We start from the raw sequence: 70,744 nt of genomic DNA on the forward strand, positions 1-70,744 counted from the left end.
GGTTATATGGGTTTTGGGCCGGTTATGGTCAGAATACGGGTTAAAAAAAGTCTCTATCATCTTTTATTTCACAATCTTAAGTCGAGAAAACATACGGAGTATATGTTAAAATTGATTATATTTAATATTAATAAAATAATTATGTTAATTCTTTATTGTACTTATATAGTTATATCAAAGCATTTATAAAAATATCTTTTTAATATAAAAGTTATCTAAAATTAATTTTTTAATTTGAAATTTTCATATAAGAATTTTCTTATTTATTTTATCAAATATAATACAACAATATTAATATTTTATCAAAATATAATACAACACCATGTGATCAAATACTCCCAACTATACTTTACTCAAGCCTGAAATGTTGGAGGGTAGAGGTGCCATCCATTCCTTTGGTTCACGAGTTGTGGGCTGATAACCGGTTGTGAAGAAGCTCGCCCCCGAGATCCTCGGACCTTGTAACAAATGCATTACATTTCAATTTGTTAGGCCTAATGTGAGATGAACTCAAGACCCAGTTTGACCCGAACTCGAATGGACTCGAGTCCCCGACCCAATATAACCTGACCCGAATGTTTGTTGTTGCATACTGATTATTATCTATAAATAACGTGATAATAGTTTACCCGAAAAATACCCAAACCTGAAATTACTTGGCCCTGCCAGACTCGACCTGGCCCGAAGTCTACATACGTAAACTTGACCCGACTTGAACTGACTCAACACAAACCGACCCGGTTGACCCGTTTGTCAGGTCTCGTTATGGGTCATATTTGGATCTTGCATTATATTTCAATTTGTTAGGCCTTATACATACTAATGGGTCGAATTTGGATCTTAAAGTTGGTCCTCGCGGGTTTGGTAATAAATTGGACCTCACCCATCCAAGACTTACTACTCGCGGCCCACAAATATCTGTGGAGAAATTTGAAAAGTGGGCAATTTGGTCTGGATGGGGGCGAGTAAATCGCATATAAGAGAATTAAGGATCGAAAAACTTGAATAAATTTCAAAAAATTTAACCAAAACTTGCGGATTTTTCCTTGGCCAGCGGGTCCCACACCCCCTAAATCCGCCACGGGTCACAAGTCTCACAAGTTTTTTGATTTTGAACGGAATTAGAGTCCATTTTTCCTCACAATTAAGTCTAAAATAATAATTTTATATTTGGGTTACAAGAACTTATAACAATTAGTTGGTATAATTTGATATGAATGAGTTTTGAATCATATTATTATAGTGTTACTTTGTTACTGATCTCTCCCATTCTGGTGAATAATTTACATTTACCTTATTTTTTTCACATATCAAGAGTAACATAAACATAAACTATTGACCAGGAGAGCCAGAGAATAAGGTACGAAAGTTAAGCAATGGATAAATACACTTACCTAAAGATGTAGGGAGATCATCAAGGTTAGGAGGAGAAGGAGCCAATAAACATCTAAAAGAGTCTCTCCAACTTGTAGCCGGACCACTAAACAAATCAAAGTTAGAATTATAAATCATCTTTTTACTATAATCTCTAGTATAGTAACTCTTTTTAACCTCATTATCATCCTCAAAAAACCTCTTAACACCATCCAACATTTCATCTAATACACTTTGTGGAATCCCATGGTTCACCACTTGGAAAAACCCCCATGTCTCTATGGCTTCTTGTACCCTCTTAACCGTATCCAACCTTCGTGTCATGTTCGTGTCAAATGACGTCTAATAGTAAGTCGAAAAGGTTTTCATAATCAGGGCTCTAAACTTTTTGGAGTCTTACTACGGAGTAGTAACTAAATGTCCATATTCGAGTACCATCTATTACAAAAAATTAACTTTTTCTTCTATATAGCCTCAAACAATCTTTTAAAGCCGGGCCTCTCATATTTATTTGAATTTCTTTGGGGTGGAGGAAATTATATAGACGGTATTGATACATTTTGTTTGAAAGTTGAACTCGTCTGCAGAAAGAAATTGACGGGATTCAACTTACATTCTGTTTGAAAGTTGAACTCGTCTGCAGTATAAAGAAATTGACGTGATGCAACTTAGTCCATTACATTATGTTGGTGGGATTCAACTTAGTCCATTACATTCTGTTTGAAAGTTGAACTCGTCTGCAGTATAAAGAAATTGACGGGATTCAACTTAGTCCATTACATTCTGTTTGAAAGTTGAACTCGTCTGCAGTATAAAGAAATTGATGGGATTCAACTTAGTCCATTACATTCTGTTTGAAAGTTGAAACTCGTCTGCAGTATATTATTATCGACACTAGGCAGGAAAACCGAAACATTGAAAATTCATAGTTTGAAGTTCAGTAAGCCAGAAATGCCATTAAGCCCTTTATTCTGGGAATAAGCTACATATTCTCTGACTGAGACCTCCTTATAAAGTGGAGGATTAGCTTCTGAGAGTAGTTCTTTGATGGGTCCATAAATTTTCGATGAAAGCTGGAAACCGGTGCTAAAGAAGCATGCTACTGATATTCTCGGGCCGTCTTTGTTTGCCAGTACCCTGTGCTCTACACTCTTGAATCTGTCATTTGTTATCAGCTGAAAATATACAATCAAAAAACTATCAGCTGAAAATATACGATAAAATGTAAATATTTCCTGAATAAAATGTTACCATCAGTTTATTGTTAAAAAGTGACAATTTTAGTTATAACATTTTATAACTAAATAGTCACTTTTTATTATAAAATGGTTCAAATTATCTCGTCTTAAGGGATTCACCTGTAAGAGATCTGCTATGTTGATCACAAGCGCGCCTGGGGCAGGAGGAACATCAAACCATTGGTTGTCATGTAAAATTTGAAGACCACCAATTTGATCTTGTAGTAACACAGTCAAGAAACCGTCATCAGCGTGCTTTGAAGTGCCGAGAGTTAACTCAGGCTGCGGACAAGCTGGATAGTAATGGCATAGAACAGCTAGTCCCTCGCTACAACCCATGTCGTTTAGATGACACGGGTTCAACCCGAGTGCCTCTGACAGCAGCTCCATTAGGAGTTTTCCTAGCCCCATCACTTGCTTCGAGTACTCGACTAATATCTCCCTGATATCAAATACGTAATGCTTAATAACTGTACATCGATTCCAATACAACAACAGTAACAAAGGCTTAGTTCTGCGTGCAGAATTGCAGATGTCGACTAACTTGGTAACTACGGGTAAAAAAAGTAAGGGATATTCTCTCGTGTACCCCTAAACTTTTTTCGTTTTCTAAGGTGTACCCTCGTTTTTCACAAAAAAACTTTGACCGACAATAATTCTCTGTTACGAGTTCAGAAAACGGTAATTTTTTAAAACCAATTATTTCGTCAAGGCCTTGAATTTGAAAAAAAAAAAATCACCGCTTTTTGAACTCGTAACCGAGAGTTATGGTTGGTCAAACCTTTTTTAACGAATAAACTTTGACCGACAATAATTCCAAACTACGAGTTGAGAAGTCAGTGAAATCTTTTTCAAACTGAAAACCTCTTAAAGACGGTCAATTTGAAAAAAAGTTTATCGAATTCTGAACTTGTAGCCAAGAGTTATTGATGGTCAAAATTTTTTTGCAAAAAAAAGAGGGGTACATTATAGAAAATAAAAAAAATTGAGGGGTACACGAGAGAATATCCTAAAAAGTAATAACGGAGAAAAATCAAGAGCGGCGAGATGAACTGACCTGCAAGTAGAAGGCAAATCTTCTGGTTTGGGAGGTTGAGGAGCCATGAAACAATAAAAGGTGTCCCTCCAATTAGCTGCAGGTCCGGTGTACAAATCGTAATTGCTATTATAAACCATCTTCTTCGATGAATCTCGAGTATAGTATTCTTTCTTCACTTCATCGTCTTGCTCATAAAACCGCTTTGCACCTTTCAACATCTCCTCCAAAACAAGGACAGGAATCCCATGATTCACAACTTGGAAGAACCCCCATGTCTCGGATGCCTCTCTGATCCTCGAGACGATGATCTTCCGTGAGTCACTAAGATCTATGATTGGAATACTGGCATGGGTTTTTGAAGGGGTTGAAGACAAAGATGAATCATTTGAATGAATGAAAAACTTGGGAATTGTTGTTATGCCGGAATCTACTAAGCCTTTTACACCGGCTTTTGTTTCATCAAAAGCTTTCAATTCAGCTGCCCTGTCATATTTGGAGTTAATTGCAGAGATCATACTGTTACTAAATATAGATAAGATTTTCGTGTATCGAATAGAAGTAGAAGTGAAAGAGTTTGCTACGGAGCAAACTAATATAGATAAGATTTTCAGTGGATGGACGGACAATAGTGTATGCTTTAGCAGCCAAGGCTGACTAAATGTGTGTCTAGAAAACATCAGGACCATGCATGAGTGCATGACATTGTCTTGAATGCGGATTTCCGATGTGATATAAAGACCAACAGTTGCGAGCGACCTAATCTCGCTAAATTCAGACAATTACAACAAAAATGCAGTTAAATACGGTCAAAGCAACCGTTGTTGTGCCATTAACATGATTGAAGAAATTCCAAATGTCATACATTTTACATTGAATTACTCTTACATTTATTTATTGAACTTTCTTATTCCTTGCGCAAAAAGCACAACGAGATGCGAAGAAGTATTTTTCGTCGTTTATTTATGACTTCCTTAGCATTTCTTAGTGAACATTCATCATAGATTCATATCAAAGCCTGAAATGTTGGAGGGCAGAGGTGCCATCGAGTCCTTTGCTTTTGAAGAAGTTAGCGTACTCTTCCACTGAGGTTTTGCGGTACCTAGGTGGGTCTGATTCCGAGACTAGCTCTTTGATGGGTCCATAAACTCGAGTTGTGGGATGATAACCGGTTGTGAAGAAGCTCGCCACCGAGATCCTCGGACCTATGGAGTTTGCTAATACTCTGTGGTCTACACTTTTGAACTTGTCGTTTGTTATCAACTGTAACAAATGCAGTTTAGTATCAGCGATACTTTAATGTAATGTGAACTTTTTAAGTTAAAAAGACCGATACTTATGGGTCGGATTTGATCTTGCATTATATCTCGATTTCTTAGGCCTGATTAGAGCTGTTCAACGGTGCGGGCCAGCTCGGCCCAACCCGCATCAGTGGTCCGGTTTTTCCTAGCCCGTCCCTCTACCCGGGCCGGGCCAGTACCCCAAATTTTCGGCCCAGTCCGGCTTGGCCCGCTAAAACTTCAAAAAAACGCTATATGGGCCGGGCCCGAGCCAAAAATTATGGAGCCCAGCCCGACCCCTTTTTAGTGGCGTGCCTGGGCCACAAATTGGCAGCCCAGCCCGCCCCCAGCCCAGTGTACACCCCTAGGCCTGATCTGGTACTAATGAGTCGGATTTGGATCTTAAAATTGGACCCCGACCCATGGATTTGGATATAAACTCGATCTCACAAATCCTAGACTAACTACTCGTGGCCAAAAACTTTTTTTGTGTGTGTAAAGAAAATCACAAGGGCAATTAACCAGGTTTTAAGTACCACATTTCATGAGTTTATCAATTAAGCTAGTTGACATCTGCTGACCAACAACTATGTGAAGAAAAAATTGAAAAGCGGGTAGTTTGATTTGAATGGGAGCGAGTAAATCACATAAAAAAGGACTAAGGATTGAAAAACTTGCCTGTAAAAGGTCTCCCACATTAATCACTAGAGCTCCAGGAGTAGGAGGGACATCGAACCATTGACCGTCATGCCGGATTTGGAGGCCACCAATGTGATCTTGCAATAGAATAGTTAAGAAGTCGTAATCAGCGTGTTGAGGGCTTCCCATGGTCAATTCTGGCTGAGGACAAGCAGGATAATAATGCCCTAATACTTGAAGCCCTTCACTACAATGGATATCATTTAGATAGCTTGGCTTCAATCCTAGAATCTCCGAAAACAGTTCAAATAGTGTCTTTCCTAGCTTCATCACTTGGTTTGAGTACTCCATTAGTATCTCCCTACATGACAATACTCTTGTTATAAAAGCTACTCAGCTCATTCCGTCTCAGTCATTTGTTTACGTTTTGTATTTATGGAAAATGAGTTGGCGCCACCCTCTCACATACAATCAGTGGGGACCCCTTCAATACGGATAATGATAGGTCGCCACCGGGTGACACCGAGATTGGGTGTCACCCTCTCACATACATCCTTTATTAAAGGGGTCCCCACTTATTGCATGTGAGAGGCATGTGAGAGGGTGGCGCCACCCGGTGACGCCCTATCATTATCTTTTTTTTTTCTTTTTTTTTTTTTTTGATGACGAGGGGGTTGAGTTCCCCGGGCCCATGCATTCCAGCACCACCACATGGACCATGTAAGCCACCCTTCGAGGGCTGCAGTGGCAAGTGATCATCGCCCCAGCAAGCTTCAAAGTTTAACCCAGCTACCACTGGACTAACACCACTTGGTTCCCTATCATTATCTATATTTATTGTTAGGATATTTTTAATAAAAGGCCGAAATAAATTATTGACTATGACAGACGAATAATAAGGAAGGAAAGTTAAGCAATGGTTAAAGACACTTACCTACAAGATGTAGGGAGATCATGATCAAGATTAGGAGGAGAAGGAGCAAAGACACATAAAAACGTGTCTCTCCAACATGTAGCCGGTCCACTATACAAATCAAAGTTAGAATTATAAATCATCTTTTTAGTATAATCTCTAGTATAATACCCTTTTTTAATCTCATCATCATCCTCAAAAAACCTCTTAACACCTTTTAACATATCATCCAACACACTTTGTGGAATCCCATGGTTCACCACTTGGAAAAATCCCCATGTGTCTATAGCCTCTTGTACACTCTTAATAGTTTCTGTCCTTCGTGTCAGGTTCGTGTCGATCCCACTTAGGTCTATGGTAGGAAGACTTATGGTTGTGTTGAGTGTTTTGGATGGTGGAGGACCATTGTGTTGGTGGATGAATATAGGAGGAACGGTTGATATACCGGCATCTACGAGCCCTTTGACACCGGTTTTTGTTTCGTCGAAGGCTTTTAATTGTGCTAAACGTTCATTATTAGTAGAAACCATTGTTTGTTTTTGTAGAGTTTTGCTCAAAACTTGGAGTTGAAGTTGATAAAAAGGACTTGTTCGTGAACAACGTTATTATAGGATAAGATCATAAGAATGAAATTCTAACATCTTGGGGTCCATATTAGGTGGCTTGGGCTATTGGAGACTTTTAAAAAGGTTGAGGTGGGTAAGGAAAATGAGATGGCGTCATCGGGTGGTTTTTAAATTGGGCGTCACCGGGGTTATTGTAGTAAATTACTTAGCTATTTTTAATTCCCTCTCATAAAATTTGAATTTCAAAGTAATTAGTGAAATGGGTAGTTTAGGAATTTAAAGTTGCAAATTAATTCAGACTTATTTAAATTATAAAATCAGGGAAATTTGCCTTACTTTTTGCCTAATTTTTAGGTGGATTATTATGTTACAACAAACATGTTCATATTGATTTGCGTACACCGTTCCAGCTTAATGATGCATTTAACAAATATAAAGATGATGCCAATCAGTAATAGATGAAAAACTGGGTGGGGAGGGGGGAGGGGGGACGAATAATAATAATGATGTTTGATTCGTGTGGAAGAATGCATTTACCAAACTAATGAAAAACTGGGTGGGTGGGGGGTGGGGGGAGGGGGGACGAATAATAATAATGATGTTTGATTCGTGTGGAAGAATGCATTTACCAAACTAATTTCCTAACTTTGTTTTATAAACACAGTTTGGAGGCGGTTTTAAATCATTGGATTCTGATAGATTAAACGGAATCGATTTCAATTTAGCATCAAACTCAATCGATTATGCATTTTGTTGGCTTGTAAAAGAACTCATTTTGATAAACTAGGTAAATAAAGAACACAATACGATAATAAAGAAATGTAATCAAGGATGAAGATAATTCAATGTAAATTAATTTACTATTAAATCAATTATTTTGGTGTAAAATATCATTATAGATAAATTTTAGTTAAGTCATAGTTTTATTTTAATTACATGAATAGATGTTAAACTTAAAAAGATATATAATTACATACCTACCCTTCAAACTTGGCGCAAAAACGAAAATAAATATTTTATTTTTTCATTTTTCATTTTCTTTAATTATGGTGGCGCCGAGATTTAGTGCCACCGGGTGGCGCCCTATCGCCATCCGGGTGGGTAATGGGTTAGGATAATATAATATGTTTACCGATTTTATTGTAAAATCGTTTTATGATTATGCCGGCCTAAGAAACAACAAAAACAATCTCAGAGTGTTCTTAAATAATTTGGAGTCGATAATTTGGAGTCGACTGACATAAATCATCGTAATCAGAAGCTGTCCCAAAGTATCCAATAGGGCTCGAAGTATAAGACGGACCTATACAAGAAAAGTAGAAAAAAACCTAATTTTTGACTATGTGATAGTTTATAATGATGAAAAGCGATTTCAAATGTGTTGATTATCATTATAAATTAAACGGAAATTTCTCATGGTACCCCTTAAATTTGTCAGATTTCACACGGTACCTCTGCTTTTAAGAATCTGTTTAGAGCAAGTCCAATGGTAAGCTAGTTGCAACTAGCTTACCATTGCCATATCATACTTTAACCTACAATTATTTTGAGCTACCAAACAATTACAATGGTTTAGCTTAACATTTATACTAGCTTGAATAATGGAATTATGCCCAACTAAATTGCTATTGGTTGTTTTTTGTTGTAGGGCTATTTAAGCTACTAGCTTAGAGCATCTCCAATGGTTACCCAAAAGGACTTGCTTGCAAATAAAAAAAAATTCAAGCTACTTGCTTAACTATTGGAACACTCTTATTGAACTAGCTTAAATTGAGCAACTAGCTCCATGGAGCTAGTAGCTCAAATGGTCCTACAAAAAAAATCTACCAACTAAACTAATACAAGTGGAAAATATTGTTGTGCATATGGGTCCATCTAAGCCACAACACTAGTAGCTTACCATTGTAATAGTTTCTAGCTTAAAAATATTGTAGCTTGAAAATCTTATGTGACAATTGTAAGCTAGTAGCAACTAGCTTACCATTGTGGATGCTCTTAATGAAGCTAGTTGCTTAAACTAAGCAAGCTTAGAGCATCTCCAATGGTTGAAAAAAAGGACTTGCTTGCAATTTTAAGAAATTGCAAGCTAGTAGCTCAACCATTGGAGTAGTCCAAATAGATTAGCTTTGCTCAAAAAAAATTGAGCTAGTAGCTCCATGGAGCTACTTGCTTAAATGGACCCACAAAAAGAGCATAGCCAATAGGAAAATAGTGGTCTTATTTATAGTGTTTTAATTTTATATTAAGAAATTTAAAATTGAATAAAAAAATAAAAGAGTGTGTTATGTGGGTCACATCAAGCTAGTAGCAAATCGGCTTCACCGTTGGAGTAAGTTGTAGCTTGAAATGATTGTAGCTCAAAAAAATGATGTGGCAAAGGTAAGCTAGTATCAACTAGCTTACCATTGTAGATGCTCTTAGAGCATCTCCAATGGTTGAACAAAAGGACTTGCTTGCAAATTCTAAAAGTTTCAAGCTAGTTGCTCAACCATTGGAGAGCTTCACAAGAACTAGCTTAGTTTGAGCAACTAGCTCCATGGAGCTAGTAGCTCAAATGGACCCACAAAGAGATATGTGCCAATTAAATAAATGTATATTAGTCAATTTAAGCAACAACTCTTATAGCTTAACCATTGGGGAAGTTTGTAGCTTAAAAGTGTTCTAGCTCAAAAATGTGATGTGGAGAGTTAAGCTAGTAGGGTTGTTGCTTACCATTGTGGATGCTCTTACATGGCAAACTCCAATGGTGTAGCAACTAGCTTGTAATTTCTAAAAATTGCAAGCAAGTCCCTAAGCTATACCATTGGACTTGCTCTTATGGTATCCTTGAAATTCCATTTTTGTGCCCATGGTACCCCTAATGTAACGTGTTAAATGGAAGTTAAGTTTTGATGATGTGACAATAAATTAGTAATTAAAAATTACGGAAATTTCTCGTGATACCCCTAAATTTTGTCATATTTTTCATGGTACCCCTGCTTTTCATTTTTATTTCATATTTATTAATAATTTTTAATTACTAATTCCTTGTCACATCAACAAAATTTAACGGTCGTTACATTATGGGGTACCATGCACACAAAAATGGAACTTCAAGGGTTTCATAAGAAGATTCTTAAAAGAAGGGGTACCATGGAAAATCTAACAAAATTAAGGGATAACATGAGAAATTTCTCTAAATAAAATATCAAGCTACAATGTAAAGCAAGCGGGAGAGCTCACAAGCTTGTGAGTTTTGAGGGTCACAAGTGAGACTTATTGACATGGGCGGCCAAGAGGAGGAGCACTTCAACTCTTTGCACCGGGGCCCAAGGGAAAACAGGGCCTCAAAATTTTGAGCCCAATCCCTATGTACAGTCAAATATTATACTCGATGTATGATACATGAATACATCTACTATTCTGCTTCTTTATTTCCCACTTTCCCCAATTTTTTTTTTATTATGTAATTGGTTTATAGACTACACAATAGTAGTAAACTATTACACATCAGTCAGATTTTTAAAAGACACTTTTACTTTTTTTTATTTTTGTGTTTTATTAGCATTAAACGAATAGTTATTTTATAAAAATGAACCGTTTTATGGTGTGAGATCGTATTTTTTATAATTTGTTTTTTTACAAATGCCTAAAATATATCTTAGCATTTCCTTTTTTCAAAAAAAAAATTCTCTTTCGGTTCGTATCTATTACTATGAGTCGGTGTTAGAATATAAAACGAATCAAGGAACTTCAACCATCAGCTTAAGTTTTTGGTTGAGATGGTTTCTTGACATGGTATGAGAGTCAAGAAACTTCAACCGGTGATCAATAAGTTTTGTTTAGGAGCACAAATAAATGGTAATTTAATTTGAATTTTTGGGCCTCCATTATATATTCGGTACAGGGCTTCCCGAACTCATTGGCCGCCCACTTATCGATAAACATTAGTGTTTATATCTGGTCTAACCGTTACCCCGGTTGATCCCCTAACAATTTTATAAATTTTACATTACTAGTACATCCAACCCTTCCTTACCTCGCTTAGCATTAGCAAAGTAGAAAGAAACTGCGCAGCATTCAACATAGTCGATTACATTATGTTTGAAACTCGTCTGCAGCAAATTATCAACATTCGACAGGAAAACCGAAACTTCAAAAAATTTAGAGTTTGAAGTTCAGTAAGCCAGAGATGCCATTAAGCCCTTTATTCAGGGAATAAGCTACATATTCTCTGACTGAGATTTCCTTATAAAGTGGAGGATTATCTTCAGATAAAAGTTCTTTGATGGGTCCATAAGTTCTAGTTGAGAGCTGAAAACTTGTGCTGAAAAAGCATGCTACTGATATTCTCGGCCCGTCTTTGTTTGCCAGTACCCTGTGCTCTACACTCTTGAATCTGTCATTTGTTATCAACTGAAAATATACAATTAAAACACTGTAAGTCCAACATTTGGATTCTGCCAAATGCTGGGCATTATTTATATTAGAGTAAATTAATAATTACACCCTTTTATATACTCCCTCCTAGTCTCTATTTTCTTCCCTTTGTTTGTGGGCACGGATATTAAGATGAGGAATAAAATAAGAGTAAAAGAGTTGGGTGGGGTTTGCTGATAGGCAGTAGCGTTTATGGCGGGGGTGCAGGGGGGTTCATCTGCACCCCTTTCCCGAAAAATAGTTACAATATTCTTTAGTAAGGAGCACAATAATTAAGTGGGTCTAGTGGTTATTAAGATTACCTCTTAGTTAGAGGTCATGGGTTCTATCCTTACATTGAACAATTTTTATTTAATGTTATATTACCATACATTTTGTCCAATTAAACAATTTTTTTTCTCATATAACTCCATATTTTCATAGTTAAAAAATTTTACACACCCCGTCCATCAAATCCTAGAACCGCCTCTGCTGATAGGAGAGAGGGGTGAATAATTAGGAGTTAAATAATGAATTGTGGGGCCAAAACATTAAAGAAAGTAATAAAATATGGGTAAAAGAGCTTGGTGGGGTTTGGTGATAGGAGAGATGAATAAATAAAACGGAATAAGAGTAAATGTTTCCAAAATAAGAAAATGAGAAGAAAACTTGAATAATCCGTTTAAGGAAATAGGGAAGAAAATAGTGAATAGGAGAGAGAGTACTACTTTTCTTAAAAAAACTCACTTTTATAAACTTTTTAATAAATTACTCCCCTTAAATATTCTCAGGTTAAAAATTGCACCCATTTTGATTTTTAGGTGAAAAGTCGTTTTTTATTAAAATATTTGAGAGGAGTAATTTATTAAAAAGTTTATAAAAGGGAGTTTTTTTGTTTTTTTGTATATTTCGGTGATGGGGCATATTCTGCACCGCTGACCAAGTCAACACACTGAGCAAGGTCAAAGATATCCACAGCAAGTCAACGACTTAGCTCGCTAGCCGATCGACCCATCGGCCGCTAGCTAGCTGTATCGGCCGACAACCCGCCAAATGGACACATATCCGCGTACTCACATCCAAGACCCTCGGCCGGCCTGCCGTAGGTCCATCGGCCGAGGGTAGAACGGTCTTTCCACCTGATAAGCCACTTGGCCACTTGGCCACTACGTGACAAAAGGTAAAAGCCTATAAATACTCCTCAACCTTCATTGAGGAAAGGATCCAAGACATCCCACAACTAAACCTAATATCACACATAAACTGGTATTATCTCCCTCATCTCTCTACAATACATATCTAGCCAAGTAACACAACTTAATCCCTTGAGTTTACTGACTTGGGCGTCGGAGTGAGTACGCTTGGCACAAAGCCAAGCCCTCGCCTTCGTTCATTGTTGCAGGAGAGGCCGAGAGGAACGATAAGGACAAGAAGAATCCAACCAAAGACATTATTCTACAAGCCACGGGTGGTAACGATACTTGCTCTGGAATTACACCCGGAACAATTGGCGCCGTCTGTGGGGAAAAGACACTAGAAGCTAGTCACATTCATTCCCAAACAAAAAAAAAACCCAACAAAAAACCCACCCAAAGAGCTAAGAAAATGTCGAAACAACAAGATGCAATCGAATCGACGAAACGCATTTTACCAAGATGATACTTTCAACAATTGCGAGTCATACAGACCCTCCACCGGCGGTGTAGTCCAACCGGAGTTCGGGATGCCATCGATACCCGACACGCCGCGCCCGATAACCAGTCACCATCATGGGACATGTGGTTGACATAGCAAAACTGAAAATGCTCCTAGACCTAATTAGTAGTACGCCCGCTCACACTTTGTCACATCGACAAGAGCGGCGGAAACGTCCGGAGACCGGGGCCCAAAATGTGACTCCGAGAAATTTGGACGGAGCACTAGGAGAAGCCGACCCGCCAAGCCGCCGGGGAGCCCAAAGTGGGCGCGGTAGACCTAAGTCCTTCCCGCACTCGTGGGAGGACAGCGTCCCCGCCGCACGAACGAGGCTCACCCCGAAGAAGCCAGAGGAGCCCGACTCAGCAAAGTTGGAGAAGAAGTCCAAGTCGAAGAAGGAGCCCCTCCCGCTACGGGGGAAGGAGCCAGGTTAGGGACCCACGGAGCCGATCGCCGCGTGCCGTTCGACACGTGGTTAGGCAACCCCTCAACGCCTACGTCCTCGAAGTCCCGGTGCCGAATAAGCTCAAGCTGCCACCTCTGTCATACAAGGGGGATGGTGATCCAGTTGACCACGCTGAGGCCTTCGAGTCTTACATGTCGGTATGGGAGCAGCCCGACGAGGTCTGGTGCCGAATTTTCCCAACAACTTTGCATGGGATGGCTCAGAGCTGGTATAAAGGGCTTCCTGATGGCTCGGTGTACTACTACGCCGACCTGAAGGGCGCTTTCCTAGCCCAATACTCCTGCAACAAGAGAAGGGCCGTAGAGACATCTGACCTCCTAACTATCAGACAGGAGGGGGGGAGTCTCTCCGGAGCTATGTGAAGAGGTTTGATGAAAAGGTCCAGCAAATTCGGGAAATTAATCCCGAGCTGGCGGCCTTCGCGCTGATGAAGGGCCTCCCAAAGGGAGATTTTAAAAACGAGCTCATCAAGTGCGGAGGCCTTAGCATGGACGCCGCCAGGAAGTTGGCCGACCAAGCCATCAAGGTAGAAGACTATCACAAGGCCTGGGTAGGCCCCAGCGAAGCTGAGCACTCAGGGGAAAGACGCCGTGGCAACAATAGGTCACGGTCCGACGAAAGACGCCGTAAGAATGATAGGTCGCGGTCAGACAAGCCTGCCTGGAAGCAAAGCCCGGCGGATACCGGGGGGAGCTCGGGAACGTACTACAAAAAACGGTACGAAGATCGCACCCCCCTAGTCGCATCGGCCGCCGAGGTTTTCGCTTTAAGCAAGAACGAAGGCCAGAAATGGGATAGACCCCCTAGGCCGAGGAGTGACGGTGACACGAGCCAGTACTGCGAGTACCACGGCTACACCGGACACCTTACCAACGATTGCCGACACCTGAAGGATGCCATTGAGGAACTGATCCGAAAGGGGAGCCTCGGCAAATATGTTGCCAAAGGAAAAAAACCAGATGCCGGCGGATCGAACAATGAAGTCCACCGCCGAGCGGTTGGGAGTAGTCAATGTCGTCATCGGGGACCACGAGCGAGCAAAGGTCCGCTCATGAGCACAAACGGCCCCGGATGAGCCTCATCCGCCATCAACTTTGTGCCCAACACAAAGAACCCCGCTCCCAAAGATCCCAGACATGACCATTGGACAAAAAGACTACGATGGAGTCGTCGCTTTTCATAGCCACCCACTTACAGTCCGCCTGGACATAGCCGACCACTTGGTGAAGCGATGCTTGATTGACACAGGCGCTTACACAAACGTTATGTACGAGAAATGCTTTCTCGGCCTCGACCGAGAATCGAAGATCTCGAACCCCGCACCGACCCATTGTACGGCTTTTCCGGGACGGCCGGTACCCCGGGGGTCGGTTAGATTGCCGGTGAAGTTTGGCGAGGGAATACACCAAAGAGTGTTATGTCTGAGTTCATAGTCATCGACGGCGTGTCCGCCCACAACGTTCTCGTAGGCCGAGTCACTTTGAGCGAAATCGACGCTGTAATATCCATCAGGGCCCTGACACTGATATATGTCTCAGACCGGGGGGAGGCGCAGAAGCTCACCTCGGAAAACGAAGACCCCGATTTATGGGAGGTTTACGCTAATAGCTCGAAGGCCGACGTCGTTATTATCAGCCCAAACGGAGACGTGTTTGAGCACGCCTTGAAGCTTACCTCATTGGCCTCAAACAATGAATCCAAATACGAGACGGTAATAACCGGAGTTGAGCTAGCTAAAGCCGCCGGAGCAGAGCGTATCATGGTGACGACGGACTCACTCTTAGCGTCCAACCAGATCAAAGGCGAGTGCGAAGCCCAGGACTACGGGACGATCAGGTATCTAGTGAGGGTGAGAGCCGTCGCTTCAGAACTAAAATCCTTCCGGATACAGTACGCCCCCAGACCCGGAAACGATCGGACCATCGGCATGGTTGAAGGAGCAGAGACCGAGGAAGTAGAAATTGACCCAGGCCGCACCGTAACCATCGGTGTCAACCTGGAACCAAAATTCAGAGCCGACCTCTTGGACCTGCTGAGGAAAAACAAAGATGTCTTCGCATACTCGGCGGCCGAGATGCCAGGCGTAAGCCGGGAAGTGATTGTTCACAAGCTGAACGTACTCACCACCGCTCGCCCAGTCAAGCAGAGAATGAGGAACTCCTCCGCCGAGAAGGACGAGGCCATCAAAGCCGAAGTAGACAAATTACTAGCGGCGGGTTTTATCATGCCTTGTACTTATCCTGAGTGGTTAGCCAATGTTGTAATGGTGAAGAAGTCATCGGGGGCATGGAGAATGTGTGTAGACTTCACAAACCTTAATAAAGCATGCCCCAAAGATTGTTATCCCTTGCCTCGAATAGATAGTTTGATCGACGCCACGGCAGGCTACACCATGCTGAGCCTGCTGGACGCCTTCTCGGGGTATCACCAAGTGTTCATGGCCGAAGAAGACATGCCTAAATGTGCATTTATCACCGCCAACGGCACATACATGTACAAAATGATGCCGTTTGGTTTGAAGAACGCCGGAGCAACGTACACGAGGCTGGTGGACAAAGTGTTCCAAAACCAAAAAGGGCGAAACATTGAGGCTTACGTCGACGATGCTATTGTAAAAAGCAAGTCCGACAGTGAGCATCTAGCCGATTTACACGAAACATTTTGTTCACTAAGGAAATACAAGATGAAGCTCAACCCAATGAAATGCAACTTCGGTGTCCTAGGCGGTAAATTCCTGGTGTACTTGTCGGTGCGAGGCATAGATGCCAATCCAGACAAAGTCCGAGCGATCCTAGACCTGCCGGAACCAAGGAATCGAAAAGAGGTTATGATGCTGACCGGGAGAATGGCGGCTCTCGCCCGTTTCATCTCTCGGTCAGCCGACAAGAGCACCCCATTCTTCAGGGTATTGAAAGGAAATAAGGACTTCAAATTGGGGAGGAGGAGCGAGCACGGCTTTCAAGCAACTAAAAGCTCACCTTCGACTCTCCCAACTCGTCTCCAGCCGATCTTTGGGAGACGCTATACCTATACATAGCAGATTACCTCGGCCACGGTCGGCCACGCGTGATCATCGGGAAGAAGACAAACAAAGAACACCCAATCTACTTCGTCGACCATACACCGTTGTTGCCCGAGAGAAATTACCCACTAATCGAAAAAGCAGCCTTCGCCGTCGTCATCGCCACAAGGAAATTAAAACCCTACTTCGATGCACACCCCGTGACGGTCCTGACCGATCAGCCGTTGGAGAAAGCCTTGGAAAAATTCGAGCAATCCGGCTCATCAAATGGGCAAGGAACTTTCGGCTTCGGCATTCAATACAAACCAAGGCCTTCGATAAAGGGGCAAGCGCTTGCAGATTTCCCCGGCCGAGTGCACATATCGGGAAGAGCCAAACCCGGCATATGGGAGGTCTACACCGACGGCTCCTCCACGACGAACAGCTCGGGAGCCGGCATCCTTATCATCAGCCCAAACGGGGACGAGTTTGAGTACGCCCTGAAATTCACCTTCTCGGCCTCGAACAATGAGTCCGAATACGAGGCGGTGATAACCGGAGTTGAGCTAGCTAGGGGTCGCCGAGGAGCGAACACATCGTGTTGAAGATCGACTCATTGTTGGTTACCAACCAAATCGAGGGGGAGTATGAGGCCCGGACGATGGAATGGTAAGGTACCCGGAGAGGGTAAAAGCCGACGTAGCAAAATTGAAATCCTTCCAAATCCGGTGCGTTCCCGCATCCGAGAACAATCGGGCCGACGCTCTCTCTAAACCGCCACCAACCATCAAGAATGTCACCAACCGTGTTTGGTAGATATCGAGAATGCGAAAAGCATCACTGAGACCGTCGGCATGGTGGGTAACATAGAGACCGAGACAACGTGGATGACTCCTATAATGAAATACAAGCTTACGGGTGAATCTGGGAGGGCCGCAATCCCTCGGCCAAAATAAAAGGATCGCCGCCGTGTACCTGGTATTCGATGGGGAATCGTATAGGAGATCCGTAATAAGACCACTCTTGAAGTGTGTCGGTCCGGCCGACGACGCAAACTAATCTATCGACGAAATTCACGAGGGCATCTCGGACATCACATGGGGCAAGAACACTAGCCCACAAGGCTCTCCGAGCCGGCTACTTCGGCCCACCATGCTTCAAGATTCCGAACGAAGACCAAGAAGTGCACGAACCGTCGGATGCACGCCCCGGTGATACACGCTCCCTCCGAGACTTGCAGTGCGGTGCTTAGTCCCCTTCCCTTCGCGCAATGGGGGATGGACATGCTAGGGCCGTTCCCCGACCCTCGGAGGAAGGAAATTCTTAATCGTCGCCGTTGACTACTTCACCAAATGGGTTGAGGCCGTAGCGGTGCAAAGAAGACCACAAAGCAGCCGTCGAAAGGTAATGCTGGGAAAACGTTATAACCCGCTTCGGATTGCCCCAAGTTATGGTGTTTGACCACGGTCGAGAATTTTGGAGCGACTTTGATAATGAACCGGTTAGAGGAGCTGGGCATCAAGTTTGCGTACTCCTCCGTCTCGCCATCCGCAGAGTAACGGGCAAAGCGAGGCGACCAACAAAACCATCCTCAACGGCTTGAAGAAGACAGTTGAAGACCTTAAGGGAAGGTGGGCCGATGAACTACCGGCGTCTTGTGGTCCCTTCGAACCACGAAAAAGAAGCAACGGGATACACCCCTTCCACCTAGTCTACGGCTCCGGCGATCCCCGCCGATCGAAGCAACAAGTCAGCCGACATTCGAACGACCACCTTCGACCCGGTTGAAAACGAGGAGGGCCTAAGGGCTTCCCCGGACCTGGTCGAAGAGAGCCGAGACACAAAGACGCCCGAACTTGGCCGTATATCAGAACCGGATGAAGAGAGCCTACAACCGAAGAGTCCACAAAAGGGACTTAAAAATAGGAGACCTAGTCCTAAGGAAGTCGGCCGCCACCAACAAAGGAAATATTCATGGCAAACCGACGCCAACCGGGAGGGTCCCTCTGACAGAGTGGTTGAGGAGATGAGGCCGGGTACATACCGGGCCGACAGACATGGGAGGTGTGCCCTTGATGAGCCATTGGAACACCGACAACTTGAGAAAATACTTTGTATAGCGGCGGAGGTATCCAAACCCATTGTGGACACCCCAACGCACAATCATAACATATAAATGAAGCGCCCAAGTTCTCCATCAAAGTGTCTGTCCCCCTCCGAAACTTGCCACCAGACGAGGAAAGAAACGCTATCGAAGCCGCAACCCCGATTACCTCGGTCAAAGCCGAGAGCGACGGGGAACACGACGGCCGATACGCTAAAAGAAAAACGTATACTCGCCGCACCGAGACGCCAATCTAGCGGTCAATATGCCTACACGATTCTGGGCGCTTCTCGAAGCCGCAACCCCGATTACCTCGGTCCAAGCCGAGAGCGACGGGAACACGACGGCCGATACGCTAAAAGAAAAACGTATACTCGCGCACCGAGACGCCAATCTAGCGGTCAATATGCCTACACATTTCGACGCTATCGAAGCCGCAACCCCGATTACCTCGGTCCAAGCCGAGAGCGACGGGAACACGACGGCCGATACGCTAAAAGAAAAACGTATACTCGCCGCACCGAGACGCCAATCTAGCGGTCAATATGCCTACACAGATTCGACGCTATCGAAGCCGCAACCCCGATTACCTCGGTCCAAGCCGAGAGCGACGGGGAACACGACGGCCGATACGCTAAAAGAAAAACGTATACTCGGCGCACTGAGACGCCAATCTAGCGGTCAATATGCCTACACGATTCTGACGACGCTATCGAAGCCGCAACCCCGATTACCTCGGTCCAAGCCGAGAGCGACGGGGAACACGACGGCCGATACGCTAAAAGAAAACGTATACTCAGCGCACCGAGACGCCAATCTAGCGGTCAATATGCCTACACAGCACGGACGCTATCGAAGCCGCAACCCCGATTACCTCGGTCCAAGCCGAGAGCGACGGGGAACACGACGGCCGATACGCTAAAAGAAAAACGTATACTCAGCGCAATTGAGACGCCAATCTAGCGGTCAATATGCCTACACATTACGACGCTTATCGAAGCCGCAACCCCGATTACCTCGGTCCAAGCCGAGAGCGACGGGGAACACGACGGCCGATACGCTAAAAGAAAAACGTATACTCAGCGCAATTGAGACGCCAATCTAGCGGTCAATATGCCTACACAGTTACGGACGCTATCGAAGCCGCAACCCCGATTACCTCGGTCCAAGCCGAGAGCGACGGGGAACACGACGGCCGATACGCTAAAAGAAAAACGTATACTCGCCGCACCGAGACGCCAATCTAGCGGTCAATATGCCTACACGATTCGACGCTATCGGCCGCAACCCCGATTACCTCGGTCAAAACCGAGAGCGACGGGGAACACGACGGCCGATACGCTAAAAGAAAAACGTATACTCGCCGCAATTGAGACGCCAATCTAGCGGTCAATATGCCTACACGATTCGACGCTATCGAAGCCGCAACCCCGATTACCTCGGTCAAAGCCGAGAGCGACGGGAACACGACGGCCGGTGACGCTAAAAGAAAAACGTATACTCCGCGCAATTGAGACGCCAATCTAGCGGTCAATATGCCTACACGATTCTGGACGCTAAAAACGTTGAACACGGTTGGGACATGCATTCAAACCGCTCGGTCATGCCATGTGTAAAAACGAGCGCACTCAACTAGTAAAGTGGAAAAACAAACGAGGGAACCGTAATCAAAGCCCCGGCCAAGCCAGAGGCCGACAAAATAAGTTCATTAAGAATGATCACAACGAGAGTACAAACGACGGCCGTCCCCGTGGGGGTAGCCTAAACTCTACCTACCAAAGCATTACAAAAGCAAAGAAACAAAAGGAAAGCAAAAGATTACGGACTTAGGATTTGAAGCGCCAAAAGAATGGCGGGGAGAGAAGGCTCGACTGGTGGCCCCGAGCAATGAAGCTATCCGAGACGCCGGGTGAGTCTGGTGACGACCGCCCGTCTCCCTATGCCTGCCGTTGCCCTCCATCAGTAGCAACAGCATCTTCGGTGGCCGGCTTGGAGGAAGGCTGACCGTCTCCGGACACCTCCTTGGCCTCAGCAGTCTGAGCCGCCTTCGCCGCCTCCGCCTTCTCAGCAGCTCGCTTTCTCCGCACCTCGGCTATCTCATCCATGAATCGGTCATATTTTTCCCACGGGAAGGAGCCGTCGGGGATAGACCTTCGATTGCCTCTCTGCCGCCTCCTCGGCTCGGTCCGGAATCGGACGCACATTTTAGGGAGGAGATCATCTTGGAGCATCTCAATATCCTTCTCTTTTTGAGCAAGGATAGCCATGTTCTTGCCGAGCTCCTCCGCCTGCTTATGGAACCGAGCCTCCCACTCGTCCCTCTTGGCAACCACAGCGTCGTAGGCACCTTTATACCTATTCCGCTCCTCCATCATCTTGGCCGTGGCGCCATCGATCCTCAACCTTGGCCCTCTCGGCCCTCGGCGACTTCTCGGCCTCCTCCGCGCGCCTCACAAGAAGACGAAGATCCAAATTGAGCCTTCCCGCTTCCCCCTTGCGGCGGAGAGATCAAGCTTGAGCCGTGTGCAATCACCGGTCCCAGACCGGGCCGTGGCCTTTTCTTGCTCCCGGATAAGGGACACGGCCGACGACTCCATCTCCCGACCTCTTATATATCTTCTCGCCCTCCGCCACGAGCTCGGCGGAGTAAGCTTCGGGGAGAGGAATCCACGACGACGTTTTGGTCACCGGCCTTCTCGCCGCCTTCTCGATTGCCTTCTCGTCGCTTCCACCTTCTTGCCGTTCGGTGAGAACGGCAGCCGCCGGCGGTTGATCTACAAAAAATTTACACAGAGCATCCATGTCACCTTGTGTCGACACGTCGAAAGCTTTGTCACCGGAATGTCCAAATGAGCCGGCTAAATCCGAACCACAAGTTAAATCCGTACCGATTCGAACCCTCTTAGTTGGAGTCTTTGGTGGAAACAGTTCCTCCCCGGCAAGAACGGCGGAAGCGAGTGGATCTTTCCTCTTCTTTGGAGAAGGGGCCTTAGCAACAGTCACCTCCTCCTCAGAAATATGGATCACCTCCACGTGAACCTTTTCGGCCACTGGGGTCGAAGAGGGAGTTGCCATTGATACAGCCGCCGACTTGGACGCCGCCTTCTTCGATCTCTTCGGCACGCCGCCAAGAACCCGTGCCTGAGCCGTCTCCTGATCCAACGCCCTCGTATGTTTGTCCATGAGTTCGTTAGGGGATAGCCGGCGATCCTTCGCTCACCCGTAGGATGACGGATAAGAACTTTCCGTCCTTATCAAGCCCCGACCTCTTCAGTCCTTCTCGAGATGATCCCGGCCAAACCGATCTGCAAGAAACCAAGCAAGAGTTACACAAAAGAAGTAAAAACAAAGCTCGGAAAAAGGAACATAACGAGCAAAGGTGGGCCTCACACCGACCCCACTCACCCCAACAGGGCCGGGTATGAGGGCCGACGCGGCATAAGATCTCGTCCCGAAGAATAATGAGTCGGGGCGCCATCCCTCCTCGGATCAAATAGCCGCATTGCCCGCCTCTCATCCGCAGAAAGAGGGACAAAAGTAACGTCCATCTTAACCTTGCTACCCCGGGAGACGTATTTCTCATACTCTTCCCGGGTCTCACACCGTAAGTGAACGGGGCCCTGAAAAGACCGAGGCAACGGGTAGTCATCCCAAGACTTTGACATACACCCATCGCTCTTGCGCCTTTGCGGGAAGTAAGCTTGTTTACGGAGACATATCCCGGCTCCATCTGCACGCTGTACCACCCCACCCTTCGGGCGAACGACGGCCGAAGACTATGAAGTCGGCGGAATAAGTCGACCGTAGGGACCTCCCCTTTAAAGAGACAGAGCCACACAAAGCCGATTATTGTCCTCACGGCCAACGGATGCAGTTGGGCCACGGCAAGATTCATAGCTCTGATGATGGGCACGACGTGTTCGTTCAAAGGAAACCGGAGCCCGTACTCCAATTGCCTAATGTACACGCCGATATGACCCGGGGAGGACAAAGAGACCGCCCGATCCTCCCGAGGGTAAACAATTTTATACCCCTCACCAAGGAAGAAGTGATCTCCGAAAAGAGTTTCCCCGGAGTCGCTTGCGAATTTATTTGTCCAGCACGGTCAAGGCCGGTCGTGCAGCCTCACCATGGTCTGGAATAGCCCTCCTCCCACCACCAACGGGAGCCCCCTCACCACGATCCGGAGTAGTAACCCTCCCACCGTCACCAGGAGCCCCTCATCTTCATCCTCATCTTCCAACTCCTCCGGGAGAGGCATCTCGGCTGCGGGGAAGGAGACCTAGGGCCCCCAAACCTTAGCGGGATGGCCTCCAAAGGTGCCTCCTCCTCATCAAAACGCGACGGGAACCCCCGCCGCGAAGTACCAATCCCAAAGATCGCGAGAAGACATGATTCACAAAGATTATTAGCAAGAAAAAAAATGAAAGTTTGCTTGTTTACCTTAAAGAAAAACACTCGCCGGATCAAATACTCCGAAGATTAAGAAGAAGAAAACCCTTGAAAGTTTGGAGAGATGAAGATTTCAGAGAAAAATTTTCGAAAATAAAATGGAGGCCAAAATCACGGAATAACCGCCCTATTTATAGAGAAAAGCCCATGAAGAAGGACCAATCAGGGCACACCCGTGAAGCGTCAACCAATCGGCGAACACACACGTGTCGCGCATGCAACCGCATGAATGTCAATCGTCGCAATTTGAATGTCAATCAATGCAACAATGACCAAACGTCTTCAACACGCCTATTCACATCTCTTCGACTGTTCATCTCCCTCAAACAGATTCCTAGGTACCTAGTCTCCGCCGCGCTCGATCAACCAAGCCGGAAGCACGGGGGGGCAATCCAAATCAACCACTCTCGGCCCTGGTCTCGGCAAATATATTTCTTTTCCACATCGGATACCCTTTACGCATCCATGTGGAGGGGGGATATGGTATATGGAGCGGCCTAGCAAGAGCCACGCTGGTACACAAGAAGACACCGATCTGAGAAAGATTTTCAAATTTACTCTGCAGAATATACGCTCGGCATACATCGGAGCCCATACCACGGCATGACTACGCTGGGGCAAATTGATGGGGCATATTCTCGCACCGCCGACCAAGTCAACACACCGAGCAAGGTCAAAGATATCCACAAAGAAGTCAACGACTTAGCTCGCTTAGCCGATGCGACCCATCGGCTTCGCTAGCCAGGGTATCGGCCGACAACCCGCCAAATGGGACACATATCCGCGTACTCACATCCAAGACCCTCGGCCCCGTAGGTCCATCGGCCGAGGGTAGAACGGTCTTTCCACCTGATAAGCCACTTGGCCACTTGGCCACTACGTGACAAAAGGTAAAAGCCTATAAATACTCCTCAACCTTCATTGAGGAAAGGATCCAAGACATCCCACAACTAAACCTAATATCACACATAAACTGGTATTATCTCCCTCATCTCTCTACAATACATATCTAGCCAAGTAACACAACTTAATCCCTTGAGTTTACTGACTTGGGCGTCGGAGTGAGTACGCTTGGCACAAAGCCAAGCCCTCAGTTCGTTCATTGTTGCAGGAGAGGCCGAGAGGAACGATAAGGACAAGAAGAATCCAACCAAAGACATTATTCTACAAGCCACGGGTGGTAACGATACTTGCTCTGGAATTACACCCGGAACATTCGGATTAGATCAATTCAGGTTCGACTCTATTTTAGGTGAGGGACGAGAGCAAGGTGAAAAATTCTCATTCCGTGAGCTAAAGCATGAGCGACTCGATTACAACTACGCTTAACAAAAGAAAACTCGACTGACTCAAAAGAAGAACATAAAGAAAAAATATCGTCATAAATAAGAAACAAATCACTTCGACCTCGGACACGCTTCTTCAAATCGTGAACTACACTTAAGCAATCGCTTTCCACTTCCACCTTCATCAATCCCTTCCGTCTTGCCACGCTTAGACCCAACAAAACAGCTTCCGCTTCCAAGAGTTGCGGTTCTCGATCGACCTGCTCTTGCTTCGTGACTGCCCACATCACTCTCCCACCATCGTCCCTGCTCACCACGCCTAAACCCATCCCCCTTCCTTCCATACATCCCGCATCAACATTCACCTTACACCATCCTACTTTAGGCTTACTCCACACTCTTCCATTTCTGTTCCCCCCTTCGTCCTCCCTGCGCTCAGAACCCTCCCCCCTCATTTCATCCACCAGCTCACCCACCCGTCTTAGCACCCCATCCATACTCCACCTCGACCCGTCGAAAACCACCTTATTTCTTGCCTCCCATATAGCCCATAAACCCGTCATAAACTTCAGCCTCTCGCTGCCCCCAACTCCCTCATCACGGCCTCCACCCACTCCCTCACCCCCTCAAACCCTTCTCCCTTCAAAACTTCCACCCCCAACCCATCCCAAATCCCCCTAACCCAGTTACAGCCCCATACAACATGAAGACTAGTCTCCATATTGCACTGACAGATCGGACACTCATCATCTACTCCACGTAGCCTTTTAGCTATGTTTCGTTTCGTAGCGATAGCGTCATTGCAAAGTTGCCAAACAAATACCTTTATACGAGGTAGGACCGGGACTTTCCATATCTGCCCCCATAACCACTTTTCTCGGGTATAGTCTGACTGCTCCACCATTTCACTACCATCATCAACTAGATCCCAATAAGTTGTTCGAACCGTATACTCCCCATCCTTCGTCAGGTCCCAGCACCATTCATCTTGCCCTTCCGAGCTGCTTAAGCGGATATTCAAAACCCGGGCTGCTTCAAATGAAAGAAACAACTCCTCAACCAAAGCCTTATTCCAACGCCTCTCCCCCGGCACCATCAGCTCCTCAACTCGCATATGCTCATTACTATTTCCTCTCGGTGACAGGACTCTTTTTGCTTTCGTATTCGATATCCACGAATCACTCCATACACACGTATCTTTCCCATTGCCAACTCGCTTCCGAGCCCCCAGCTTCACCACATCCCGTGCTTCCCAAATGCTTCGCCATGTATAGCTTGGATTTGCGCCAATATCAGCCTCCATATAGGATGTATTCGGGAAGTATTTCGCCTTTAGTACCCGTGCCATCAACGAACCCCCTCCCGTCATAAGTCTCCATGCTTGTTTTCCCAATAAGGCCAAATTAAACATATTAAAATCACGAAACCCAAGTCCTCCTCTAGACTTCGGAAGGCATAATTTGTGCCACGCAATCCAAGGCATTTTACGCTTTCCACCCTCGGAGCTCCACCAAAAGTTTGAGACCAACGATCGCAGTTCATCACAAAAATTAGCCGGTAGTTTAAAGACACTCATTGCATATGTCGGAATTGATTGGGCAACTGCCTTTATCAATATATCCCGACCCGCCTTGCTGAGTAACATTCTCTACCATCCTTGTAATTTCTTACTAAGCTTGTCTCGTATAACCTTAGAGATTACCTGCCTCGAATGCCCTACCGCAGTCGGGAGCCCCAAATACTTCTCTTGTACATCCACCACCCTTACTCCAATCACCTCTGCCACACGGTTTCGCCTCACCTCTCGCGTCCCTTTACTAAATGATACAGTGGTCTTATCATAATTAACCATTTGCCCCGACGCCTTCTCATACTCATAAAGGAGCTCTTTTACTCTACCTGCTTCCGTCTCATTAGCCTTGACAAAGAAGATGCTATCGTCGGCGAAAAGGAGATGAGAGATCACGGGGGCATTTGGTGCAATTCGGATGCCATGAATAGAGTTGTTTTCCACCGCGCGCCTTAGCATACTCGAGAGAACCTCCGCACATAAGATAAATAGATATGGCGAAATGGGATCCCCTTGTCGGAGTCCTCTTTCCGGGGTAAAAGTACTGGAAACCGTTCCATTCACAAGCACTTCATAGCTTACTGTCGTGACACACTCCATCACCCTCTCAACCCAATCCTCAACGAACCCCATTTTTAGCAAGACAGCTTCCAAAAACTTCCATTCCACGCGGTCATAAGCCTTTGACATGTCGAGCTTAAGAGCCATATGTCCTCCCCCTCCCCGAGAATTCTTCATATAGTGGAACATTTCAAAGGCTAACAATATATTATCAGTAATTAAACGGCCCGGGGTAAAAGCACTCTGATTTTCCGACACTATATCCCCCAAAAACTGCTTCAACCTATTTGCCAAAACTTTTGAGACGATCTTGTATACCACATTACACAAGCTTATAAGCCGAAAATCCATCATTTTATCTGGCGCCTTTTTCTTCGGAATCAACACAATTTGAGCTTTATTCAAAGAAGGAGGAAAACTCGCCCCATTAAGAATATTCAAAACTTGTCGAATAACAGATGGTCCAACAATATGCCAATAAGTTTGGAAAAATAAACCATTCATACCGTCAGGTCCAGGAGCCTTCAGCGGGTTCATCTGATTCAGTGCCGTTACAACTTCCTCCCCGGTATACTCGGCCCTCAAAATATCATTCATAGCATCCGAAACTCGTCCTTCCACCCCCTGGAGAATGTCATCAAAATTCTCGGGATAAGTCGTGGAGAACAGACCTTTAAAATATCGAGTAGCAGCATCCGCAATATCACTCGTTTTCTCGTACACACGCCCATCTTCCTCCACTAACCTTTGAATCCGATTCTTCTCCCTCTGTTGGCTGGTCGTACGATGGAAAAATTTCGTGTTTCGATCCCCTTCGCGTAGCCAAATCGCCCTAGAGCGTTGTCGCCAGAATTTTTCTTCTTGTCTCAGGAGTTTCGCTATGTCCGCCACAATCAACCTCCTTTCTTTCACTGCTCTATTCGAGCTTGGGCCCTCATTAAGCCTTTTAAGTCGCTTCCTTTTCTTCTCCAGATCCCGTGTAATTCCTCCAATATTAATTCCCTTCCATTTCATCAACTCACTGGCACACTCTGATATCGTCTCAATAATATCGCATGCATCACGCTCCCACGCTCTTCTAATCGTTTCTTCACATCCTTCCTCCTCAACCAACACATGCTCAAAACGGAACCTTTTGCGCTGACACACCTCCTCTTTAGCCCTCTTATCGAACACCACCTTCAACGAAGCATGGTCTGACCACTCTCTGTCTAAATGAAAAAGTTTAGCATATGGAAATAAATCGAACCAGTCGGACGTACCCATAGCTCTATCAAGGCGGCATTGACGATTATTAACCCCTGCTTACCCATTATCAAACGTAAACATGTATCCCTCGAAAGGAATATCTCTGAGCCCACAAGCATCCACTGCATCCCGGAAATTATTCATTTGCCACTGTGCTCGGCTTCCCCACTTCATTTCAGTAGAGTACATAATTTCATTATAATCCCCTACACATAGCCATCGGTCATTCGACTGCGTAGCAAGCAGCCTAAGTTGTTGCCACGATAAGTGACGGTCCTGTAACGCCGGTCAACCATAAAAGCCAGTAATCCTGCATTTCGATTCTCCCAACTCGACATCAAAATCCATTACATGAACTGAAGCTAAACGAAGCTGACACTTTACCTCTTTACGCCAAAAGAAAGCTAGCCCTCCTGATCGACCCCGACTATCTACAGCCACCCCTTCATAACCTCCTATTTTCCTAATTATAACTTGCATATCTCTACTACTAAGTTTAGTTTCACACAAAAAAACAATGCTAGGGTCCTCTCTCCTGAGCAGATTTTTGAGTCCACATACTGCATCGGGGTTGCCCAGCCCCCTGCAGTTAAGGCTCAAGAGATTCATGAGGCCCGGCGGGGTTGAGCATCCTCAACCTCCGCCTCAGGTGAACATACACCCATGATAGTAAAACTTCTCTTCTTAGCTATCACGTCCTCCTCCATATCCTCCTCTCGAGCTCTCTTTCCCACAAGACACCCCACTTCCCTTGCCTCATTACTAGCAGCAGCTGTCGCCCTTGCCAGACGCCTCCACGAGCTAACACTCCCTTGCTGCACTCCATGACCCAATTTTCCTCCCATTCTCGTGTCCCCAATCCTCCATCCCGCTTCAGTCATCTCATGCCCCCCCTCATTCCTATCCAAAGCGCCTCCATCAGTCATAATAACTTCATCAACACTTCGGGTTTCCCTGCTCCTACCCTCTACCTCCTCAGTTTCTACCACCCGAGTCTCATTTTCCACGACATCTTCAGGTTTCTGCATTTTATGCTTATGTGAGACTGCTATTAGTGTCAGCTTCTCGATCATTTTCTCAATATCCTCATTCTCCCGCCTCTCTTCATCCTCAAACCTCTTATCTAGAGATCTCGCTACCTTCGGCTTGGGTTCAACCATGGAAGTCTTGGTAACCTTCCATGGTGAAGGTCGCAACCATTCCCCAAACTTCAATTCCCCCTCTTCGTATGGCCCTTCATCACATTCCTTTTCCCAATGCTCGAACAATCCGCATCCATAACAGAAATTGGGTAACCTTGCATACTTGACTGCAAACTTAGTTGATTTTCCATTTGGCAACTTGACCGTAACATCCTCCTTCAGTGGCTTTCTAGCATCCAAAAGCACCCTAATCCCCACAGCTCTCTCCACCTCCGGATTTGGTAACTTATCCATGCTTACGAATGCCCCAATCTGCGACCCCAGGAAACGAAGATTTCCTTCATTCGACTTGCCCCTAATAGGTAAGTCATACACACGTACCCACATCGGAACACGGAACAAAGGCGTTTCAGAAATCTTCCCCATATCACACGGTTCATTAAGGCACCATATATGTTTATCAAAATGCCATGGTTGTCCCTCTAAAACCCTACTCTTATCTTTAGCGATGGACAAACGGAACGCAAAAATTTTATCTTTAGGGTTTAGAACATTACCGATTATTGTGCCCTTCGGATTCCACAACTTTACCATCGTATCGATCGCGGCCTTTACATTGATAGCCTTCGTAGTCCATAATTTCCCAACGAGCATAAGATCCGAACTCTACTTCTCACCTTCATCATCTCCGACATCCCATATAAACTCCTCCCTCCCATCATCTACCCCTCCACTCATAATCTGCTTGCCATCCCTTTGACACGAGCGCTCATCCATAATTCGCACAGAAGTAAACAAAAGAACTTTAACGAAACCCTAACGAAAAGAAAGCAAGAAAACGAAAAGGAAAGCACGGCCCAATGTCAGAGACACAGGACGAAACCTAGATCGAAAAGGAAGAACAAAGACGACTCCGACGAACTCTCCACAGGAAACCCTAGGAGCACTAAGTTTAGCACTAGTGTTAAAAAGACGGGGCTTTTTCGTCTGAAATAAGACGGACAAAATGTAACGTTTTCACGATAAAATGTAAACATTACCTGATAGACTGCTACCATCAGTTTATTGTTAAAAAGTGACAATTTTAGTTATAACATTTTATCACTAAATAGTCACTTTTTATTATAAAATGTTTCACATTATCTCGTCTTAAGTTAAGACCGTCTTAAGAGATTCACCTGTAAGAGATCTGCTATGTTGATCACAAGCGCGCCTGGGGCAGGAGGAACATCAAACCATTGATTGTCATGTAAAATCTGAAGACCACCAATTTGATCTTGTAGTAACACAGTCAAGAAACCGTCATCAGCGTGCTTTGAAGTGCCGAGAGTTAACTCAGGCTGCGGACAAGCTGGATAGTAATGGCATACAACAGCTAGTCCCTCGCTACAACCCATGTCGTTTAGATGACACGGGTTCAACCCGAGTGCCTCTGACAGCAGCTCCATCAGGAGTTTTCCCAGTTGCATCACTTGCTTCGAGTACTCGACTAATATTTCCCTGATATCAAATACAACAACAGTAACAAAGCCTTAGTTCTGCGTGCAGAATTGCAGATGTCGACTAACTTGGTAAATACGAGTAAAAAAGTAAAGGATATTCTCTCGTGTACCCCTAAACTTTTTCGTTTTCTAAGGTGTATCCCTCGTTTTTCACAAAAAACTTTGACCGACAATAATTCTCTGTTACGAGTTCAGAAAATGGTCATTTTTTCAGAAAACGGTCATTTTTTTTTTCAAACCAATTATTTCGTTAAGGCCATGAGTTTGAAAAAAAAATCACCGCTTTTTGAATTCGTAGCCGGTAGTTATGGTTGGTCAAACTTTTCTAACGAATAAACTTTGACCGACCATAATTCTCTGTTACGAGTTCAGAAAACGGTAATTTTTCAGAAAACGGTAATTTTTTTTTTCAAACCAATTATTTCGTCAAGGCCTTGAATTTGAAAAAAAAATATCACCGCTTTTTGAACTCGTAGCCGGTAATTATGGTTGGTCAAACTTTTTTAACGAATAAACTGACCGACCATAATTAATTCCAAAATACGAGTTGAGACGTCAGTGAAATTGTTTTCAAATTGAAGACCTCTTAAAAAACCGTCAATTTGAAAAAAAAGTTTATCGAATTCTGAACTTGTAGCCAAGAGTTATCGACGGTCAAAGCTTTTTCCAAGAGAAGAGGGGTACATCATAGAAAATGAAAAAGTTGAGGGTACACGAGAGAATATTCTAAAAAGTAAAAACAGAGAAAAATCAAGAGCGGCGAGATGAACTGACCTGCAAGTAGAAGGCAAATCTTCTGGTTTGGGAGGTTGAGGAGCCATGAAACAATAAAAGGTGTCCCTCCAATTAGCTGCAGGTCCGGTGTACAAATCGTAATTGCTATTATAAACCATCTTCTTCGATGAATCTCGAGTATAGTATTCTTTCTTCACTTCATCGTCTTGCTCATAAAACCGCTTTGCACCTTTCAACATCTCCTCCAAAACAAGGACAGGAATCCCATGATTCAGAACTTGGAAGAACCCCCATGTCTCGGATGCCTCTCTGATCCTCGAGACGATGATCTTCCGTGAGTCACTAAGATCTATGATTGGAATACTGGCATGGGTTTTTGAAGGGGTTGAAGACAAAGATGGATCATTTGAATGAATGAAAAACTTGGGAATTGTTGTTATGCCGGAATCTACTAAGCCTTTTACACCGGCTTTTGTTTCATCAAATGCTTTCAATTCGGCTGCTCTGTCATATTTGGAGTTAATTGCAGAGATCATACTGTTACTAAATATAGATAAGATTTTCGTGTATCGAATAGAAATAGAAGTGAAAGAGTTTGCTACGGAGCAAACTAATATAGATAAGATTTTCAGTGAATGGACAAAAGTGTATGCTTTAGCAGCCAAGGCTGACTAAATGTGTGTCTAAAAAGCATCAGGACCATTCATGACATTGTCTGGAATACGGATTTCCGATGTGATATCAAGACCAACAGTTGCGAGCGACCTAATCTCGCTAAATTCAGACAATTACAACAAAAATGCAGTTAAATACGGTCAAAGCAACCGTCGTTTTGCCATTAACATGATTGAAGAAATTCCAAATGTCTACATTTTGATTAAAATCAGAACACTGGAAGAAAGTTCCGATCGGAGTAGAGAAAGAAAACAGATGACAACTAAAAGCTTACAAAAAATTTCATTCAGAATAAATTTGGAATTTCTCCGTGATTCTTCTCTACTGTCGAATGCCTAAAACGTCACAAAAGCTTAGCTAAAAAAGCCCTTTCTTTCCCTAATCAATTTGTTTTCGATTTGTGGGACTTCTTCTTGCTGTGTCTCCTTGGCGCCGAGTTCCTCATGCCAATGAAAAACAGCAATGCGCCAAACAATGCCAGATTCTGCAGGGAAATTTGATTCCAGTGTTCAAATTTTTTTGTAACGATAACAACGAAAAAGAAAATGTGTAAAATCATAATAGGTCACCTGAGTGAATTTGACAAAGAGCAGAGCAAATTCCTTGCGGTCAGCATCGTAGTTATAGAAGTCGTACAAGATAGGAGTAGCAAGAGCCTGGTGTAATAGCTGCAGGGAAAAAAGGCGAGATGAATGTCTGAAATCAGTCGTGTCGATTGTGAAACAAAAAGGCAAACAGATTTAAAAACATTACTGTACGTACCAGAAGATAAGCTCCCAAAGAGCTTCCAAATGCAAAGAGAAGACTGCCAATACCCTTCAAGGCTATTGCACCTGCAATTATATGTTTCATCTGAAGTAAAACAGAAACTTAGTCAGCTGTGACTAATGAATTCAAACGTGACAACAACAACATCATCAGAGCCTTAATCCCAAAATTATTTGGGGTCGGCTGACATGAATCATCAAAAAGCGAAAATATAGAAAAGAAAAGGTGAAAAACAAAAGGGCGGTGAAACATAATACAAAAGCCAGGAAAACTTGTAGATTTTAAAATCGGAGTCCGGATTCCTTTTATTAAAACTTAGACTTTAAATCGAGACTAAAGATTAAAAAGATTTTGAAAATCGAAGTAAAACTTAAGGGTCCGGAATACCTTAAAACTTAGACTTCGTAAATGACGACGACTAAATATTCTTTTTGGGGATTTTAACCTTGCGACCTATTGATGGCAACGAGAATTAAAGAGGAATAAGAGCAAAATGCTTTCTCACCTCAACAGGAGGCAGTTTGAACCCGGTGTATGTTGTCACATTTTTAGCGAATACATCGAACTTGGGTTGCAGAGCCCTAGCTGCTGGGCCGCCATCAACACCAAAGTCATTGAACCTGAAACATAATATGTTATACATATAAGAGCCAACATTTTATAGCTTTTGCTATTCCGACTCTTCAAAGTTCATACTACCCTGCATAACGATCTCCTACACTGAACATGATTATGACACTTGGACACTTAATTTCGAACAAAAAACATGAGATCTTTCACAAAATAGCCGAGTCTCAACACTTGGACGTGCAACCATGTTGGATCCTAGGTCAGTCTAATCAAGTCTTATTATAATAGCTTATAGAGTTGTAGCGCGGCGAGTATCAATAAATGCAAATCACAGCTCAAGTGAAACATGATGCAAACATGCCCAATATTTTCCAGAAAGTTGAGGAAATCAAACCCTACCATCTAAGATGATATATTTCTATAGGATTTTGGAATGCAACGCAACAATGCACGGAACAAGGAAACTTGTGTTACGACAATCTCATATCAAGACCAACCCAAATACTTTCATTCCTCATTTGGTGAAATGATTACTAGATTAGCGAACATCAAAACATACTGTGACAGGAGTAGAGTCTCTCAATATCTAATGAGGTTCAATACTTCAATCCAAAAGCTCTAGCTCAAGATCCTTTAAAAGCGGAAGAAACATTTATCATAGCCAGAAAGATCGCCGACAAATCAGTACAAACCATTTACTTACTCAAGCTAAATCACCAATCAAGTACATTCTTCACTACCCCAACAGCATAAAGTTTCAATCTTTACCCATTATTCCGCAATTAAAAACATCAACTTTCAAACTTTACCTAATGTAACACAGTTAAATACACAAAGATTCAATCTTTACCTATGTAACCCAATTTGTGCAACAACAAAGCCTTAGTCCCAACACGGTTTGGGGTCGCAATTAAACACATCAACTTTCAAACTTTACCTAATGTAACACAGTTAAATACACAAACATTCAATATTTACCTATGTAACCCAACAACAACAACAACAAAGCCTTAGTCCCAACACGGTTTGGGGTCGGCTAACCTGAATCATCATCCGAATCCGTAACAATTATTTGTTCTAATAGGTTTAAAAACACAATGTCATGCTAATCAGCTAAAGATCTAGATGTTGCTAAACATGCATGCTTAAAATCAAATCAAACAAATTAAAAAAGTTCAATTAATCAGAAATTCAATCAACAACAGCATAATAAAAGCTTAATCAACAATTCAACTAAAAAGATCCGAGATTTACAACAAACATCAAACAATTTCATTCTCAAAAACCCTAATTTCAGCAATGTAAACTAAACCCTACAGAAATTAAATTCAGATCTTGTAATTTAAAAAAATTAATGGAAATTGATTTAGAAGTAGAAGTAGAAGTAATATACTCTTGATAAGCAGAGAGAGCAAAGAGAGAAACGAAGAGAACTCTTCCGACAAAGGATGTAAACGCCATTGTTGTGTTTTCCTTCGAAAAATTGAAGCTTTCTCTCTCTTTGTTTTTATTGTTTCTCTCTCTAGAGAATTGAGGAAAATGCCCGCTTTTGAATTTTCAAATGTTGTTCGGCACTTTTTAACTCACTAAAGAGGTCGTGACTAGGTGACGACGTGAGGTCAAGTGAGGTGAGTTTTCCTTCTTTCTTTTTTTTCCAAACCAAGCGCGTGCTTAATCGTTTTATAAAAGAGGGGAAGCGGGATTTGAACCTGATACTGTTATTCATAATATTTCGGTCTTAATCATTAAAGAAAGATATCTTCGGTTCAACTTAGACCATGTTCTTTTGAACTTAATTTCAACTCGATTCAGTTCAGTTTAGCTTTATTCAGTTCAGGTCAGTTTAGTTCAGCTCTTCTCTTCATAAATTAACTCTTAGACCCTGATATATAATGACTAATTTATATATCAGGTATACTCATAAGTCGTAACGATTTGAATTCAAAATGACCCACAAATTTACCGTAAGGTAAGAGCTTAAACCTAATCGATACAGTCGAAAATTGAATAAATATAAAAGAAATATAGGCTTAGATAATTCGGAACTATATAAAAATATACGGAGTATGTTAATTATTCCAATGTTTAGAGTTATGTTATCTTGACTAGGGTAGTGACTCGATATTAAAGTATCGGATACGACTATTTTGTGCAATTTTTTCATTTTTTGGTCTATATCGAAATGTCGTGTTGTATCGATTACGATAAATGATAGGACAACTATGACTTATGTGAAGTATTGGAGTATATAGGTTTAGAATCCCCTTATACTAAAAGAATAAGAGATCTCAAAATTTTCCCGCCTAAAGGAAAATTACTCTCCAATTGGGCTTCAGTATGTAATATTTACAATTGGGTCATACTGTTTAATTTCACTTACTCTCCCTCATTCAAAGTTTCAAACCAAAGGTTACATTCTCTTTTCGGGAGTCCAACTTCACAAATTTTGACGGTAAATATTATCAAAAGTATAAAATGTTGATAGTTGAAATTTAAATATATACTAGATTGCATGCCCGGTCGTTGACCTGGTAATATCTTAGCAAGGTTTCAAAGCTATTGGGCAAGTTAAGCACTTAAATTGCTTTTCAAAATTGAAACGTCAAATTTTGTACCAGATCTTAAAAAAAAAAAAAAAAAAATAAAATAAAATAAAATCTAATTCCCCAATGAGACGGTCTTACAAATAAGATTATAAGCTTGATTTTTAGAGCTATGGGATCGGTTGGGTCACTATAATGTCGGATTCTGTCCATCAACCCTCGAGGTTGTTGTCCATCAACCCTCGAGGTTGTTACTCATATTAATTTGTGCCCCGTTTGGAAGTGACAATCCTTGTATGAATTCATCTATATCAAATTGATCATTAACTTTTTATGCTCCGGTCGGCAGAGAACTTTTTTTAGCTTCTAAACATTGCACTTCTTGAACATCATAGCTAATAACTTCTTGAGTATTATCAGTGTTATCCTTATCTTTGTCCTCACAATCGAGTATCATCGCTTCTTTATATATCTCCTCTGTAACCTCTAGGCAGAGTTGCCATTACCTTGAGGCAGAACTTCACCCACATAATCTTGGATAGGGTTAATGATTCCAGAACTGCACCCTGCTGGTTGTCATATTCAATACGACCTCGTTTACTCATACTGCCCTTGCAATCTAATGGCATGATCTTAGCATATGTCGTCATGATCATCATCATCATCATCAGTAGAATCCGATTTCTTGGTGAGATAGCAGACACTATCTCATTGTTTTCATCAACGTCAAGATAATACTCATACATCGCCCACTCATCCTCATTTCCATTACTATTCCCACCAATCGGCTTAAACGGTCATGGTAGAGGAGGTATAATGAGACTTATATAGGAGTATATGGAGATTGAGAGTCATATGTGCATTAATCTATCAAAGGTTGAGTCAATATTTAAATTAGATATTTATCTTTTTATATTTGTTTACCTGATTTATGTAGATAACTTTTCAATAATTTACAACTAGTTTCTCCCGTGTAAAAAAATGCACGGGTCGATTTTAAATCAGTATGAATATAATTAGATATAATATTTATTTTATCAACAATTAAATAAAAAAATATGAATTGAAATTAAGTTAGAAAATTGACATTGAATTAAATTGAAATGTAACCTTAATATGGTAAGATTGACAACATATTCTCATGAGATAATTAACTATAAACTCATTACCATAATTAGTAAGAATATATTGTTAATCTTACCATATTAAAGTTATAACATGTGCCCTTAGGACACATTTTAGAAAAACCGTTAAATAAATTACCCAAACGCTTGTATAGAATTTGTTGGAAATTTTAATTATTTTTTATTAAGATAATGGGTAGGCCCTACATTAGAAAATTACTTTTTTATCCATAAAATCAGCAGCCAATCACAATTCTCCAAAAAACTCGGCTTTTATACTATGTAGATTAAATTAAATACTAATATATTTATCTTATTTCAATATTTTATAACTTAAATAATAATTTACAAAAGCTAAACCAATGATATCGCTTGAAAAATTCCTCTTTTGAGTATATATACTGTATATTGATATTGATAGATTTGTTATGAAAAAAAATTACATAAAATATTATTTTTTGATAAAAACAACAAGTAATAAAAGTGTTGAACCTTCTCTTTTCTACCTCTTAATACTAAACATTATTAATAGTAAATTTTATAATTAAATTTGAATTGAAGTTAATCTATATATATACATAAAAGAGAGTTTTTTCGAGCGATTCTAGAGCGTCCACATCATCAAAAATTAATTTAGGAAAGTTTTATAAATAATATTTTCCACATAAAAAATAAAGTGGAGAATCTTTTAATTATTATAATATCTATATTTCCTATTTTATATTCATGAGAAGTTTCTAATTTTTATATAAAAACTTTGACATTTCATTTGGCAAAAAAATGTCGTTATAAAAATTATGAAGATACTATAATCAGATTCGTGGTAAAAAATGCTTTCATTAGAGTATAGATTTCATATGATTTGCACATATTAAAGTTGGTGTACTTCTTAGTATGTTATATGTCCCACATTGAAAAACAATGTTAGTGTGGTGATTATAATACGTATAAATTATAGAATTGTCCCATATCGAAAGATTAACATAAGGTGGGTGATCCTATGATTATAAATAGAAGTCATCATTGGAACCTATATACCAACCAAAAACCTTTTGAGTCTCTTAAGAATTATTTTGGAGAGCTCTTAAGAGTTTATATCATTATATTCACAGTATGATATATATATTTTCTATATTATGTATTATATTCAAGTGATGTTTATAATCTTTATATAAAAACTTATACATCTCATTTGCCAAAAAAGTATTATAAAAAAAATTATGAAAATTATATTATAATAGATTCTTGGTAAAAGAAATGCTAGCATTAGAATATAGTACAGAGTATCATATTATTTGCATATATTTTTAATTATGATAAAAAATTAAAAACAAACGTACGAATATTAATAAATAGTACTACCTCCATTCAAAACCAAATACAACATTTTCATTTACACACTTGCCAAGACACAAATAACAACGTAAATATCTTTAAGTTTACAATATAAAAGATTTAAAAATTTGATATTCTCATTGAACTTTATAGGTGAATCAAATAAGATCTCACGTGACCATATTTTGTCTTACATATTGCAAGGAATCGTAAAGATTATATTCGTTCATGAATAGTGTAAAAAAAAGGAATGTTGTATTTGGTCTTGAATCGAGGGAGTAGAGTGTTTGCTCATTATTATTAACTCGGGTTAGATGTCGAATTATGTGCGAAAAAGATGGTACATTTCTAAGTATGTTGTTTGTCCCACATTGAAAAATATGTTGGTGTGGTGAATATATTACGTATAAATAATAAAATTGTCCCACATCAAAAGTTTAACATAAGGTGGTGATCATATGATTATAAATAGAATGCATTCATAGAACCTAAATACCAACCCAAAACCTTTCGAGTCTCTTAAACATTGTCTTGAAGATCTCTTAAGAGTTTATATCATTATCTCCACGGTATGATATATATATTTTTTATTTTATGTCCAAGAGATGTTTATAATTTTATATAAAAACTTATACATCTCATTTAGTAAAAAAGTAACATATTTTTTTTTTTGAAAAATTATATAATTAGATTCGTGGTAAATAAATGCTAGCATTAAAATATAATATCATATTATTTGCACATATTTTAATTATGATAAGAAGTTAAAAAAAATGTACTATACGAATATTAATAAATAGTATAGTATTTGCTTATTATTATTAAACTGGGTTAGATGTCGAATTAGGTGCGAAAAAGACAGTGTATTTATAAGTATATTGTTTGTCTCACATTGAAAAATAATGTAGGTGTGGTAAATATACTACATATAAATAGTTGAATTGTCCCACATTAGAAGATTATCATGAGGTGAGGTATCACATGATTATAAAGAGGAGTCATATTTGAAACTTAGGGGTATCAACCCAAAATCTTTTGAATCGCTTAAATATTATAAAGGAAAATATTTTGCATTTGTTAATACATTTTATTGCTTCGCCAATTACATCTTAAAAGCCGTGTTAGGAAAAAAATGTAATTTAAATCATATCATTTGTACATATTTTAATTATGATAACAAATGGAAAAAAAAAAAAAACGTTTAATATAAATAGATAGTATAGTATTTTCTCATTATTAAATCGGGTTGGATATCGAAATAGGTGCAAAAAACATGGTGTACTTTTTCGTGTGTTATTTGTCCCACATTGAAAAATAATGTAGCTGCAGGTAAATATACTACATATAAAAAGTTGAATTGTCCCACATCGAAAATTTATCATAAGGTGGGTGATCCTAAAAATTAATTTAGGAAAGTATCATAAATAATATTTTTTGATGTAAAAAATAAAGTGGAGAATCTTTTAATTATTATAATATTTATTTCCTATATTATATTCAAGTGATGTTTCTAATTTTTATATAAAAACTTTTACATTTCATTTGGCAAAAAAATATCGTTAAGAAAATTATGAAAATAACATAATTTGATTCGTGGTAAAAATGATATCATTAGCAAAAAGATTTCATATAATTTGTACATATATAAAATTGTGTACTTCTTAGTATGTTATATGTACCACATTGAAAAATAATGTAGGATTATATAAAAATAATAGAATTGTCCCACATCGAAAAATTAACATAAGATGTGGTAGTCTTATGATTATAAATATGAGGCACCCTTGGAACTTAGGTACAACATCTTTTGTGTCTCTTAAATAAGATGCTTTGACTTTTGATCATATCTAAATAAATGATTAGACATAAGATGTAAATATTAAGACCTTATAACCATTTTTTGTTACTAAGTTAATTACCCCGTTGCAACGCACGGGCATCCAAACTAGTACTTTTACTAATTGTTAGTTTCTCTAATATGTCAATCTAGAAAACCGCGCATTTGTGCGGAATTTATACTAGTTATTAATCAAGAATGTATATGTATGGTTCCACCAATATAGCTAGAATTAGAACACAATCGCGCAGAATCTTTCAAAAAATAATTAAAAATTGTTATTATCAATATCGTTAAATTGTTAAATTAATTATTTATATGTTAAGTTTCGACATTAACCTTTAGGAATTAGTTTGAAATTTGAACTTTGATGGAGGAAAACAAAATACATAAGTAAATTACAATAATACCCCGCGATCGTGTGTCACTCAATTTAAGTAACACCCTGTGTCGTCATCTCATTTTCCTATTAAAAAATACAATACAAAAAGTATATATTATTCAACGCCACGGTCACCAGATACAACTATCTTCTACATTATTGAAGTATATTGACGGTATTGGAGAATGGAGACTTGGAGTATACCGACAGAAACAAGGCATATAAGGAACACAACAACCGACCCTTTGATGAACCGACCCTTTGATGATTGATAATGTGAAGTAAGATATTAATACCTATTGGTGAAACATCATACTAGTTCATTATCAATAATTCAATATAACTATCCCCTGTATATTGGTACGTATAAATAGATATTTATTGTAAATCAAATACTATTCAATTCATTAATAATAATTACATTGTATAGTTTACAATTATGTAATTTATTAAATTTACAAATAATATTATGGAGAATAAAGCAACAAGTGGTTAAGGTTCTTCTTGCAAAGCGGACAAGTAGCCTTGATTTTTAGCCAGTGATCGATGCAGGGGACATGGAAGGCATGGGTGCACGGCAAGCGACGTACGACGTCGTTTTTAGAGTATTTGCCTAAGCATATTGAGCAGTCTAGCTCCGGATTCTCTTTTAGTATTTTCTTCCCTACTGGTCCTGTTGGTAATAACTCAATAGCCAACTGGTCTAGGCCCGCTTCGACGACTGTGGGCCTTATATGGCCCTGATTTGTGTTGTCTTGGATCGGAATTCGTGGCACTGGGGGCCTGCGCCAGTGGCGGGTACTTGAGCGGGGAACACTTTCGAGTACTTGATTATCGTCCTCGTCCGAATTTTCCCCCCCAAAGTGATTAGCTCTTCTAGAAATATCGTCGTCAGATTCTTCACAATAATAACATAGTAGGAACATAGATAGCATGATTAGAGGAACTCCAACACAAAATGCCAACACTAGGATGATTATTGTCGCGGTCACTGAATCCATAGCGTCCTATATAAGTCTTACATACGAAATGTAAGACACATATATTATTGGATTAAAATTTAACTGTTTGTGGCGAGAATTAAAATGATTTCTAAAACTCGGAGGCAGAAATGTTTGAAAGAGGAGCTAGGCGGATATATGAAATAGATTGCTTGGCCTTCACTACGCTTGAATTCTTCTTTGAGAAGACCTTTTCATAGTTTTGATTAGTTGTTCGACAGTGACCGAAAATGTGGAACTACAAGTTAATTGCAGAATAATTGCAGAATAAAAACAAGAGAAAATTTAGTAGGACTAGTCTTGCTCCGATCGATCCTAGAGCGTAAGAATGAGACAATTTGAAAAGTAAACAATATATAAATAAATAAATTAGTAAAAGACAAATTAATTAATTTTTCGGATTTTTAAATTATCCTTTTTATGTAAACTTGTCACACAAGATTTGTTTTCAAATTTCACGATTTAGTTACATAAATGGGGTGGGTGGACAGGAAACGATTACTTAGGTGGTGTTGATTGGGCTGGTCATCGTTGGTGTATAAAAGTTTAGGTTTTAGTGGAGTGTTAAGATTGCGAAAGATCAAGTTATGATAATTAAATTATTCTTGGCAAATAAAACAGATGTGCATCACGGTAGTCGGGTTGGAGTTGAGGTTTGTAGTCTCTAGCCCTCATTTTGATGTTACAAGATCATTCGAATTGGCGAGGTAGCTTAAGAGTGTGGCGACAGAGATTAAGAAAGTAACTTCTGCTCTGATCTTGTTAGCTTTAATTTTGTCAAGATCATTCGAATTACGTAACTAGATGGGGTTAGGGCCTAGGGGTGTGCAGTGGACCGGGCCGGGCCGGTGCGGACTGGACCGGGCCAAAGGGTAGGCCGAACTGGGAAATGGAGCCCGGGCACGACCTATATGAGGACCGGGCTGGGCCGGGCCAGTTTTGTGTGGCACTAAATCGGCCCACTTAGTAGCGGGCCAGTGTCGGGCTGGACCGGGCCAGTTTTGTGTGGCACTAAATCGGCCCACTTAGTAGCGGGCCAGTGTCGGGCTGGGCTAGGCCTTGTATGTTTATTTTATTTGTGTTTGGACGAGGTCGGGCCGAGGAAATCGTGGCACTAGCCCGACACTAGGGGCTGAGCGGGCTGGTCAGGGCTGGGCTGTGGGCTAACCGGGATGGCATTTTTCGACCCACACACTCGGGCCGGGCTAGCCAGCCATGTTTCACATCTCTAGATGGGGTGGGTTGTGGGTATGAGTCTCGATGCCTTAGCGGACATTGTAGCCTCAACGACTCCGTGTCGTTTTTTTTTCCATTACTTAAATAAAGCTTATTATCAACATATGCATATTGTACATAAAGAGCATAAGTGCATAACCATTAACCCATAGTAAAAACGTAATTATTATTATATTTTTCACGATTATTATGTCATAAAAACGTGATACGGTAAAAAAAAATCTCGCAATTTTCTTTCTATTATTACAACTTTATAAATAGAAAAAAAATCATTTCCTTTAAAAGAAAACAATCCAACTAACCAAATTAAAACCCATAATGAATCTTTGCCAGCAAAATTTGATTGGTAGATCATGAATGTACAGTAGTGGTTGGTGGCTGTTGGAGTAATTTTCAGTAAATATTCAATTAATTAATTAATTAATCAATTTAATTGAAAAAATCCCAAACTATTACTATACACTTGTCTCTTTCTTGTCTTCCTTCTCCAGTGAAGAGATTGTGACAAAGATTTGATCTTTCTCGTCATTTCCCTAATTTTTTAAAATTAAAATTAACAAAAATTAGGTGAATTTGAAGAAATGGGGTTCTTTTCATTCATGGGTAGGGTTTTATTTGCCTCAATCTTCATTCTATCTGCTTGGCAAATGTAAGTTCTTCAATTTTTTGTTTTAATTGTATCCCTTTTTTTGTTGTTTTTTTAGTTTGTTTATAAATTACAGAGCCCTATTGGATGCCCGAGACGGTTTCAGATGATGATTCATGTCAGTCGACCCCAAATCATTTCGGAACTAAGGCTCTGATGTTGTTATTGTTGTAGTTTTGGATCATGTTTTGGGATGTTCTAAAGATTTGTTCTTTGGTGTTAGATCTGTTGGATTGTGAATTGTTGTGAATTTGTGGGAAATTCAATCATACAGTAAGCTGTTAATCTGATCTGGGTTTATTTCCGAGTGGCATTATGACTGCGCTATGTCTGTTTTATCAATGATTGATTAAGTTGAATGTTTTATGGGTGTGTTTGTTTGTTTATGATGTTTAATGCAAAATGTGAATGTAATTTGTATGATTAGCTTTCAGGGATAGTTTGTAAAGTTTGAATCTTTGTTTAGTAGATTATCTTAGAATTGATGCATTTGGTTCGCGGAATTCTAGTGAATGGTTAAATTTGGATATGACGCCACACAAAGTTTTGTTTGATGAATGATAAGGATAGGTTGTGAGAAGGAAGCGAGTCTAGTTGGCAATATGACGGTAAAAGTTGCTTCGTTGTAGGCTGTGTGGATGTGGCTGTGGATGGGTGAATATTTGGATGAGATTCAACTGTGACGACATAATTTGTTTATTAGTGATACTCAATCTCTTGGTAGCTTTGATTGTGGATTTGGAGAATATTGTCATTAGAGCACGAATGAAGCTATGATTTCATGTTACCTCACATACTCGTGTTTTACTTGACACTCAGACATGCGTATGTCACGTGGTTTTTTCATTTAAAGCCAAAACCATTAGTTTCTTCCACTAAATAGTTCAATCCGATACTTGGATTCACATTTCTGTTGCTTCTATTTTGGCATCAAACATATCCTCCTCTGCTTTAAAAAAACAAAGACGACTTTCTTCAAAATCGTGGACTTTCTACTTTTGCAATATGAATCTTTCATCTGTTTTGTGAAGGTGTTCCATACTTAAGAAAACTTAATACTCAGAAACGCTGACAAATCCTTGCCGATTATAGGAAAATTAGTTGTGTTTAAAGAAAGAAATACAGTGTTGCCAGTCGCCACTGTAGAAAACATGAAGGTCTTTCTGCTCGATTTTACTATTTTTCTGTTACAGGTAAATAGGTAGTTACTGCCTTCATACTTTAGTGCTTATGAAATGTGACTTGTCTTGGTAAAAAAATTGAGGAACCTTTTCTCGTCTGTGATAACTTCGCGAGAAGGTTTACTCTACTTGGTTATTGCTCTCTACGATTACCTTCTGGTTGAAGTGTCTCATCTTTAACTGCAATCCAAACATTTCAGGTTCTTTTTAAGTGTCGTTCTTTTCCTGAGTATTACTTCCTTCATCCCATTTATATCGTCGTTGCTCTACATTTGATTTTGATAGTTATATGATTTACATACACTGCTCATAGTATCCACTTGCAGACGTTAAAGAAATCTCGTAATATGAAAAGTGTTGGTTTTGATGAATCAAAATTGACATGTTTATCTTTGCCTGTTTTGGAGAAACTAAATAACTAATGTTTAAAGTTGGCATTAAATTTGAAACGGAGGTACTAATAGTTGCCACTTTCCATAGGTTCAATGAATTCGGAGTGGATGGCGGGCCAACTGCAACGGAATTGGCGCCAAAAGTCAGTCATTTCAGGGAACTTATAGGTTCAAAACTTGGGGTGAACTTACCAGAAATTCAGGTAACTTATATTTCCCCTTCTGGCATCGGAAGAATCATGTAGGAAGATAGGATCTGATTTCGAGAACCCGTCTCTTATTTTCCTATATTTTGACGTGGTAAATTTCCAGATTAAGCAACTTGTTGCAACTTCAACTGCTATTAAAGGAATTGGGGGCGTTCTTTTCGTATTTGGCAGCAGTTTTGGAGCATATCTTTTGGTTAGTTCTACTATCCGTTTTAATCGTTCTCTTTTTTTTTTAACTGACGAGCGATTTGTTTGAAACCCGTTTTGATTTGTTTGCAATGTAGCTTATTCACTTGTTATGTGCGACACCTTTCCTCTACGACTTCTATAACTATCATCCAGCTCAACCAGAGTTCTCCAGCCTGTTGCACGAGTTCTTGCAGGTATGCCATCGGTAAAACGGTCTCACGTGTGAGACCAGCCTAACTCCTCGTGTTCCTTAGTTAGTTATAGTATCAATGACTTAGTCCAAGACTCTAAGGTGCAAAACCGTCTCATGTAAGTTTTGTTTAAAATCATTTGGCCGTTGTGGGAAATAACTAAAATGCCCGACTTATAAATTTTCTGCAGAATGTGGCGCTCTTTGGGGCCTTGTTGTTCTTCATAGGAATGAAGAACTCTTTACCAAGGAGGCAAATCAAGAAAAAAGCTCCAAAGTCCAAGACTGTCTAAATTAGCAGGGTAGAGACGAGCTCATTCGGCTGGTATTGCTATTTTGGTATTTATACTGTAGGACATCAGCTAGCAATTTTTTGGCATTCACTACAATTTTAGGACCTTGTTCAGTGCCACATTTTACGTGTTTTCCTTCTCATTGTCGACGGGTTTCAAACAGCAATTCATGCTAGCTTGCCCCACTTCATTATGCAACGGAGGCTTTGTTGACATTGTTTTGGCGCTTCTTTTCCAGTGTTTTTCTCGTCTCTGTGACTGATTCTACATTTGGGATTGGGTAATGAAATTATGTAGCATATGGCAGGTTTCCGGTATCCCTTTGATTCCTTGAAAGTGTAGAAGCCTGATTTTGGCAGTGTTTATTCAGGCTACTTTTATTTCATAACAACAAATGAGATTTTGTGTAACAAAAATGACCCGAATACGCGTTTTCTCTACCCTAAAGTAGGATAAAAAACCGGGAATATGACTGCATATTAGATCTCAATGCCGATATGGAGACTATAAGGTTCGAGTTAGAATTGGCAGTTTTTTTTAGTGAGACAATCGAGATTAAATTTCAAATCTAAAATTCTGCAACCCAATTTAGTGGTTTGAATTCAAGTCAGGTAAGATAAGAAGACCAAGGAAACAAGGATAGATCAATTAACAACAATGTAGCATTTCTACAATTAATTATATTTTTACACCACCTCTAAATTATACTCCTCCATACCACACCAATGATAACATGTATTATTACAAAAATTTCAATTAAAATGTCAATATTAATTGTAAATTATGAAATTTGATGTAAATTTGTAAGAATTATATAAATTTTGGAAGACAATATATTTAATATACAAAATTAGTTTAAGAATAATGATAATATCCTTTAATATAGATATAAGTGAATTAAATTAATTTATAGATAAATGATTTAAATTAATGTCATGTAATAATAAATTGATAATTCATGTCACATTAATTCGCCATGTCACATTAAAAATATGCAACATCACATTTAAATATGCCACATCACATTAAATTTTAATCTAGGTGGTTTTTTGGATCCTACTTGACTTTGTCTAAGTGACGTTTATTTGTCATTTTAAGGTAGCCTTTTAATAATATTTTAGAGACTTGATGAATAATTTGATCATTTACACTTAATTTGTTTCACTTGTCATTTTGTAATTGACTCTCTCCTATTTCATTGATCTTTGTACCAAAGTCAAAGGAAAACAATTGACCGAAATGGATGAATTATTATTCAAAGACAAAAAGGCAAACAACAAACGTAACAAGGACCCATAAATAATAATGCCAAAATAAAAGTGTAATATACCTATACGGACTACATAACTTGGTAATAATGGAATACATGTTTAACTAATTTTATAGTGTAATTTTTTTTTTTTCTAAAAATAAAAATTCTATAACACCCGCATATTTATTGCGCGGATTTAAACTAGTTTAAAACTACTGTAAGAACAACATTAATCATAATGAAACAATAAAGATGGTTCCTTTTTGTTAACAACACATCTCTTATAAGACCGTTCTATAGTATAGGACTGACCCAATAGGAGAATAGCCTAAACTAATCATTAGATTATATTTGTATTTTAATTTTATTTTAATAACTTGATGTCTTATGAGTAATTTATCAATATAAAACATTACGTTATCAAAATAAAAAAAATTATAATAATTTATTAATTAATTTTATTGGGCTTTTTATAAGTGAATTTGTCTTACACATAAAGTGGTCTTATATAACAATTAGTGTTTTGCTTATTTTGTCGAACAAAAGTCCAAAAAAGATGGACCAAAAATTGCCAGCCATCTCACAAATAGCAGCCCAAATGCACGTAAATAGTGGGCTAAGGTGACAAGCAGTATGTGGCCCAATAAGAGACAATTCAAATGCTCTACCAGTGATATGAAATTGGAGTATAGAGCAGCAAATGGAACGTAAAGTAATGATGTATGAATTGGACTTGTGGTTAACTTTCCTTATGGTTTGTTTCTGGTTTTGCTCGACTTAACCCGCTTTGTTCACTCGATTTCGTTCCTACAAAATGAAACTTCCAGAAGCAGTACCAAATTCCAGAAAACAACATAGATAGACACAAATCGACACAAACTCAATAATATAATCTAAAATTAGTGAATTATACTCCCTCCAATTCGTTATAATGTTCCCCTTTGTCTTTGACACGATACTTAAGGAATACTATTAAAAATGAATAAAGGACATTGGTGGGGTTGGTGTTAGGAGAAAAGGATGAATTATTAGGAGTTAAATAAGGAGCTGTGAGGCCAAAACATTAAGAAAAGTAATAAAATAGGAGTAAAAGAGTTGTGTGGGGTTTAGTGATAGGAGAGAAGGATGAATAAAATAAGAGTAAAAGTTACCAAAAAAGAAAAGGGAACATTACTTGAATAATCCGTTTTGGGAAAGAGGGAACATTATAGCGAATAAGAAGGAGTACTAATTTAATCTAAAATTAGTGAATTATACTAATAATATTCAATAATTTTCTGATATTAAAGGGTAAATCACTTTTGTTGTCTTTTGAGTATTTCGAGTCGTCGAACTTTTACGTGGGTAAAAAAGGTAAATTACTTTTGTAGTCCATCCGTTGCCAGTCATTGAATTCACCACTCTGAATTTTGGTGTCATGGTTTCGGATCTTTTACGTACTGCGGGGCGATTTGGTTTAGTTAAGGGCATTAATTTTCCAGCAATTCCATGCATCCATTATATGCATTATTTATTGCTTTATTTGCATATTCCGATCCATGCTAAGCTATAGATGGATTCGAACCTGATGTTCGACCCTTGTATGCACGTTTGCTGAGATGATGCATTGTTTGAATCATCTTCTTTGTGTCGTCATAACCAGAAGATTGTAAATGAAGCACTTAGAAATGGATAATTTAAATGATTATCGAAGTAATTAATAATTTTTATGCATGGCAAATTCGTTCTTGTTTCAGACGGACTATTTTCGTCTGAAATTAAGACGGATCATATGTGACCATTTTACAATAAAATGTAAATGTTTTCGGCTAAAAATATGAGTTTAGATGATGAGTGGTTGGTTAACTTGTCATCCAAATTAAATATTGTTTAAATTTTTGCAAGTTTATTCAAGTTTGGTCCATTATGTTATGAAATACTAGTAACAAAAGAGGTAATAGACGGCGAAGCCAGGATTTAATTTGTGGGGTAGCAAAAAAATAGTAATTAAAAAGGAATTTGCAAGTAGTGAGATTCGAACCTAGGGCACTAGGTTGGAAACCAAAGGCTTTACCATTGAACCACAATGTCTATTGTACACTTAATGAGATAACATTTACTTATTAGCTATTCAACAATATTTGGGGTAGCAAAAATCCGTCTTCTAAACCATTTTTTTAAAGTTTGGGGTAGCGACCGCCACCCCTTGCTACTAGGTAGCTTCGCCCCTGCAACTAATACATGTTATTGAATGATCTTGAGATAATCCTATTACACTCTAACAAAAAATGATAAAACCAAATCTGAAGAAGTGATGAAGAATAGCCCAAATATCATTGAGTACATCATAAATTTATGTGAATAGTTCACACTTTAATTACAAATGTAAAAATGAAGCAACAGGGTAAAAAAGGGGTAGCTTTCCTTATTTAATTAGGGTTGCAACTAATAATTACATTAGGTATGTCTATTTTAGGCCTTTTGGGCATCGTTGATTCATTGTTGGTCTATTTGTTTTATTTGACCATGCATGTCTCATACTCTCATATACATATCTATCTTCCCTTTTTAAAACAACAAGTCTCCCTCAAGATGGAGTTTTCCTGGTCTAAAAATAAGACGGAGAAAATGAGTCGTTTTTTTTCCGACCTTGATTTTCTATGTATGTTGGTTATCCACTAAATGGATTAGCATAATTAATTTATCATCCCATACACAATAATTTAAATTAAGCTTTCAAAAAGATTCAAGACAATAAATTAATTATGGAGTTATAGTTCACCAACACTTTACAGTTTAACAATGAACTTCAAAGTTTGAGGGTAAGAGTAAAAATAACAACGAATTTACAATTATGCCTTCGGTAGTATCGAACTCAGTACCATCCAATGTCGTCATCTTATTTTATTTTCTTTACTGAAACACTAATTGAGTCATCGGGTATTTTTTTTACTGGTAATCACTACTACAATATCAGCATATAGAGGCGCTCTTATTACGACGCTCTTAATAAAAAGTGCTGAATAAGACTAATTCAGGCTAAAAAAGAGGCGCTTTAAAATAGCGCCTTATCCCAAAATCTAAAATTGAAATAGTGGACTTAATATTTCAGAGCAGCGGACTTATCCCCTTCACTTCTAAACAAAAGTAATAACCATCTTTACATCATCTTCTACAAAGACTGAAGTTCTGCACGACTACACCAGTGCTAGCAAATCAGGATCTTTCATCTCACAATCAAGTATGATTATTCGGTTATTCTTTAATTGTTTTTTATCTATCTTTGTAGTAATTATTGTCGGCAATATTAGAATTGATTCTTATGTTTTTCAGTTGAAATTTAGGGGTTTCCTTGTATTTTCTATTTTACATATAAATTGAATTCTATTTCATTGTTTTAAGTTGGATATCATAATTGGAGTAGTAAAAGATCAAAACTTTAACCATTAAACATCTGATAGTAAAAATAGATCTGAGTTGAGTTACTGAGACGAGATAGTTAATACTTAATACTACGGAGTACTACTTTCATGATTTTTTCTTTTCTATTTCTTTGAAATGGGTGATTCATTGTGTTTTTAATCATTGATACGATGCTTTGATGACGAATTGTCAGATTCTTAGTTGTGTAAATTTATAAATACGATCCTTTTTCTTGAGATTTGATATTGTTTTCATTCAGTTATGTCAATGCATTCAATTTGTTATTACTCTCCCGATCTCCTCTAAATGCTGGTTGTTGCAAATTTGCAATGGATGTGTCTAATGGTGTCTTTTGTTTGTTTTGTATTCGTGTTAATACTCTTGTCTAAGTGTTGGTTATTCATTGTCATTGAATTTATGTTTGCTTTCTTTATTTATTTGATCAATGATGAGCATATAAATTACTCCTTTTAACCTAAGAATTAGGAATGATTCTTATTATATGACAGGAAAGTAGTACAAAGAGTACGTTATCACATAAGAAGGTCAAGACGAGGCCCATTGATACATGCGGTATGAAGAGTCATGCACGCTTTTATGAAGACTTGATATAAACTATATGTTCTTCCATTATTGACTAATATTTGCCTTTTTCACTTACTAAATTTATTCTACATTATGTTTGTGGTTTGTCTCAAAGAAGTCGTTACAAATGTCTCCTATATGGATAGACAACATAAAACAAAGCAAGTGTATGTAACGAAGTCTTCCTCTACCTTTCATTTTATCTGATTGAATATCTGCGTATGTGTTTAATTTGTTAAATTCATACTCTATAGGACTCGATTAGGAGATTGCTGCACATCAAGACTAATGGGAAGGAAACTTAACTGAAGACTCGGTTGCACAAGTATTGGGGATAGATCAGTATAGTACTATGGTTGGGTTCGTGTTTGTGGACTAGTGTGTTAAGCCATATTAAGATTCTGATAATGACAATACGTAGGTAATCAACTATATTCAAGCTTTCAGCCATTTCACCATTACTATTTTGCTCAACGTAATGTATGCATAAATTTTATTGAAAGCTTGTTGGCGGATATAAGTAATATGTATTGCATCAATTGATTTCTCTTAAGACGGTCTTAAGTTAGGACCCTTCACAATTCCCGTTTCATTTTAACATTTGTTAAATCAATTATGACTACGTCTTAATTTAAGACCGTCAGGAACAAGAATTTGTGATTGTTGAGCACTTAATAATGTAGTATCCCTTACTTGCACTTGCTTTGTTGGTTTACAGTACTACTAATCAATTTATGTAATCTTGTGTGGGTATCCATTTTATGCATTTTTATTACTATGCTTTTGAAGATTAATACACTTGAATGTATAGATTTGAGCAAGATTGGAATTTTAGAAAATTGGTAGTTGACAGTTTTGCTCATAAGATCGTTGTTCTTATTATTGAAGATCTAGTTTCAGTTTGTTCCTCAATTCAATAACTATTGATGATGAAATTTCGCTTTGAACATATATTTGATAGTTTTGGTCTTTGAGCATTGCTGATTTTCTTCTAACAGTGTTCAATTGGATTTCTAGTAATGTTGAAAATCTAAGGGTCAAGCTGCATTACAAGGGGTAGAAAAGTGTGATACTCTGATGCCAACATGTACGTCGAGACGCTTCACAAACTCAAAAGAGGACGAGTTTACTCACTTGGTGGGGTGTTGATGAATGAGTAGCAAATTTTAGCAGCATAGCTATTATTTTAAATTATTGTTTTAATTGTATTTTCACATTTATTTGTACTCATTCATTTTGGATTGGGATGTGTACCTGAAGTTTATATATATAATTGGTTTATGTTAAGTTGAATTAATTGTTCGACAATACTAAGAAATCGACTCGACCATGAATCTTGAGTCACTACAACAAATCCCTTGCTTTCTCGACGCTTTTTAAGGCTATTCTCGACGCTTAAAAGCGTCGCTATTTTATTTCCCGACGCTTTTAAAAGCGTGGTTTTTTGGGGCGTCAGGATTTTCTTACGCTTTTTAGCGTCAACCTTGTCGACACTTTTTTGTGTCACAAGCAACGACGCTTTTCAGCGTCAAAGTTTCTCTACACTTATTTGCGTCAACAGTTAGAAATTTCTCGACGCTTTTTTCCGTCACTAGACAAATTCACTACGACTACTATTTTCGTTACTACGAATGAATTAAATCATATAGATTACTAGATGACATCATAAAGAGTGTATAAACAACATTAATTGGACTAGAATATACGAAAAACAAAATTTTATATCATGAAATTGAATTATCACATTAAATGCTTTCAAAATTCAAAAGTATTGTAACTATCTCATCCGAACGATAGAAATCAGAAAAAATATCGCTATTAATGTTTTCATGCAAAAATAATAAAATGTTCCCAAAAGATTAAATCCAAGCCAAAGGGTGCGACTAATCTACTCGCAAAAGTGAATTCGAGGTTTGCTCCTTTCATCTAGTTGCACCGCCACCATTTGTTGAGTCTGATATCTACATGCAAGAAAAATAAATATTATCAATAAATCAAGTAAATATTTGTGCTACTAATAATAAGTAAAAGATTAAATCACGACATTGCTTAAGAAAAACCATAAAAGTAGAGCTATGATTTATAATCCCTACCCTGAAGACAACAATACAACAATATATCCAAACTAGACCCCTGCAACAAACATCAGTTACATTCAGGAAATACAATAGAACTTTGAGACTATCTCTATTAGGTGCCAAGTCATGCGACTATGACCATCTCTATAGTCACTTATACTAAATGTATGTATGAATGAATGATTCGCAACTACTAGAACTAGGTATGCTATCAGTGATGTTCAATTGATTACGGCAGTAGCAATATCTTATTTCTTTTGCTAGAAGTACAAAAGAAAGAACTACATTATTTTAGCTTACTTAGATAGATCATGCTCTCTCCTATATATTAAGGGATTGGGGAATGTAACGAACAGACAAACAAGGGAAAAAAGTCGAAAACTGATCAACACAAGCATCATGACATTCTCCGTCCACCAAGCTGCCAAGTCAGTTGAACACAGTCAGAATGCAGCAGTAGCTAAGGGTAAGGCCATTCATTTATCATGCTAGAAGAATGGTCCCCATGACAGTCCAGGAGAGTCTTAACGTTTGGATGCATTTAGGAGCGAAAACGCAAGCTTAATAACATTCTGACAGTTAACTTGCATATATAAGGGGCGTACTCAATGTTTCATATCTGCCTATATACTTGATCAAGTCACATGATTCTTATCTCATTAGAAAGCTTAAAGTGTTACCTAAATTTAGAAGTTGGAATCATACTCATAGCTTCTGTATAACTCCAGAAAATAGCCATTACATGCAGACTGCACACAGAAATGCTATGTAGTTCAGTTTTGACCTGTCATCAAAGAAACGATCATATTTCAAAATCCACAAGTCCTTTGAATGTGATTCAAATTGGAAATGAAATATAACTCAATTAGCTTTCATTTGGCGTATGGTGGGCATGTTGGTTCAATCTGAGAGAAGAAATTTTAATTCTCAAAGTTGCTGCTGCTGCTGCACAGGAGGATGCTGACCTGATACCACTCAAAGCCAAATAATAATAATGACAATAGAAGAAAGTCATGTTTGAGAACAGGTAGAAGGAAGTTACAATCCAAAATATTACCAAAATTGGTTGACTAAGAAAATCCCGTGTGCACATTAATTTCTACAATGGCCTTAGATGGAACCATACTGCCAGGTCACCCAATGCAAATCTCATTCTTGGTCTCCAACCTAAATTCGACTTATCCAGACTCAGAAACTGGGGCTAAAGCAGGTTAAAGGAGTGCCCATAAATGCATCAAGATGTAGGCAGCAATGGCGGCGTAAAGAATGCATAGTGTACAATACAATGAAGGATTAAATGGGAAAGAAAACAAATAAAATGATTTGTCGTATAAGTTGAACAATGACTCTGGAGTATAGCTTATCAGCGAAGAGCTTTCTGATATCCAAATGCAGAAGTTTGGAACCCATTAGTGCCAGAACTTACCCCAAAGCAGAAAACTGATGCTAAACACATGGGTAAAGTTCATCTCATGCCTAGTACACGTATTAAAATTAAAGAGTACATAAAAATACCTGTGAATTCAAGGTCAATTTTGCAAGGTGAGCTAACTCGGGCGACGGTATTCCAGAACTCGTACCTTCCAAGATTTTAGACAAAATGAAATTGGTCTCATTCAACTTGGTTTGTAGCTCTTTGTTGTCCTTAGTCAAACTTACAATAGCCTTTTTGATATTTCCTTCTACATCTGCCAAGACACATATAAGTTTACATAGTTAAGTGAATAATAAAAAAACAATCCAGTAAAACAAATTACTCGACCCACTTAAAAATTAAAATACAATTCTACATTATCAAGCCAATCAACTAGACAATTTAGTCAAAGAATTAGCTCTGCTTTGTGTCATAAATCTGCATAATATCTGCATTTCTCATCCATATGGTCTATTCAAATCAACTACATCTGGCAACTGTTATGTCCACAACTAGAGCTGGCAAATTATAATGATTGAAGTTTGCATTTTCATTCAAAATCGAGGAGAATGTTTCCAAATTAATTGTATTAAATAACAAGCTTTGACACTCACACGGTCACGCCTATACCTAAGCTGTAACTAGACAACTTCTAGATTTACTAGGATTCATAGAGATGAAATCATAATCACAAAATTAGAAGATACAAAAACAAAGCAATAAAGGCGCGACTTAACTCAGACCCGGTTTCAAAAAATTCCACCAAAATTGAACAACACACAAAAATTTCAAAAACAACATTAAATTAACAAACAAGATTAGAATAAGGATTCTATCTAAGCAAGATAAGTGTGTGAATTTGAACTTACCCAGATAGCAGATCCTGGTTTACAAATTAGTGAACATATCCCAGATATGATGTAAAGGGAACTAAAATGGCAAAAAATTGTTTATAAAACAAATAAAATCCAGTCATAAAACATATCAAAAAGTGTGAACGGAATGAGAGCTTTGAGAAAGATTGACAGCCTCCAATCTGCTATACTTGTGTGTTTAGAAGGGGATTCTTGTAATGCTAAATAAAATCTGCTATACTTCTGTGTTTGGAAGAGGATTCTTGTCCTTCCACACAGCCTCCAATTTTTGCAAAATAGCAACATCTGACCCTATGGTTATAGTTATGTAATAGAATATGATGAAGTGGACATGGCCATCAGAACTAAGCTTCAGAAATATATAGGAAAGAATGCATCAACTCTCCCATGTGAGCATAACAGATGAATATGCATTGACAGAAATATACATAAGCATAACACGAACAAGAAATAGAAACTACTCCCTTTGTTCCAATCATTTGTTTCCTTTCACTAAAATAGCCTTCACAAGGAATGCAACTATTGTTGACTGTCAGAATTCTTGAGAAAAAAGAGGCTTACAACTCGGACAAACGGCGCAAAGGGATAACAAGTTTGACGGGTTTTTGAAGTTTGCGAATTTTGTCAAAGCCACAGTTCCCGGCTTATAACGATGAGGTTCCTTCACTGCGAAACAAGTCATAATTTTTATTAGTTCACCATAAGCTAATAATTAAACGAGAAATTACAATAATTGCATAAAAGTGAATGAAGCAATACCTTTGCCATCAGAAGCAGATGCAGTCGTTTGACATCTTTTCCTGTTTTCAGTAGAGCTTGAGGGAAAATGTAGGAATAAAACCAATAATCAAAGCAATTTAAACAACAACAAACAAAGGAATGAGTAAAAAAATATGGGTTGTTCGGAGTGGAATAAGGAGTAGCAGATGCATCTGGAGGAAGAAGGGAAAATGCAGACAAAATTAGGGTTCAAAAAGACGAAGAAGAATAGAATTATCAATCCACTGTGACGATTAAGAGATGCGCGATTCAGTGTGTTGAACAATTGCCAGAGATCATTACGGCAATTGAATAGTAAATGAATTAGGTTTTGATTAAGATTAGGAATTAGGATGGAGGAGAACACGGCGGGTTTGATTTTTTGGGAAGACTGAGGAGCGCGAGATGAAATTTTTAGAACTAGGGATTAGAGAATAGTTGCGGTTTTTTCATTGAAAATGATTATTATAATACTAAAATGGATATTAAGTGAAAAAATGGGTCGACACTTATAAAAGCGTCGATCATAAAGCGTCGGGAAAGTAAGGTAGTTGTAGTAGTGAGTATAAGAAATATTTCTATTCGAAGTTTCATTTATTAGTAAATTAGTTTAGCGCAATAACCAAGGTCTTATAATACTTCTACAATTTAGCGACGCTTGAAAAGCACTCCTATAACATAGTATAGCGCGTCTAGGTATGGCGACGCTATATTATGACTTATACCGACGCAATTGAAAAGCGCCTGAAAAGGAGTTAGCGGCACGGGCTAATGCGGCGCTTTTTAAAGCGTCGGTATATCCCATGGCGACGCTATTTAGCGCCTCTAAAGGGCATTTTATAGCGCCGTTAAAGAGCGTTTTTCTAGTAGTGAAAAATGTCTAGCATTAGAAATTATACGATTTTCTTAACAGATGCTGAAAATATTACGTCCGCTAGCTGGCATTATTTATTTAAATAATATAGTGATGGGTAAATTGAAAATCATATATACTCCCATTATTTATTTAATTATTATGCTTCAATTACTATGCATTTTGGTTGGGGAAAATTTATGTCGAGGCATGCAAGGTCATTACAAGTTTACATTTATTTGAGTTAGTCATAGACTTATATTACAAGTTTACAACTATGTCATTTTTCATAGAACATTAAATAGTTTCTATTATACTATCTTCTAGGGTAAAAAAGGGGTAGCTTTCCTTATTTAGGGTTACAACTAATAACTACATTAGGTATGTCTATTTTAGGCGTTTTGGGCATCACTGATTCATTGTTGGTCTATTCTTTTTATGTGATCACTTGAGATTGAGTGTGCGCTCAAACAACCACCATTTTAAATGTTAGAAATATTTATTAAGTGGTAAATATATAATTGAACATCATATATACTCTCTTTATTTATTTAATTAATATGCTTCAACTACTATGCATTTTGGTTGGGGAAAATTTATGTCTGAGGCATATGCATGGAGTAGGTCATTACAAGTTTACATTTATTTGAGTTAGTCATAGACTGATATTACAACTATGTCATTTTTCATAGAACTTTAAATAGTTTCTATTATATCTTCTAAGGTTCGAATGTTGACAAAAATAGTTAATCCGGTCAGTGGCGGAGCCAGGATTTAAACTTAGGGGGGCGAAAAATTTTAGGGAGGGACAAACAGCTAATTTTATAAGGTATCCTCGAAAAAATTTCGAAATATTAAACTAAAAACTTGGAAAATTTCATCCGCCGAGGGGCGACCGCCTCTGCTAGCCCCCCACCCCACCACTGTAATCCGGTTTGTTTTGGTTATTTAAATTTTTTTAGATTTTGGAACTATTACTAAAAAGTGTAGGTCAGTTGAGTAAGTTCGTGTCGGGTCATTCGAGAACTTAGGTTTGATAAGGGTTTTAATTATATTCATTCTAATAAATGAAGCAAACACGGTGGATCCTCATGGATATGATATTAGGGTTTCAAAATCCACCACTTTTTCGGACAATACATGTTTTTTTTTATTGTTAAATTAATTTCACCTGAAAATTTTATTTCTTTTAAATTATATACTCTATCTGTCCCGGTCATTTATTGTCCTTTTCCATTTTAGGGTGTCTCAGTTATTTGTTGTCCTTTCTATTTTAAGAATGAGCTTAATAAGTAATTTAATCATTCTCATTCAATTTGTTTCACTTGTCATTTAGTTATTGACTTTTTCCTCATTCCTTGGTCTTTGTGCCAAAACAAAAGGAAAAAATTGACCGGGACGGAGGGAGTACTAAAAAACATGGCAAATACATTTAAATGGACTATCGATTCTGGGTACGCCAATGTTTCAACTAATACCATTTCGAGAGCGAGCTCGTTATTACATAGTACAATTCGATCTCTACTGATGAGCAAAGATGTTCACCATATCGAATAGGCGGTGACACAGAGGCCAAGGTTAAATGAAGTGTTGGAGTAACATAAATCATTATGGAGAAACTTTGAAAATTTACAAAATTGGTTACCAACTTAATGACATGTGGTGATTATTACGTGAATATTTGATGACCTAATTGTATATTATGAAAACATTAAATGAAGTGATTATTACGGAGTAATATATTTTACATACCGTCAGTCTTAATCTTACACAATATATATTCACTTGTAGAAAATTGGTCAGAAATTTGAAACTACAAACAAAAATGCAAATTATTATCAAATTAAAAGAAGATCAAAAGAAGAGATCATGTAGCAATAGATAGCCAGATAGGGCATTAAGTTGGTCAGAAAATATGAGTATTTCGAGTCGTCGAACTTTTACGTGGGTAAAAAGGGCATTAATTTTCCTTGTGTTCCCTAGCTTTCCAGCAATTCCATGCATCCATTATATGCATTATTTGTTGCTTTATTTGCTGAGATGCATAGTGTTAATCGTCTTCTTTGTGTGGTCATTTTGTCAGAATGAAGTCCATAACATTGTAAATGAAGCACTTAGAAATGAATAATTTAAATGATCGATTATCCAAGTAATTAATAATTAAGACGGACTATACTATTTTCGTCTGAAATGAAGACGGACCAGATCGATGTGACCATTTTACAATAAAACATAAATGTTTTCGGCTAAAAAGACGAGTTTAGATGATGAGTGGTTGGTTAACTTGTCATCCAAATTAAATATTGTTTATATTTTTGCAGGTTTATTCAAGTTTGGTCCATTATAAAGGAGGTAGTACATGTTATTGAATGTTCACTTCAACCCAAAACGATAACCAAATCTGAAGAGTGAAGAATAGCCTAAATATCACTCAAAAGCATGTATCAAATACAGTTTGATCATAAATTTATGTGAATAGTTCACACTTCACAAGTGTAAAATAGAAGCAAGGGGGGTAAAAAAGGTGTAGCTTTCCTTATTTAGGGTTACGACTAATAGTTCACACTAATTATGTCTATTTTAGGACATCATAATTCATAATTGGCCTATTTATTTTATATGGCATGTCTCATACACATATCTATTTTCCCTTTTGAAAACAACAAGTCTCGAGATGGAGTTTTCTTATCTGTTAGTAAGACGGGAAAAATGAGTTGTTTTTTCTCGACTTTGATTTTTTTTTTTTTTTATATATTGGTTTTTTTTTTTTGAAAAGTTGACAAAGCCGCTAAGAACCTTAGCGGCTTTACCTCTTATTTTTGCAATTTTTGAGTCCAGTGTACTGGATTGTGGAAAGTGGTTGCGTAGTAAAAAAAAGAAGGAAAGCCGCTAAGAACCTCAGCGGCTTTGCTGAAAATCTGCGAAAAAAAAAAGTGCTGACGTGGACACTAGAAACGTAAATAGTTTCAACTCAACACTAATTACCTAATTAGTTTGCTTAATAACGCTAATAAACCAAAAAATTCTGAGGGTGAGTAAAAATGGCAACGAATTTACAATTATCCCTCGGTGGTATCGAACTCGGTCACTACATACCATCTCATTTTTCTTTACTGAAACTCTCATCGAGTAAATTTTTACTAAAATGTTGCGACTGATTTAATTACGGTCTAGGTCTAGCATTAGAAATTATACGATTTACTTAATCGATGCGTGCTGAAAATATTACGTCCGCTAGCTAGCTTTAGGGTTTTTAATATACGTGAGACATGCATTAGCTAGGTAGCTAATTAACGTTAATCTTGGGGAGGCAAAGTAAAGATAGCAAAGACGACAAATTTAAATGAAATGAATAATGAGAGTTTTATTCGTGAGATATGCATGCATGCATGCATGCATGGAAATACATTTCAGGCTAAAGACGGGTATTGCATGCAATTAGACGCGACAAATCCGACCCGAGCCGATAAGGCTGATCCAGGGCTGAAATGAAGTAACCCAACTTGACTATCTATGACTCGACTTGAAGTGACCCGAGATGACCTAAAATGACTAAATAATAAAGCAACCGAGGCCGGTTAAATGAAGTGTTGCTTGCTATAAATACACCAAGCAAACTAACTCATTTTACCATATAACAATTTCCAACCCTCCTCTACTATCTCACTTTCTACTTATTCTTCCAAACTAAAAAAAAAAAAAAAAAAAAAAAAAAAAAACATGGCTGATAATCCTGATATTGTTTTTAACTTAGATATTCCCAACTTTGATTCCGAAAATAACTATCTAGGTGGGGTATCAAGTCTTTGTTGGGAGAAGTTTTATGTGTTTCTAGGAGCGGTACGTACCAACTGTTCCGGTCCGGAAGACGTTGGACCTTTTGCGATCACTAGTCTTACTTTTGATCCTCCACTAACCAATTTGATATTTGAAATGACCGAAAATGAAACACTGATTGCGGTAACTATCAAGTGTCAAAGAGCAACTGTATATTTCGTTGCTTTTAGGAAAGGGAGAGGCGAGCCGGATCCCAATGATCCGGAAAATAATTCAAGCTGGCTCCAATGTGACGACTGCAAGGTTATGCCAAGTGGTACTCAAAACGCCGGTTTTAAGGCGAATTACGAGCAAGCAACAGATGACATCGGTGTACAAGAACTCGGGTTTCAAAATTTGAGACATGCCGTCTACGAGTTGTACAAGGGTATTAATTTGAGGAAAAATTTCCTTATATTGTGTACTCACGTTGCAGAGCCCGTGAGATACGATTGTATCGTCCGATATTATAGGAAAAATATCGAGAATAATGTGTTTGTGAGTTTTCAGATGAAAGCCGATGATGAGAAGCAAAAGTTGATGATAACAGTGATCAAGAACTGGGGAAATATTTCCTACGCCATACAACAAAACCTCATACAAGGTTTACCGTTTCGTCTTAATGTGCCGGGACTTGAATCGATAACTATAGATAATGTTAGATCAGTAATTGCGCTACTCAAGGATTTTCAACTCAAGAAACTAGCTGGTGATAATCCTCAGCAAGCATAAGATTATTTGGGATTTTATCCACATTTTATTTTAATTTTCTAGTAATGATTTCTACTACTCCCTAGTGACCTAGTGTAGTAGTTAATTACTAGTTAGTAATTTTCAATTTGTCTTTTTTTTTTTTTTTTTTTTTAAATTTGTGACTTAGTGAAAACTATGTTTATTTAATTAAGTTGGTTAATTATTAATGCATTTTCTTTTGGATATTTTACGAATTTACCATGATTTTGGAAATTAATTAGGTTTCTTAAAAGGACCTACATACATTCGATCAGACGATAATTTTCATAGGTCATATTTTATGTAACAGTAGAGATACAGTTTGCGTCGTATATATCATACGGTGAAATTATGAAAATTAGGCTCGCTCGGTCGACATTCAAACGGAGGCTGATCGGAGAAGAGTCCGAGTAGTAACTTCGATCATAATAAGTTCTTTATTAATTAAAATGATGGCCCTTTATTAATTTGCTTGAGAGTTTTCATGTAATTAAATCCAAATTATAACACATTTATACAATTACGTACTCTTTTATTTAATTATTTTTATGAAATGGTTCGACTCTCCTAGCCATCTCATGAATTTAGCTCAAGCCCAATAACACATGTTTAAAACTTAATTAGCCTGAAATGAACTGAATTAAGTTAAATTGAAAGCAAGTTAATTAATAACAAGTTTGAGAGCCTTTAGACTAACGAGATGTACTTAGAAAATGACTGGAGAATTAAGAGTAGTGAAGTGATGACTTTAAGTGATGATAACAAGGTTTATTAGCATAAAATGATGTTTATGGATTTATAGGTCGGGGTCTCTCGATTTAATTAGTAAATCCATCTTAAAATTAAAATGATATCCTATTATTCTAGTTATACAGATAAGACAAATATTTTATTAGTCTCCAAACATTTTACTTTGTCTTAAACTTATTAAGAGGAAAGTATCCGTCTTAAACAAGCTTTAATTTGTGCTCTAAGCATTTTAATTTGTATGCTGGATCAATACTTTATCTATGTATGTATTCTGTTTTTGTCTTATACATACATACATACATACATACATACATACACCTTGACCTGTCTTAAACTTAACACGGAAATACCATTTATATCGAGTATTTTGTGAAACAATAGAGCAAGAACATTTCGTAAAAAAAGAAGAGCCCAGCAACCCAAAAACCCATACAACACGGCAACACACATTAATTCCCTTCATGTATCAGGAAATAAACAAGAAACTTTACTCCAAGCTTAGGTGGCTAAAAAATAATCCAAGTAATATTCTCATTTTCAGGAAAAAAAATGTGTATATTAAACCCAGTTATGATGACGTAAGTGAAAGTAAAGTATTTGACCCGTTTTAACATATCCGTCTCATTTTCAAGACAAACATCTTGTTATATTTCCTAAGCATTTCACCTTTGTCTTATATAAAGCCATTTTTTGGTAAAAAATGGATTAATATTAATGACGATTTAAGCGATTTGACTAGCATAATGATTTAGCGGGTTTGACTAGCAGATTTATTTACCAGAATTGTTTTAGAGGTGTTTGATAATTGACAGTTTTAGATTAGCAGATTGTTTAGATTCTTTGTAAAATGACAAATAAGGATATGAATAAATTATTTATTAAATATATAAAAGGAAGGTTAGTATTTTTTAAGGGGGTAAATAAGACAATATTTTTTCTTTCTAATCCGCTAACATAATATCTTTAGTAGGAGCAAAGATATTGCAAAATACTGATGAGCATATTGGACCCCAATATGCTATTTCAATATGTCATTAACCAAACGCTCTAAATAGCATATTCGTAAGTCAAACATGCTAAACCTCTCCAATATGCTGAAATTTGGTCAATATGCCATTTACCAAACAGTGCCATTTATTTTACCCGTTTTAAAAAATCCGTCTTAAGAGATACTAGTTGAACTTAATAGACACAACATACATAATAGCTTCCTGATACACACAGAGCTCAAAATTTTACATTAGACACATACAAGCCGACCTCTAATTCTGCAATAATAATGAAGGTTTTTCAATCACCATACTGAAAGAAACGCCAATTTTAACAAACAATCGCCAAAGAAAAATGAAAAAACAAATGAGCGAGAAGAAACCGATGGACAAAGTGATAAATAATATCATTTTTTATATATAAATATTTCTGGCGGACTAAGTGATACTCAATATTCTTCATATTCTACATAAATATTTCCGACTAATTAAGGAATTAGGATATAATAATCTAACTTCCGAGTTACAACTTAATCCGTTATAAGAAGAAAAAGAGTCCTAAAGGGGAATTGAGCTATCATTCCTTACCAGATAAGGGGCATTAGACAATCATATGTGGATACGGAAACTTGGATCCAATAATGATCTCCTCGAAAGGTCGTAGAATATGCATCCTGAAGATGAATCTCGAATTGTGGCACGCGCCCATATAGGTTAATTATCCTCTTACTAGTCGCACTTATATTTTACTGAGATTTCAATACTACAACGTTCTCCTCTGATAGTCTCAACAATTGTATTACACTTATCGATTTTGAACTCTGCCATACCGCATATAGTTTCAGCAACACCGTCAATGCCAAATGTATCCAGCTTTGCTTCAATAATCAAAGATGACTTATTCGGAACAACAACGATAGATTTCAACAATGCAATTTTCGACCCAGATTTCAGTTCTACCGCCCTGTCTCTTGGCTGGTCGAAAAGTCTGCTCATATAGTATTTCTTCTGGTAGCTTGTTGAAAAATCTTCACCGCTACAACGACCAAACAAAGTCCCATGTAAATTTATAGGAATGTCAGGTGGTTTACCATCAAAAAATAACTTCACCTCCACCCAAGCTTCAAATGCTAAGCTAAACATCTGATAGTGCACAGTGGCATAACCATTATCACCTCGAACGACTGAGCAAAACCGCCTGTTATGCCCATGAACCAAGTCAAGAATAGTAGATTCGTTCCAACCAAAACGACCCCGACTCACTTCAAGCTTACCAACTGGATCCCACAAATGCAAAATCAGACCAAATGCATGGCTGCTAATAGCACGATAATTAACGTCTACAGATGCAAGACTGTTATCTGACAACAGCTCCGCACAGTTATCATCTCTATTATAGATAGTAAAATAATGATCACTGTCATTGACTATGATGGCACCGCATAAAGCAGTAATCTTTCCAGCAATTCCGCCAACAAATACACTTAACACATCAACTTTACGGGTTCCATGATAAAACGGGTTTATTTCTCTGGTTCACAAACAACAAGGTAAAAGTTTGAAGAATTCCAGAGCACTTGAAATAAAATAAACATTAAAAACAAAAATCAATATTTGTTTAAAAAAATACAGGGGATTGCATAGAGAGAGAGAGAGAGAGAGAGAGAGAGAGACCCCTACCTAGGAAGAATCGGAGGTTGAACATGTCGACTGCCACTCGATTCCTGAACATAAAAATTAATTTAGTCAGATTAGAGACATAAAAGAGTACTGTAATAAAGAGAGTAACAACATAAAAACGAATGAATGAATGAGTGAAAAGTTATTATTACCTTCCCCGTTTTCAGTATCGACTCAGGCTTGTTGCTTGATGATATTCGATCTTTATAGAGATAACAATAGGCATCGTTCCATCTGACTCTCACTTCAACACAAGCATATTGCGTCGAAATGTATTTAGGATTTTCACCAAGTAAGTAAGATGGATATTGCAAAGAGTCATCGGCGATTTTGCCATTGGAATCCCACAAATTCAACTTGATTGTAAGGGATGAATAAGCTGGCACAGCTACCACATTTCTAGACAGCGGAATATGTGTCCCAACCACAACACGCAAAGGCTGATGTGCTGGCTTGTCAAAAAGCCGTGTCTCCAACATCTTTACATCCGTGTCAGTACTGCAATACGCCCTACCATTTTCGTACTCAGTGATAATGCTTCCATAAATATTAGCAGCATCACAATTCTTGTCACCGTCATCATTATTCTTTTTAGTAACTGTAACCATCACAGTACCGTTAACTGCAAACGGGAATACAGCGTAGTCCACAAAAGCAATGCCATGAACACCTTTCACCTCAGCCTTCCGAAGCCTATTGTCTGAATCAGAATCCAAACTGAGATCCCCCGCGACTAACTCGACGTCACGAAGTCGATCATATAGCCGTAACTCCAATTTAGTGCTCAAAGAGGGTACGATAAAACTCTCCTTAGGTCCAATTAAAGACAAGGTGCCATCTTTCCAAATGATCTGAGGATCTTTAGGGTCGCGATTATAGAGATGGAAACAAGGACAAGACCCTTCCAATACTCGAATTGAGCCGCTGATTTCACATGGTTTCCCGTCATTGAAGTAAGTAGAAATGCGAACTGAGAACACCTGAATCAAAGGTGTTGTTAAACAACCCTCATAATCATCATCCTCAACTCCGCGTAAATGATAAGGTTTGAGTAACCGACTTGACGAACTGGCATCATCATCATCATCATCTTTTGTATTACAAGATCCGACTACAGGGCTCGACAGATTGGCATCATCATTATAACAGGGTTTAATAAAAGGCTTCCACATACTGGCATCATTCACAAGATGGGGTTCGACTGGCCATGTAGACATATCATCATTGCAATCTTCTTCAAGTTCCCGTAACAAATCCAAAATAGTATACCCCGAATTTAATATGGGGTTTAGTTCAGGTTCAAATCCAACCATCTGTAATTCATTAAATTATAACATAAGGTTAGGCAGGCCCCAATTCTCGTAATCGCAATGCAATTATAATCTAGTAATTCATTAAATTATAAGATAAGGTTAGTCCCCAATTCTCGTAATCGCAATGCAATAATAATGCACTCTCTCCGTCCCGGTCAAATGTTGTCCTTTCGTTTTGGCACAAAGACCAAGCAAATGGGAGGGGGCCAATTATAAGATGACAAGTGGACCAAATTGAGTGTGAATGATCAATTGTTCACCAAATGCAATCCAAAAATAGAAAAAACAACAATTGACCGCGGGACGGAGGGAGTAGTACGTAATTCAAATGAGCCTGTTCAACATGCCCTCAGAATCGGCTCGGCCAAAGCTCAAATCTTTAGCCAAGCTGAGCCCGAATCACACACTAAGGTTCCGCTCCGAAGCTTATTTGAGAAATTTTACTTTTTCTTTAATTAATGTAACTATTTTTTTCGATAAAATTTGAACTTAAAAATTGTACAGTCCTAATCATTCCATAAACTACTAAGTAACACATTCGATTAATTCAATTAATTTATATAGGATGACAAATTCAAGCAACACTAAAGAATCAAACGAGAGAGACGAAATTACCTTGATAGAAAGACGATTTGTTAGTACTGGATTGATTTGGGAATTAGGGTTTCGGGGAGAGAAGAGTAAGAAGAGTTCAAGGGAGCAATTTGAAACTCATATTTGAGAGGTCAATCTCAAACCGGGTCAGAAGCCTATATACGATTAGGGTTGTTCACTCAGTGGTCCGGACCAAAGACCAGACCGGATCGGACCATTTAGTCCCGGGCTGACACGGACCAATTTTTTGTTTGGTCCATCCCACAAATAACCTATTTACTCTACTTTGTCTTGATCCATCCCGACTAAACCCGAATAGGCCCATGGACCATGGACCATGGGTGGAAGTTATGTAATAAAAGAATTTTTAATTTGTAATATTATTGATTTTATTTTCTACTTTGTTTACACGTATTATAAGACGTGTAATTATGTAGTTAAATCTAGTAAGAAAATAATGTTATTTATTTTTATCATTACGAACTTCTCGAGTTCTAGTTTTATAGGCTAAAACATGTCAATGACAATAATATTTGGTCCATTTGGTCTGGTCCGGTCCGGTCCACGTGTTTTTATGGTCCAGACCGGACCGGACCAATATTAATATGGTCCGGTCCTCGGTTCACCTCTTAACCCTTATTTGGTCTTCGGTCCACAGAGTTTGGTCCGGTCCGGTCCGGTCCCGGACCAATGAACAGCCCTAATACGATTTTGATTTTGCAAGATCCATACATGATTTTAATGATACTGTATCGTATATATGAAAATCCGTATAATTTTTGGTCTCGATTCTCAATAATGAGTTTTTGTTTTTCAAACTTAATTTTTCATAAGTGTTGTTCAAAAGCAGAAACAACTATATTTCTATGGGCAAAAATATGGATTTTTAGCTTTTGAGAAATTTTGTTTAACTTTTAAAAAATTATGTGTTTGGCCAAAAAATGTTTTTTAAGTCCAAAAACATTTTTACAAACTAGGCTAAACACACACTAAGTTCAACTAGTCTCTCTTAGGACGAATTTTTTAAAACGGGTAAAATACTTTATACTCCCTCATATTCATTTTAACTCCCCCCTTTCAAAAGGGCACGCAAATTAAGGGGATAATTATTTTATTGTAAAGTATGGTGGTGGTGTAAGGTAATTGGAGAGAGGGAAGGTATTATTGTGGGGTAAGATGATTAAAATAAGTATTGTTGTGGGGTAAGGTGATTAAAATAAGATAAAGTATGAGTATTGTGGGGTATTGTTGTGGGGGTAAGGTGATTAAAATAAGTATAAAATTTTACTAAATAAGAAAAGAGGGAGAGTTATATGAATAGATGAAAAAGGAAAGGGGGAGAGTTAAAATGAATAAGAGGGAGTATAACACAAAGGTGAAAATGTGAAATGCTTAGGAAATATAACAAGATGCTTGTCTTGAAAATGAGACGGATATGTTAAAACAGGTCAAATACTTTACCTTCACTTACGTCATCATAACTGGGTTTAATACACATTTTTTTTTCCTGAAAATAAGAATATTACTTGGATTATTTTTTAGCCACCTAAGCTTGGAGTAAAGTTTCTTGTTTATTTCCTGATCCATGAAGGGAATTAATGGGTGTTGCCGTGTTGTATGGGTTTTTGGGTTGTTGGGCTCTTCTTTTTTTTACTAAATGTTCTTGCTCTATTGTTTCACAAAATACTCGTTTTAGACGGTATATCCGTCTTAAGCTTAAGACGTGTTTCCCCTACCCTAAAATATGATCAGAAAGTACTTTACTGGGTCGGTTTTGTGGCCAATTTAGTAGGTGTCTTGCAATAATTCGGTTCGGGAGATCGGATTGTTAGGATTGATTATTGTAACCCGTATTTGACATCAGTTCTAAAACAGTATTTAGCGGTCGTGAATCCGTGATCCACTATATTTCCGTGCCCAATGGTTCATGGTGATACTGAGGTTATGATCGACGGCTCAACGTTTATGAGGTAATAATACGGAGTATATGCTAGCAATAGATCAAACTCGGATTTCGTTCATTGCCGTAATAGAGTTTGAAAACTGTTGACATCGTCAATATTACTTTCTCTATTCATTTCATTTCCATACGTTTTTTTTTTCTCGAGCATACTCAAATAACTCAAGTTTGCTGGGTCTATACTCTAGCTTGTGCCAGTCCAAATGAGACTGTATTACTAAGCAATCCACATGTGTAGACCAAACTAGTCCAAATTGTTGACTCATTGCTCACTCTCATGTTATGTATTTTACTGAAATTGTTGTTATGTTTGCCTAAAACCGGGAACTATGATTGCATATTAGATCTCAATCGCGATATGGTGACCGAGTTCTAAGGTTCGAGTCAGAATTGGCGGTTTTATATCGGGACAATCCAAATCAGATTTCAAATCTAAAGTTCTGCACCCAATTTAACGATTTAAATTCAAGTCAGGTAAAATCACAAGATCAGAGTTAAATCGATAACGCATTCTTAATCTCCTTACCTACTTCTTAACTTTTAACAATGTAGCATTTCTACAAACATCTTATACAACACCTCTAAATTATAATTTGATCTCAAAAAAGTTGGTTCACCTCACAATCTCAAAAGCTAACTAATACTAACCAATAACCATCATAGTATTAACTATAGAATAATCGGTGTCTCATTTTTTGTCTCACTCTAAATCCCAACCACATCAAATTGGCCTAAATAGACCAGAACGTATCCCGCAGTCCCACACGTAGCTCTCACACCTAACAAATATTACCATTTGACTCATGAGTATGACTTATGAGCACTTAAATCAACTGATAAAGAGATACTTTTGCGTAATTAGAGGTAGAGATTTACCGTCCTAGTGCTCCTACCTAACTCGAATGAGGACTAAATCTCATTTTATAAGTTTTCATCATATTTAGTATGACCCAACAAAATTTGATGAGCCAATATATATTTAAGTTTAATTTGGCCTCATCTTTATTTACTTTTTTTTTCCTTTTTTTGCATTGAACGTTGATAATATTCCCACTATATGTAGGAAGTTCGTTTCAAAATAAGCATGCAACACTAAGTTATGGGCATTATCTCATTTATTTGTTAATTAGCTAGTGCCATTTTTTCTACGTTAAATTTCTTATGTGACTCCTCTTTTTAAGCAATTTGTCTTCTTATAGATGCCATTATTCATTAATGGCCATATATCTTAATTATTGTTATCTGATCCATAATAAAAATCGAGTCCAAGATCTTTTATCCCATTTTCGTGTTTCATCTTCTATACGATCTATTATTTTTGACACACGTCTCTAATAAAAAAAAAGTATTAATTATATTGATTGGATTAATGTCGAGCTGGATATAAGATGAGACACACATAAAAATGAAACAGAGAATCTTTATCACATACTAAAGGTTACATGGATGATGAGAAAACACTTATAATTCCAAAATGTTATTTTCAATGGTCTACCGTTTGCTAGCACAATCTTTGACTAATGTTATTTGTTGAAATGATTCTAGTATCAATGTATCATTTCAATTGTTACTTTGCTTAAAAGGCCATTTATATTAAATTCTTTAATTTTGACCCTATTGTTCTCCTTCAATAATGAAGTTAATATCACATCCTTTTTTTTACAACGATAAACTTTCATATCCTTAATCCTTGAATAATGAAACTTTGTATTTTTAGTATTTTCATTTCATCAGCTTACTGATTTAATTATAATCGGGTTTTATCATTATTTTTTTCGGCTTTACTATGTTTCGGAATGGCTAATAGAGTAAACCCTGAGAGATATTGACCAAAAGAAATAGTTTTTAACTTTCCGATACCCAAAATTTTAATTAATAATCGAAATGAAATTGAGTTAAACTAGTGCTGCTTTCT

At 38.6% G+C, this 70,744-nt stretch overlaps 7 protein-coding genes and 2 long non-coding RNA genes across 12 annotated transcripts; 2 read left to right on the plus strand and 7 right to left on the minus strand.

Annotated features, from left to right (window-relative positions):
- Window positions 1-1,332: 1,332 nt before the first annotated feature.
- Window positions 1,333-1,698, minus strand: LOC141608721 (1-aminocyclopropane-1-carboxylate oxidase homolog 1-like). The gene has a single exon (XM_074428066.1). The coding sequence runs from the start codon at window positions 1,696-1,698 to the stop codon at window positions 1,333-1,335; it is 366 nt and encodes a 121-aa protein (XP_074284167.1).
- Window positions 1,699-2,197: 499 nt separating this feature from the next.
- Window positions 2,198-4,279, minus strand: LOC141606539 (1-aminocyclopropane-1-carboxylate oxidase homolog 1-like). Its single transcript, XM_074425698.1, has 3 exons — window positions 3,670-4,279; window positions 2,733-3,054; window positions 2,198-2,549 (listed from the first exon to the last, which is right to left on the minus strand). The coding sequence occupies exons 1-3, from the start codon at window positions 4,164-4,166 to the stop codon at window positions 2,298-2,300; spliced, it is 1,071 nt and encodes a 356-aa protein (XP_074281799.1). The 5' UTR covers window positions 4,167-4,279; the 3' UTR covers window positions 2,198-2,297.
- A 161-nt stretch (window positions 4,280-4,440) lies between these two features.
- LOC141606540 (1-aminocyclopropane-1-carboxylate oxidase homolog 1-like) lies at window positions 4,441-7,133 on the minus strand. The gene is made up of 3 exons (XM_074425699.1): window positions 6,502-7,133; window positions 5,607-5,928; window positions 4,441-4,911 (listed from the first exon to the last, which is right to left on the minus strand). The coding sequence occupies exons 1-3, from the start codon at window positions 7,008-7,010 to the stop codon at window positions 4,660-4,662; spliced, it is 1,083 nt and encodes a 360-aa protein (XP_074281800.1). The 5' UTR covers window positions 7,011-7,133; the 3' UTR covers window positions 4,441-4,659.
- Window positions 7,134-10,861: 3,728 nt separating this feature from the next.
- LOC141606541 (1-aminocyclopropane-1-carboxylate oxidase homolog 1-like) lies at window positions 10,862-31,864 on the minus strand. Its single transcript, XM_074425700.1, has 3 exons — window positions 31,246-31,864; window positions 30,148-30,469; window positions 10,862-11,441 (listed from the first exon to the last, which is right to left on the minus strand). Exons 1-3 carry the CDS (start codon window positions 31,740-31,742, stop codon window positions 11,190-11,192), a joined length of 1,071 nt encoding a protein of 356 aa, XP_074281801.1. The 5' UTR covers window positions 31,743-31,864; the 3' UTR covers window positions 10,862-11,189.
- Window positions 31,865-32,006: 142 nt separating this feature from the next.
- On the minus strand, window positions 32,007-34,805 carry LOC141606542 (uncharacterized). Its single transcript, XM_074425702.1, has 5 exons — window positions 34,613-34,805; window positions 33,155-33,269; window positions 32,644-32,733; window positions 32,451-32,549; window positions 32,007-32,365 (listed from the first exon to the last, which is right to left on the minus strand). The coding sequence occupies exons 1-5, from the start codon at window positions 34,678-34,680 to the stop codon at window positions 32,264-32,266; spliced, it is 474 nt and encodes a 157-aa protein (XP_074281803.1). The 5' UTR covers window positions 34,681-34,805; the 3' UTR covers window positions 32,007-32,263.
- Window positions 34,806-42,881: 8,076 nt separating this feature from the next.
- Window positions 42,882-46,094, plus strand: LOC141606543 (uncharacterized). The gene is made up of 5 exons (XM_074425703.1): window positions 42,882-43,326; window positions 44,985-45,099; window positions 45,209-45,298; window positions 45,390-45,488; window positions 45,676-46,094. Exons 1-5 carry the CDS (start codon window positions 43,259-43,261, stop codon window positions 45,775-45,777), a joined length of 474 nt encoding a protein of 157 aa, XP_074281804.1. The 5' UTR covers window positions 42,882-43,258; the 3' UTR covers window positions 45,778-46,094.
- A 3,999-nt stretch (window positions 46,095-50,093) lies between these two features.
- LOC141609428 (uncharacterized) lies at window positions 50,094-52,334 on the plus strand. 3 transcript variants are annotated; one of them, XR_012527423.1, is made up of 4 exons: window positions 50,094-50,249; window positions 50,941-51,004; window positions 51,271-51,437; window positions 52,034-52,334. It is a non-coding gene; the product is annotated as an uncharacterized LOC141609428 (long non-coding RNA). The 3 variants fall into 3 exon arrangements; XR_012527424.1 differs by lacking the exon at window positions 50,941-51,004 and having other exon boundaries at window positions 50,095-50,249; window positions 52,015-52,334; XR_012527422.1 differs by lacking the exon at window positions 50,941-51,004 and having other exon boundaries at window positions 50,097-50,249.
- A 451-nt stretch (window positions 52,335-52,785) lies between these two features.
- Window positions 52,786-56,589, minus strand: LOC141606530 (uncharacterized). Its single transcript, XR_012526752.1, has 5 exons — window positions 56,143-56,589; window positions 55,945-56,049; window positions 54,610-54,782; window positions 53,775-54,059; window positions 52,786-52,977 (listed from the first exon to the last, which is right to left on the minus strand). It is a non-coding gene; the product is annotated as an uncharacterized LOC141606530 (long non-coding RNA).
- Window positions 56,590-63,670: 7,081 nt separating this feature from the next.
- On the minus strand, window positions 63,671-67,002 carry LOC141606531 (uncharacterized). Of its 2 annotated transcripts, none has more exons than XM_074425691.1 (4): window positions 66,891-67,002; window positions 65,115-66,275; window positions 64,963-65,006; window positions 63,671-64,813 (listed from the first exon to the last, which is right to left on the minus strand). In XM_074425691.1, the coding sequence occupies exons 2-4, from the start codon at window positions 66,273-66,275 to the stop codon at window positions 64,012-64,014; spliced, it is 2,007 nt and encodes a 668-aa protein (XP_074281792.1). In that variant the 5' UTR covers window positions 66,891-67,002; the 3' UTR covers window positions 63,671-64,011. The 2 variants fall into 2 exon arrangements, with proteins under 2 accessions (XP_074281792.1, XP_074281793.1); XM_074425692.1 differs by having other exon boundaries at window positions 63,671-64,480; window positions 66,891-66,991.
- Between the last annotated feature and the right edge of the window lie 3,742 nt (window positions 67,003-70,744).

This window comes from Silene latifolia, chromosome 10 (assembly GCF_048544455.1).
Source record: "Silene latifolia isolate original U9 population chromosome 10, ASM4854445v1, whole genome shotgun sequence".
Lineage (NCBI taxonomy): Eukaryota > Viridiplantae > Streptophyta > Magnoliopsida > Caryophyllales > Caryophyllaceae > Silene > Silene latifolia.

Coding starts and splice junctions, on each gene's coding strand:
- LOC141606531 (XM_074425691.1), bottom strand. CDS start 66,275: ATGGTTGGATTTGAACCTGAACTAAACCCCATATTAAATTCGGGGTAT. Junction 65,007..65,114: donor CGATACTGAAAACGGGGAAG/GTAATAATAACT, acceptor TTTTATGTTCAG/GAATCGAGTGGCAGTCGACA. Junction 64,814..64,962: donor CAACCTCCGATTCTTCCTAG/GTAGGGGTCTCT, acceptor TTTGTGAACCAG/AGAAATAAACCCGTTTTATC.
- LOC141606540 (XM_074425699.1), bottom strand. CDS start 7,010: ATGGTTTCTACTAATAATGAACGTTTAGCACAATTAAAAGCCTTCGAC. Junction 5,929..6,501: donor GATCTCCCTACATCTTGTAG/GTAAGTGTCTTT, acceptor ATTGTCATGTAG/GGAGATACTAATGGAGTACT. Junction 4,912..5,606: donor ATGTGGGAGACCTTTTACAG/GCAAGTTTTTCA, acceptor CATTTGTTACAG/TTGATAACAAACGACAAGTT.
- LOC141606543 (XM_074425703.1), top strand. CDS start 43,259: ATGGGGTTCTTTTCATTCATGGGTAGGGTTTTATTTGCCTCAATCTTC. Junction 45,299..45,389: donor GTTTTGGAGCATATCTTTTG/GTTAGTTCTACT, acceptor TTTGCAATGTAG/CTTATTCACTTGTTATGTGC. Junction 45,489..45,675: donor TGTTGCACGAGTTCTTGCAG/GTATGCCATCGG, acceptor AATTTTCTGCAG/AATGTGGCGCTCTTTGGGGC.
- LOC141606542 (XM_074425702.1), bottom strand. CDS start 34,680: ATGGCGTTTACATCCTTTGTCGGAAGAGTTCTCTTCGTTTCTCTCTTT. Junction 33,270..34,612: donor GCTCTCTCTGCTTATCAAGA/GTATATTACTTC, acceptor ATTATGTTTCAG/GTTCAATGACTTTGGTGTTG. Junction 32,366..32,450: donor TCTTTGTCAAATTCACTCAG/GTGACCTATTAT, acceptor ATTTCCCTGCAG/AATCTGGCATTGTTTGGCGC.
- LOC141608721 (XM_074428066.1), bottom strand. CDS start 1,698: ATGACACGAAGGTTGGATACGGTTAAGAGGGTACAAGAAGCCATAGAG.
- LOC141606539 (XM_074425698.1), bottom strand. CDS start 4,166: ATGATCTCTGCAATTAACTCCAAATATGACAGGGCAGCTGAATTGAAA. Junction 3,055..3,669: donor GATTTGCCTTCTACTTGCAG/GTCAGTTCATCT, acceptor ATTTGATATCAG/GGAGATATTAGTCGAGTACT. Junction 2,550..2,732: donor ACATAGCAGATCTCTTACAG/GTGAATCCCTTA, acceptor GTATATTTTCAG/CTGATAACAAATGACAGATT.
- LOC141606541 (XM_074425700.1), bottom strand. CDS start 31,742: ATGATCTCTGCAATTAACTCCAAATATGACAGAGCAGCCGAATTGAAA. Junction 30,470..31,245: donor GATTTGCCTTCTACTTGCAG/GTCAGTTCATCT, acceptor ATTTGATATCAG/GGAAATATTAGTCGAGTACT. Junction 11,442..30,147: donor ACATAGCAGATCTCTTACAG/GTGAATCTCTTA, acceptor GTATATTTTCAG/TTGATAACAAATGACAGATT.